At 45.2% G+C, this 68,228-nt stretch overlaps 2 protein-coding genes across 3 annotated transcripts; both read right to left on the reverse strand.

Annotated features, from left to right (window-relative positions):
- Nucleotides 1-7,950: 7,950 nt before the first annotated feature.
- Nucleotides 7,951-17,295, reverse strand: LOC311134954 (fibroblast growth factor receptor substrate 2-like). The gene is made up of 7 exons (XM_084168725.1): nt 16,905-17,295; nt 16,271-16,367; nt 16,019-16,110; nt 15,594-15,780; nt 14,330-14,461; nt 13,620-13,783; nt 7,951-9,728 (listed from the first exon to the last, which is right to left on the reverse strand). The coding sequence occupies exons 3-7, from the start codon at nt 16,082-16,084 to the stop codon at nt 8,535-8,537; spliced, it is 1,743 nt and encodes a 580-aa protein (XP_084024851.1). The 5' UTR covers nt 16,085-16,110; nt 16,271-16,367; nt 16,905-17,295; the 3' UTR covers nt 7,951-8,534.
- Nucleotides 17,296-17,426: 131 nt separating this feature from the next.
- Nucleotides 17,427-57,313, reverse strand: ptprbl (protein tyrosine phosphatase receptor type B, like). 2 transcript variants are annotated; one of them, XM_084168546.1, is made up of 36 exons: nt 57,188-57,313; nt 56,154-56,558; nt 52,775-54,069; nt 51,468-51,744; nt 48,902-49,195; nt 48,349-48,609; nt 46,985-47,248; nt 46,466-46,741; nt 45,730-45,990; nt 44,996-45,262; nt 39,135-39,398; nt 38,708-38,971; nt 38,320-38,444; nt 37,987-38,125; nt 32,140-32,412; nt 31,667-31,808; nt 31,267-31,403; nt 30,741-31,004; nt 29,556-29,822; nt 28,963-29,262; nt 28,495-28,770; nt 27,681-27,830; nt 27,236-27,524; nt 26,660-26,766; nt 26,414-26,519; nt 25,813-25,893; nt 25,644-25,661; nt 25,446-25,527; nt 25,106-25,196; nt 24,504-24,580; nt 24,016-24,150; nt 23,751-23,873; nt 23,052-23,215; nt 22,356-22,491; nt 22,031-22,151; nt 17,427-18,389 (listed from the first exon to the last, which is right to left on the reverse strand). In XM_084168546.1, the coding sequence occupies exons 1-36, from the start codon at nt 57,237-57,239 to the stop codon at nt 18,367-18,369; spliced, it is 7,806 nt and encodes a 2,601-aa protein (XP_084024672.1). In that variant the 5' UTR covers nt 57,240-57,313; the 3' UTR covers nt 17,427-18,366. The 2 variants fall into 2 exon arrangements, with proteins under 2 accessions (XP_084024672.1, XP_084024673.1); XM_084168547.1 differs by lacking the exons at nt 52,775-54,069; nt 56,154-56,558; nt 57,188-57,313 and adding an exon at nt 51,852-52,346.
- Nucleotides 57,314-68,228: the final 10,915 nt, after the last annotated feature.

The following is a 68,228-nucleotide window of genomic DNA, read 5'->3' on the forward strand; positions in this document are numbered from 1 at the left end:
AGAGGCTCAGTGATCGATGAAGACACTGATTTCACCAGAGGCACCAATCTCATCTTGACATGCTGCTGATATCGTTACATTTCCAATGACCTCCATCACATCAGGAGGATCAAACTGAAGTAGAGAAGGGAAATGTCCCTTAATGTAATCCATCATCCCTCAATTATAAACATAGCTAGAGAAATAACGTAATCTCGTTTGGAAACTAATTATATGCTTTACAGATGTAGACTGACTGGCTCCAGATTGGATTGGATTCAGGCCGGTGACGCCATTACACTATGCAACCAACTGTGACATGTTTGAGTTTGTTGCTGCTAGTTAGTACACTGTTGTAGTCATTCACAGCCATTCTGAAATTAGAATGACCCAACTGGACACCATATGTGAACTCATTGCCCCCCATCTATCATCAGAGTTCGTACTGCTTGGTGACCTAAACTGGGATATGCTTAACACCCCGGCCAACCTACAATCTAAACTAGATGCCCTCAATCTCACATAAATTATCAACGAACCTACCAGGTACAACCCTAAATCTATAAACATGGGCACCCTCATAGATATCATCCTGACAAATGTACCCTCTAAATACACCTCCGCTGTCTTCAACCAGGATCTCAGCGATGACTGCCTTATTGCCTGCATCCGTAATGGGTCCGCGGTCAAACGACCACCCCTCATCACTGTCAAACGCTCCCTAAAACACTTTAGCGAGCAGGCCTTTCTAATTGACCTGGCCCGGGTATCCTGGATGGATATTGACCTCATTCCGTCAGTAGAGGATGCCTGGTTGTTCTTTAAAAGTACTTTCCTCTCAATCTTAAATAAGCATGCCCCATTCAAAAAATTCAGAACTAAGAACAGATATAGCCCCTGGTTCTCCTCAGACTTGACTAACCTTGACCAGCACAAAAACATCCTGTGGCGTACTGCATTAGCATCGAACAGCCCCCGCGATATGCAACTTTTCAGGGAAGTCAGGAATCAATATACACAATCAGTTAGGAAAGTAAAGGCTAGCTTTTTCAAACAGAAATGTGCATCCTGTAGCACTAACTCCAAAAAGTTTTGGGACACTGTAAAGTCCATGGAGAATAAGAGCATCTCCTCCCAACTGCCCACTGCACTGAGGCTAGGAAACACTGTCACCACCGATAAATCTACAATAATCGAGAATTTCAACAAGCATTTTGCTACGGCTGGCCATGCTTTCCACCTGGCTACCACTACCCCGGCCACCAGCTCTGCACCCTCCGCTGCAACTTGCCCATGCCCCCCCCCGCCCGCCCGCTTCTCCTTCACACAAATTCAGACAGCTGATGTTCTGAAAGAGCTGAAAAATCTGGACCCCTACAAATCAGCTGGGCTAGATAATCTGGACCCTTTCTTTCTAAAAATTAGCCGCCAAAATTGTTGCAACCCCTATTACTAGCCTGTTCAACCTCTCTATCGTAATGTCTGAGATCCCCAGAGATTGGAAAGCTGCCACGGTCATCCCCCTCTTCAAAGGGGGTGACACTCTAGATCCAAACTGTTACAGACCTATATCCATCCTGCCCTGCCTTTCAAAAGTTTTTGAAAGCCAAGTTAACAAACAGATCATCAACCATTTTGAATCCCACCGTACCTTCTCCGCTATGCAATCCGGTTTCCGAGCTGGTCATGGGTGCACCTCAGCCACGCTCAAGGTCCTAAACGATATTATAACCGCGATCGATAAAAGACAGTACTGCACAGCCGTCTTCATCGACCTGGCCAAGGCTTTCGACTCTGTCAACCACCGCATTCTTATCGGCAGACTAAATAGCCTTGGTTTCTCAAATGACTGCCTCGCCTGGTTCACCAACTACTTCTCAGATAGAGTTCAATGTGTCAAATCGGAGGGCCTGTTGTCTGGACCTCTGGCAGTCTCTATGGGGGTGCCACAGGGTTCAATTCTCGGGCCGACTCTATTCTCTGTGTATATCAATGATGTCGCTCTTGCTGCTGGTGACGCTCGGATCCACCTCTATGCGGACGACACCATTTTGTATACATCTGGCCCTTCATTGGACACTGTGTTAACAAACCTCCAAACGAGCTTCAATGCCATACAACACTCCTTCCGTAGCCTCCAACTGCTCTTAAACAATAGTAAAACTAAACGCATGCTCTTCAACCGAACGCTGCTTGCACCCGCCCACCCGACTAGAAACACTACTCTCGGCGGGTCTGACCTAGAGTATGTGAACAACTACAAATACGTAGGTGTCTGGTTAGACTGTAAACTCTCCTTCCAGACTCACATTAAACATCTCCAATCAAAAGTTAGATCTAGAATCGGCTTCCTATTTAGCAACAAAGCCTCCTTCACTCATGCTGCCAAACATGCCCTCGTAAAACTGACTATCCTACCGATCCTTGACTTCGGCGATGTCATTTACAAAATAGCCTCCAACACTCTACTCAGCAAATTGGATGTAGTCTATCACAGTGCCATCCGTTTTGTCACCAAAGCCCCATATACTACCCACCATTGTGACCTGTACGCTCTTGTTGGCTGGCCCTCACTACATATTCGTCGCCAAACCCACTGGCTCCAGGTCATCTATAAATCACTGCTAGGCAAATCCCTGTCTTATCTTAGCTCACTGGTCACAATAACAACACCCACCCGTAGTCTGCGCTCCAGCAGGTACAGTGAGGGAAAAAAGTATTTGATCCCCTGCTGATTTTGTACGTTTGCCCACTGACAAAGACATGATCAGTCTATAATTTTAATGGTTTATTTGAACAGTGAGAGACAGAATAACAACAAAGAAATCCACAAAAACGCATGTCAAAATGTTTATAAATTGATTTGCATTTTATTGAGGGAAATAAGTATTTGACCCCTCTGCAAAACATGACTTAGTACTTGGTGGCAAAACCCTTGTTGGCAATCACAGAGGTCAGACGTTTCTTGTAGTTGGCCACCAGGTTTGCACATATCTCAGGAGGGATTTTGTTCCACTCCTCTTTGCAGATCTTCTCCAAGTCATTAAGGTTTCGAGGCTGACGTTTGGCAACTCGAACCTTCAGCTTCCTCCACAGATTTTCTATGGGATTAAGGTCTGGAGACTGGCTAGGCCACTCCAGGACCTTAATGTGCTTCTTCTTGAGCCACTCCTTTGTTGCCTTGGCCGTGTGTTTTGGGTCATTGTCATGCTGGAATACCCATCCACGACCCATTTTCAATGCCCTGGCTGAGGCTAGGAGGTTCTCACCCAAGATTTGACGGTACATGGCCCCGTCCATCGTCCCTTTGATGCGGTGAAGTTGTCCTGTCACCTTAGCAGATAAACACCCCCAAAGCATAATGTTTCCACCTCCATGTTTGACGGTGGGGATGGTGTTCTTGGGGTCATAGGCAGCATTCCTCCTCCTCCAAACACGGCGAGTTGAGTTGATGCCAAAGAGCTCGATTTTGGTCTCATCTGACCACAACAATTTCATCCAGTTCTCCTCTGAATCATTCAGATGTTCATTGGCAAACTTCAGACGGGCCTGTATATGAGCTTTCTTGAGCAGGGGGACCTTGCGGGTGCTGCAGGATTTCAGTCCTTCACGGCGTAGTGTGTTACCAATTATTTTCTTGGTGACTATTGTCCCAGCTGCCTTGAGATCATTGACAAGATCCTCCCGTGTAGTTCTGGGCTGATTCCTCACCGTTCTCATGATCATTGCAACTCCACGAGGTGAGATCTTGCATGGAGCCCCAGGCCGAGGGAGATTGACAGTTATTTTGTGTTTCTTCCATTTGCGAATAATCGCACCAACTGTTGTCACCTTCTCACCAAGCTGCTTGGTGATGGTCTTGTAGTCCATTCCAGCCTTGTGTAGGTCTACAATCTTGTCCCTGACATCCTTGGAGAGCTCTTTGGTCTTGGCCATGGTGGAGAGTTTGGAATCTGATTGATTGATTGATTCTGTGGACAGGTGTCTTTTATACAGGTAACAAACTGAGATTAGGAGCACTCCATTTAAGAGTGTGCTCCTAATCTCAGCTCGTTACCTGTATAAAAGACACCTGGGAGCCAGAAATCTTTCTGATTGAGAGGGGGTCAAATACTTATTTCCCTCATTAAAATGCAAATAAATTTATAACATTTTTGACATGCGTTTTTCTGGATTTTTGTTGTTGTTATTCTGTCTCTCACTGTTCAAATAAACCTACCATTAAAATTATAGACTGATAGGCAAATCTCCACCTTATTTTAGCTCATTGGTCACCATAGCAACACCCACCCGTAGTATGCGCTCCAGCAGGTATATCTCACTGGTCATCCCCAAAGCCAACACCTCCTTTGGCCGCCATTCCTTCCAGTTCTCTGCTGCCAATGACTGGAACGAACTGCAAAAATCTCTGAAGCTGGAGACTCTTATCTTCCTCACTAACTTTAAGCATCAGTTGTCAGAGCACCTTACCGATCACTGCACCTGTACACAGCCCTTCTGAAATTAGCCCACTCAACTACCTCATCCCCATATTGTTATTTGTTTTGCTCATTTGCACCCCAGTATCTCTATTTGCACATCATCTCTTGCACATCTATCATTCCAGTGTTAATACTAATTGTAGTTATTTTGCACTATGGCCTATTTATTGCCTTACCTCCATAACTTGCTACATTTGCACACACTGTATATACACTGCTCAAAAAAATTAAGGGAACACTAAAATAACACATCCTAGATCTGAATGAATGAAATAATCTCATTAAATACTTTTTTCTTTACATAGTTGAATGTCCTGACAACAAAATCACACAAAACTTATCAATGGAAATCAAATTTATCAACCCATGGAAGTCTGGATTTGGAGTCACCCTCAAAATTAAAGTGGAAAACCACACTACAGGCTGATCCAACTTTGATGTAATGTCCTTAAAACAAGTCAAAATGAGGCTCAGTAGTGTGTGTGGCCTCCACGTGCCTGTATGACCTCCCTACAAGGCCTGGGCATGCTCCTGATGAGGTGGTGGATGGTCTCCTGAGGGATCTCCTCCCAGACCTGGACTAAAGCATCCGCCAACTCCTGGACAGTCTGTGGTGCAACGTGGCGTTGGTGGATGGAGCGAGACATGATGTCCCAGATGTGCTCAATTGGATTCAGGTCTGGGGAACGGGCGGGCCAGTCCATAGCATCAATGCCTTCCTCTTGCAGGAACTGCTGACACACTCCAGCCACATGAGGTCTAGCATTGTCTTGCATTAGGAGGAACCCAGGGCCAACCGCACCAGCATATGGTCTCACAAGGGGTCTGAGGATCTCATCTCGGTACCTAATGGCAGTCAGGTTACCTCTGGTGAGCACATGGAGGGCTGTGCGGCCCCCCAAAGAAATGCCACCCCACACCATGACTGACCCACCGCCAAACCGGTCATGCTGGAGGATGTTGCAGGCAGCAGAACGTTCTCCATGGCATCTCCAGACTCTGTCACGTCTGTCACGTGCTCAGTGTGAACCTGCTTTCATCTGTGAAGAGCACAGGGCGCCAGTGGCGAATTTGCCAATCTTCGTGTTCTCTGGCAAATGCCAAACGTCCTGCACGGTGTTGGGCTGTAAGCACAACCCCCACCTGACCGTTTGAGCAGACACATGCACATTTGTGGCCTGCTGGAGGTCATTTTGCAGGGCTCTGGCAGTGCTCCTCCTGCTCCTCCTTGCACAAAGGCGGAGGTAGCAGTCCTGCTGCTGGGTTGTTGCCCTCCTACGGCCTCCTCCACGTCTCCTGATGTACTGGCCTGTCTCCTGGTAGCGCCTCCATGCTCTGGACACTACGCTGACAGACACAGCAAACCTTCTTGCCACAGCTCGCATTGATGTGCCATCCTGGATGAGCTGCACTACCTGAGCCACTTGTGTGGGTTGTAGACTCCGTCTCATGCTACCACTAGAGTGAAAGCACCGCCAGCATTCAAAAGTGACCAAAACATCAGCCAGGAAGCATAGGAACTGAGAAGTGGTCTGTGGTCACCACCTGCAAAACCAGTCCTTTATTGGGGGTGTCTTGCTAATTGCCTATAATTTCCACCTGTTGTCTATTCCATTTGCACAACAGCATGTGAAATGTATTGTCAATCAGTGTTGCTTCCTAAGTGGACAGTTTGATTTCACAGAAGTGTGATTGACTTGGAGTTACATTGTGTTGATTAAGTGTTCCCTTTATTTTTTTGAGCATTGTATATTTTCTGTGGTATTTTTGACTTTATGTTTTGTTTTACCCCATATGTAACTGCGTTGTTTTTATCATACTGCTTTGCTTTATCTTGGCCAGGTCGCAGTTGTAAATGAGAACTTGTTCTCAACTGGCTTACCTGGTTAAATAAAAAAATTGAAATACATGAGTTAGCTAGTACCACCAGCTGCATTCAATAATTATTTGTGCCCTAGACATGGGTTGCACCTTGGAGGCTAATGTGATTGTTTCGTCTAAATTAAACTAATTGAGTGGCATGGGAATACGATGACATCGCTAAATAATTAGTAGGAAACAACTTTGCCATATTATGTCAAATTTACTTTAGAGATTGCAGTGTTGCCATTAACGTTACGGTTACGATCACAGTTCATCAAAAATAGCTAGCAATGCTAATGTTAGCTTGCTAAAATACAGTGCTCTCCTCAATTTTAGTAAACTGGCTAAAGTTATTATACATCTAAAGTAAATCTGGCGACATCACAATTATGACAAGTGTTTCCTAATGATCTGCCTTCTTTTGAAACGTTAGTGTTTCCAATCCAAATCGGTATGGTATTGAGGTAGGCTAACGTTAGTCTGCTAGCTAGATAAGATAGTGATAATGATTAAAAACATATACATAACCAGCAGTCTATGGTCTAGCTACCAGTAGACAGTACTCACCACCACTGGGAACCAACGAACTCCAACCACATATTCCGCATGATAGCTTCCTTCGCATGGCACCAGCGCTCACTTGCTAATAATGAGCGGGACGGCGGTGGGTCCCAAACTCAGTTTTAGAGACCGACTTTATTTTAAAAAATTATCCCAGTTACATTTTGTCAATTTTGACACTAGAATACATGTTTCTGACTCGTATAGATGCCACATAGGTCGTTTTCAAATGGATTAGTTGGTTTTTAGGGGCAGTACCTCTTAGGGCTTGCTGAAGCGTTACAGATAGCATAATAGAAATGTAAAGGCCATTTCCGATTGAGCTGACAATTATGCAGCGTTAACCGTAAATGCGGGATCATTGCCTTGAAGTTTCAATCACACGGTAACGTTGAACTTCCGCGATACGGATTGAATAGTGCCCTAAATGACGTCATATTGCCGAGTCTACTTTTCAAAAAAAGGCACCCTGATGTTCCTAGCTCCTTCACTATGGTGACATCCTGAACAATCAGTTGGCTAGTGAGTTGTCTGGCTCATACACTTTTTGTGATGGGCAGCTCCACTATGAATACCCACAAGTAGAACCTTTGTCGCTAGAAGAATATCATAAATTTAAGGGCTGAGAGCAAAACTAGAACTGCAGGGATATCAGATGGCATAATCTGATTTGTTCAAATAGAATTAACAAGAGGGATATCGAACCACATCCAATCATTTACACATAGAGTCTTACCCAACACCAAGTCTCAAAACTGCATCAAACCTTTGGCAGTGGAAAACATTGTTTGCTTTCCCCTGCTCAGACGTTGCATGCATCAACCAATGGTTGCGTGCCACGTCATCTACTGTGCCGTCGTGCAACAGATTGCTAGAACATATGTGGTTTGCCCATACATAACATACCTATCCAGGCGTTGTAAGATCTGGCATGTGTCAGCAATGCTTGGACAGAGGAACGCGACCTATGACATGCCATATCATATCTAGTTAGTAGTCGATTCAGTGCTAGGTCATCTAGGACTAGAGTTGGGGGGGCGGGAGCATTGATCAGCTGAATACATAAAAACAGAACAGACATTTATTGTGCCAGAATCTACTGTACATTGTCAGAAACATATAGTGTACCATGTAATCCTCAGATACTGAAATTACAGCAGCAATGCATGTAGTGAATCATATCATACAAAAAGGCTAAATGGAATGCTTTGTTCAGTAATACTGATTTGTACCATAGAGGAGAGGAGGGGTGGGGGTTGGGTGAGGAGGGGTGGGGGTTGGGTGAGGAGGAATGCAGTCCAGTCTTATTAACATAATAAACAACCCAAATGCACTGTAGAATGAGTGAAGGAGAAGAGGTATTATATTACCATAGGAATAAATTGGTATATTGCAAGTAAGTACCTACTTTGGTCTACCTGAATTCCCTTACAGGTAACCAACCACACATACAACAAAAAGCCTGTTTATATCTAATTTAAGACAGCTTTCTGGAGTCTCTTTGAATGCATTTTCAATGTCTCCATGGCCTGTGTTTCTGTCTTTGTGTTTATTAAGAAAGTCCGCTGTGTAGGCTGCCTTCACATTGGTTTCATATTTTTTTAAAGGGGGTTCATAGTAGAAAAAGGTGCCAGGAGAATCAGTTCAGAGTCAGACAGTGCTTTTGGTGGGCAGTTCCGTGCTGTTGTGCCGTGTTTTCCTCGACGTTCCATCGTCGCGCGGCCGAGCCTTCTGCAGGCTGGACATGGCGGCGGTGCGCTCGATGTCAATGAAGGCGTAGAGCTCAGTGCGGCGGGTGGGGGTGGTGGGCGGCAGCGGCGAGGTGGGGGTGCGGGGCGTGTGGGGGTTGCTGGTGTCCGAGGAGGCACCCTTGGCTGCTGCGGAGGAAGAGGTGGTGGTAGTTTCCATCTCCACCTCGATGTAGTTGAGTGTCTTGGGAGGCTCCTGACACAGCGGCCCCAACGGCCGCCGGAAGTCGAAGTTGAAGATGGTGGGTCCGTCGGTGCGGCGGCGTACCATGTCGGGGGCACAGCGGGCGCTTAGAGGAGCCGTCACATTCTCTGTGTTGACGTAGTTGTGGGAGGGTTCCATGGCCGACAGAGGGGGGTAGGCTGACAGGGGGTGGGAGTAGGAGTGGTGGAGGAGGCTGTGGTGGTGGTGGTTGAGGCCGTTGAGGGAGGGCGTCTTCAGCCCCCCTTGGCCTCCTCCACCGTGGGGCCCTCCATTGTTCTCCACTTCCTTGTTGCTGGGCTTGCGGGTCTCCCAGACGGGCGGCAGGGCCGGCAGGTTCTCATAGTCCAGGAGGGCCGTGCGTCGCTGGGCTGAGTTGTTGACATTCTGCATGGTGTCGGGGGTGAGGGGGGGTGGGCGGTGGAGGCGGGGGGCTGTTGCTGGAGCAGGAGCCCCGACAGAGGCCGAGGTGCCGTTGGAGTGTGTGTGGGGCGGCTGAGGCTGGCCCTCCAGTGGGGCTGGGGCCTCGGTGGCACAGTGTGTGTCCGTGTGGCCGTTAGTCTTCCCCTCTCCAGGATCCGGGGACTCTGGGTCCTCTCCTGCCTCCTCTCCATCTCCATCTCCATCCCCAGTCGACTGCTTCCCCTTGGCCATCTTCTTCTGCACAGGGGTGGGCCCCAGCACGAAGCGCACCCCCAGGGGCTCCAGCAGTACCTGGGGCTCTTCCTGGAGCTGGGGCATGGGGGGCAAAGGCTCTGGTCTGGCTACCCGTGGAGGAGGGGGTGTAGGGGGGCACTGGGACTGGCCTGAGTCGGGGCTGTCCAGAGGGGCTGGAGCAGTCAGAGGGCTGGGCTGGTCATCCAGCAGGCCTGTGGTGTTCACATAGGTGTGGATCTGTAGACGGATCAGGAGACAGGATTAATATAACATCGTCATCACACCAACTCAGCAGCTTTTACATAAACTCATTATTACCCATCGACGTCACAAGTGGAACAGTGGATGTTCTCTTTAGTCTAGGACAGGGTTCTCAATTTAAATGAATATTATTTTGGCCAAGGGATCCATGGAATAAGTTTATAGGGTGTAATACCATATAATGTAATCAGGGTCCGACATGATGGCCCGGGGCCAGTAAAAACAGCAACCAGTAACTTCTCAGCGCAATTTTTGCGTTCCAGTTCAACATTTACCTGCTCTGTCGCAGTCCACCATCGAAATCCATTGAAGACTAGACTACACGCGGAAAAGTCATGCTATTTATATTTTAGCAATATGATTGGCCGTTCATTGAAGTACCACCACGCTCCCGCGAGTCACAACTTCTCGAGCAGTATATGAGTTAATGCCTTCACACAGCACACGTGAGCTGTCCAGAGTTAAAAGAATGACCCATCAATCTACCCGCTGATCTTATTTATTTTAGGGAAAGTGATTTTAAAAAAGTTAACCTTCAGTAGTGACATATTAGCAATATGCTGGTTACTGTTGATAGTCTGCAAAAAGAAAGCTACAAAGACACCTAGCATTCGTCTTGGCTAGCCTACTGTAGCAAAGTCCATATCTTGTTTGGAACGCAGAACGGCTTAACGGGAAATTTCACAATTTCTCAATCTCAAACACCACCCCAACATCAACATAAGTGAAAATTGCGTGTTAATATGTTTTGTATTAAAAAAGATAAAGGAAGATAAGTGTTTCCAATGACATCGGTGTGCATTGTGTTATTTGAACCAATTATGAGTTGGCATTGCCTACCAATTGCCTAATTGGTTTATGACGTCATTGGAAACACTTATACTCCATCTTTCTTACTACAAAACATAGAAACGCGCAATTTTCACATACAGTGCATTCGGAAAGTATTCAGACCTCTTGACTTTTTCCACATTTTGTTATGTTACAGACTTATTCTCAAATTGATTAAAGCAAAAACAGGTTGAGACATTTTTGCAAAAATAAATGATCACATTTACAAAAGTATTCAGATGCTTTACTCAGTACTTTGTTAAAGCACCTTTGTCAGCGATTACAGCCTCGAGTCTTCTTGGGTAGGACGCTACAAGCTTTGCACACCTGTATTTGGGTAGTTTCTCCCATTCTTCTCTGTAGCTCCTCCCAAGCTCTGTCAGGTTGGATGGGGAGCGTCACTGCACAGCTAGTTTCAGGTCTCTCCAGAGATGTTCCATCAGGTTCAAGTCCGGCCCACTCAAGGACATTCAGAGACTTGTCCCGAGACCACTGTTTTTCATGGTCAGAGTCCTTTAGGTGCCTTTTGGCAAACTCCAAGCGGGCGGTCATGTGCCTTTTACTGAGGAGTGGCTTCCATCTGGCCACTCTACCATAAAGGCCTGATTGGTGGAGTGCTGCAGAGATGGTTGTCCTTCTGGAAGGTTCTCCCATCTCCACAGAGGAACTCTGGAGCTCTGTCAGAGTGACCATCGGGTTCTTGGTCACCTCCCTCACCAAGGCCCTTCTTCCCCGATTGCTCAGTTTGGCCGGGCAGTCAGCTCTAGAAAGAGTCTTGGTGGTTCCAAACTTCTTCCATTTAAGAATGATGGGGGCCACTGTGTTCTTGGGGACCTTCAATGTTCTTGGTACCCTTCCCCAGATCTGTGCCTCGACACAATCCTGTCTCGGAGCTCTACGGACAATTCCTTAGACATCATGGCTTGGTTTTTGCTCTGACATGCACTGTCAACTGTGAGACCTTATATAGACAAGTGTTCCTTTCCAAATCATGTCCAATCAATTTAATTTCCCACAGGTGGACTCCAATCAGGTTGTAGAAACATACTTTCCGAATGCACTGTATCATTATAACCAAATCTAGCCTATTAATAGATGAATACAGAGAGAAAGCATGCCAACAGGCCCTGCATGACCCCAATGCATTTAAAAACTACACCATGTCCGGGACAGTAGATTTGGCCAGTGAGAGAAAAAAAGTTAACGTTGGACCCTGGTAATATTATTAATCTACAATTTATGTTCTTAACCCTGAGCAACATGGGCCAGGGAGGCTTACAGGGATATTGGTATCCATAGTAACTCCATCAATTATTCATTTCCCAACTCAATACTTCCTGTATTCCCCCAAAAATATTTTTTTTAAACATAATTGCACTGTCATTTAATCTTTAAAACTGCAAACTTCTCTCTGCCTCATTGTAAAATGTGTAGAATTACAAGATATTAGCTTTAAAGCTGAAACAAGAAATCTCTGCCCCATGACAAAATGTATAGAATTGCAGGAAATTAACTTGAAAACAGATTTGTTTCGTTTTATGCCATGGTGCGGGCCTTTACAATGTTCCTTCCCAGGGCCCAAGACTTGGTTCGTCCTGCCATGCACTGCCGAAGTCATAATAAAACTCCTTGTATGCCATTTGTATCTAACACGAGTTGTGTTCTGATTATGAGGGGGTCCCTGTTAAATGTATCACAAAAGGGGTCCCCAGACCCCAAAAGTTTGAGAACCCCTAATCTAGGATACCTCAAAATGTGCTCTACCAAACCCAACCAAAACATTTATATTGAAAGGTCTTGTTTCATCTACACTGTGTACAAAACATTAGGAACACCAGTTCTTTCCATGACAGACTGACCAGGGGAATCCAGGTGAAAGCTATGATCCCTTATTGATGTCACTTGTTAAATCCACTTTAAAATCAGTGTAGATTTGAATGGGAGGAGACCGGTTAAAGAAGGATTTGTAAGCCTTGAGACAATTATGACATGGATTGTGTGTGTGCAATTCAGAGTTTAAATGGGCAAGACAAAAGATTTAAGTGAACGGGGTATGGTAGTACGTGCCAAGCGCACCGGTTTGAGTGTGTCAAGAACTTCAACACAGCTGGGTTTTTCACACTCAACAGTTTCCCATGTGTATCAAGAATGGTCCACCACCCAAAGGACATACAGCCAATTTGACACAACTTTGGGAAGCATTGGAATCAACATGGGCCAGCATCCCTGTGGAACGCTTTCGACACCTTATAGAGTCCATGCCCCGACGAATTGAGACTGTTGTGAGGGCAAAAGGGGGTGCAACTCAATATTAGGAAGATGTTCCTAATGTTTTGTACACTCAGTGTATAAAGCTATACAGGTTGGAGTATTTCAGTATGCTGGCCTTATTCTATTCCCTCAGATGGTCATGCGTTTGCAGGGAGTTTTCCCTCAGATGGTCATGCGTTTGCAGGGAGTTTTCCCTCAGATGGTCATGCGTTTGCAGGGAGTTTTCTGCCATTGAAATCTTTGTGCGGGCCGCCTAAGCGTTATTTCGGGTCACCTAAGTCCAAACAGTGTAAAAAAAAAAAAAAACTTTAACGACTAAAACCAGATATAAAGTATGTAGAAAAGATAATTAACCTATATCTTTTTTTATAATATAATCTTTGAGAACTAACAATCAGCAAAATAAAGCTAGACAGCTAGTGATAATTGAAAATTCCCAAAACAATGAATTTAGCAGTATAGATTTAGTTATGTTTGAGCAAAAGAACACAGCATTAGCCATGGCAAAACGCATAGAATTGCAGGAAATTATCTTTAAAACTGCAACATTGTCTCTCAGCTGTGTGGAGAAATGTGTAGAATGGGCAGGAAATGAGCTTACAAATGCAAAAATCTATCTACACCGCCAAGACCGGGGCCTCTAAAATGTTATCTAAAATTGAGCCGTGCCAATGGGCAGACCGCGCCTGCCACACCCCCAACCACCCAAGCCCCTTTTTTTATCCAGAAAAAAAACTATAGTTTGCTATTGAGTCGCTCTCTCACCGCATCATCAGCCACTAGCAGGGGGTGTGAGGACTCCTCTCCCACCGAGGGCAGGCGGGTGCTGGCCACAGACGGGTGGCGCGTGGAGGGGTACGAGGGGGTGTCGCCCACCGAAGGGATCCGGGTGACACCATTGGGCACGGTGGGGACAGAGTAGCCCAGAGCTAGATAGACATAGAGAAGGGAAGAACTGGGGGGGTCAGTGGGGACAATGTCCCAGAGTCTATTTGGGATAGGCCATTTCTTTCTCGACAAGCTGACCAATAGAATAGGTAGCCTAAACTTTTCTACTGTAGTAGATTGACATAGGCTAGTGATTTTGCTGTTCGTTACTTGTCTTGTTGGCTGAGGAAAAGTAACTGTGGACAGTTATTCTAACATTCTAACAAAGTGCCCATCAGAATTCAGTAAGAAGGACTGCACATCATTGCATCCTCGACTTGTTCTGTTAATATGAATGACCATATTCTAAATGTGATTTCTGTCATTCTGAGCCCTGCTCAGGTTACACACCCAATGCATATGGGTCCAGTACATTTCTCAAATGTCTGGTAAATTAAAATGTTGCCGGCCAAATGTCCGGTGCCACATTTTCCTAACGGAAACCCTATATACGAGGCAATGGGCATTTTAGGTCATTGCAAGTATGGGTAGAAGTATTCATAATGGGGTCTGTACAAGTTCTAGTTGTAGGATGAATACGGTCTTACCAGCCTGGTGGTTGGCCTGGTGGTTGGCCTCCAGCACGGCCTCCTCCACCACACTGATGCTGTGGCTGTGCATTACCTCCTGCAGCATGTTGAAGATCTCCTCCGCCCGAGCACACTTGAAGGCAAATATCCCTAAAGACACACACACACAGTCAAGAAACAGTCAAAACACAGTCAAAAAACAACTCATGAATCGCATATGGGCAGCACGACTGCAATATAGACAATTGAGACGCGCAACCATTATCAGCACTGCTTACACCTTCAAGTTTACAAAAGGTTTGTACATTTATTGGGTCTTCAAACTTTTCCTTGCCACCTATGCCCTTGTCGACCTTGTGATCACTGATCTAAAAGGACTGGGTAGGGGAAGGCAACAGAGTGATAGAGATGAAGGACAAGGAAATTATAGCATCGTAAAATATCAAGACGGAACACATTAGGAACAACCATAGGTACAGCATAACATTAGAGACAAACTACACACGATCCCATCCCTGAAACAAGTCAAACTGCATAATGACAAAGAAAACACAGAACACACAGCTTTGCTCTACTTGTGCGACCAAACTAAAAAACCCAACTCCCTCTCAAACACAGCACAACACCACACAGAGTCAGACACAGGCATCAATACTGTAACCACAGAAATAGAATAATTAAATGGACATCCAATCCAATCCCTACTTAAGTCAATGATACCATAATGATTCTATTTCTGACTAATATTTCTGGTGATCACAGTATTATGTCATTCATCATCAAGGCATGAGGTGGGAACACAACAAGCCTGACTTACCGGAACCCATAGTAACCACCCCCCCTGTCCCAACCCCCAGGTCTCCCTCTCTCTCGCCACCAGACCTCATCCTTTTGAAAGCATGGATGGAGTCCAAAAATAACCACACAGACATTTGTGTCATTGGCATTGCTGCATAATCAATGACTGGTCCAAGTCAATATAACAATAACAAAGCTGATGTTGTTGGGGCCTAATGACCTAGTTGCAGATGTGATTCAATGTATTCTGATGTTTATCATGATTCATGTTAGATCCACAACATTGTGTATTACATGGGATTTTATTGTGGATCTGTATACATTTTCAACATTATTACACCGTTGTATGTATACTCCTGCCCAGGCAGCTGAGGCACCACATACGTTCGTTAATTTAGCTCTGGTGCGACATACGCTGAGAAAATCAACTAATAAAATAAGTGAAATCAATAATTGTGTGGAATGGAAATCTCTATTAATTGACCTTGTCCCGTCTGGCAGCGGCGGCCGCTCTCGAAGGAGAAGAGGTTGGAGTCGTAGCCATAGCGACGCAAGCACAGGTAGGGCCACCTAACATCGTCACGGCGATGGGTGTGGAGGACCAGCTCTGCCTCCGTCAGCTCCATCACGCCTGAGCCCAGCTCGTTCCCATCGTCATCCACGTTTATCACCTGGCAACAGAGAAATAACTTTACACAACGGTCACTGTGTCAGTCAACACAAACATGTCTACACTGCAATGCACTGAAGATGGTATTCATTGTGAAACCAATATTTCCCATTCATTCAGGTGGGAAGTCTACAGATTGTTTTTGACATGTTGCGAAATCTGTCATACCTAGAATGTGGGTGGACTCAGCAATGGACCACCGTTGAAGTAGGATTGTTGTAACAGATCAACAGACCAACCTTAAACTTGGTTTGATGATTATCTGGGATTGACTCCTTCTCTGGACAGCTCAAGCAGCTACCCATGGCTTCTTCAGAGCACCATCTGATGTCTGGGAGATAAGGAAAGTGAAATTATAAATGCCAATAGTGTCAGTGAGTGAATGAACATCATGGGAAGAGCTGTAGCTACGTAGTTAGCTACATTTGATTGATGTGAAAGAGACAAAGTGACCTTTCAAACTCTTCATTAACAGAGGGTTTCTTTCTTACCTAGATCCAGCCACCAGCATCCCTGGTTCCATCCTTCGAGGCTGAGGAGCACTCATGATGCTTTATCTGCTATGCCAACATAAGATGTAGGCCTGCCCTGCACACATATAGTTTACTGTCAGCCAAGTTAGGTAGCTAGCTGGAAGAATACATTTGACAACTGATGATCTAGCTAGCTAGTTTGTGATAAAACTGGAGTTAGCTAGCTAGTTAGTTAGCCATTGTTTCTTCCAAGTTAATAAAGGTAACGTTGGCTAGCTAGGAAAGCTAATTAGGCTTGGGCCAAAGCTTTTTTTAATGAGATCAATTACAAGGTTTTGGCTTAGTTACCTTATTGATATGAAACGGTATGACTAATCAAATGGTTAGTTAATTTAACGTCAGTATCTTCATCTCTTGGTCAGACGTGGTGTGGACAAACTACCGTAGCTAGTAGTAGAACCTTCATTTGTAGCTAGCTGGCTAATTAGCTAGCTAAAGTTAGCTAGCTAGCTCTCTGCACTCGTGAAGTCTGTGGTGAAGTGCTAACGTTAGTAGCCAAGCTAACTAACATTAGCTAGCTAATTAGTAATTGGTCAAAAATATATCAAATGCATATATTTGCTAATACATTTTAGGGATAGGGGATACTTACGAGTCCCTGGCAAATGGATGGGGCAGTTCTTCCAAACTTTCCAGACACAAACGATCGCAACCAAGCTAGCTCTGTTATCGCATATTAAGCTAGCGTTAGCCTGTTAGCTCAACTCCACCATCATTCCCCTGCGTTGCTAGAGCGCCAAAAAAACAATCACAACTTCTTCCAAAGGTGGCTACCATTCATGTTTTCGAACGAAATATAACGAAAAGCGATGTAAATCCATGTATAATCCTTAATGTCTCGATATAGAGTGGAACAATAAAATAAGCTAGTTTACCTTAGTCGCACCGTCTTTTAGCTAACGTTATATATGTAGCTAGCTGGCCAGCTAAATCACAGCAACTTGGCTGAACTTCCGAGAGTTTGAGGCAATCATTTTCAATGTGGTGAACTGCGCATGCAGAGGTTTGGGACTCTTGTGGCCTCTCCCACCAAATCATGACTCCAGCAGACATCAATATTGACATGAATCATAGAAACATGAATAATATGAATAAAACATGATATCAATTATATTTTTTCAGTTATGTAAGTATTTTATTGAAACTCAAAGAATATATTAATTCCCTCATCTTGATATGATTATAGGCCTACATAGATTGCAAAATGGGAAAACTGCATACAGTAACTACTATAATTTGTGTAACGATTCACAGAATCCATCAATCACTCATATGATTACAGTCATGTTGACAATGTAGGGTTGTGGATTTGCACATTGCAGATGTGTGATTTGTAGTTCCATGACATGATGTTAAAATACATAAAATCCATCATTCTTATTTTACATAGGCTACATACAAGTGTGGATGACACAACATACACTGTGTGCTTTCATAACTCATATGATAATCCTTTTGCGTTTTTATATTCAAGCGATATATCACACTTATACAATATCTACAAATAAATGTATAATGTGTTTATCTACATACATATATCATATTTTTGTGTATGTCCTCAGTGCTTATGAAAATAAGTGTAACTTCAAACAGAAAGCATTTTTGTCTAACATTTTAGAAAAGTGACTTGTGTAAGTTACAGTAGCCTATACATTTAATGTAGATATGAGAATACGGTTAGAGGAATTAGACTTATGCAGTATCAGATTTTTTATAGTGTTTGGTGTATACTGTTTTTTGGTCTGTGCCACATAATAATGTGCAAATGATAGCTTAACAAACAAAATGAAAAAACTGTGTACAAATGCCAATAATGCAAATTGAAAGTATATATACAAACACACAGATATAAGACACATATATACAATTCATTTAAACTTCATATTATCTGATATAATTAAATAGCTATACATTTTCCTATATTTCATCATATCTGGTAAGAACAATCAACAAAAATAGTAGAAAAATAAAATTGCCACGTATCCCTGCAGTGCTATATTTGTGAAAGTACAAACTGTTTTCTTTTTTCTCTCCTTCAGTAGTCCTTACAATCTTTAACGCCTGGCATACCCCATATCTGTAGGCAAAAAAAATAAGTATACAGTGGGGAAAAAAAGTATTTAGTCAGCCACCAATTGTGCAAGTTCTCCAACTTAAAAAGATGAGAGAGGCCTGTAATTTTCATCATAGGTACACGTCAACTATGACAGACAAAATGAGAGAGAAAAAATCCTGAAAATCACATTGTAGGATTTTTTATGAATTTAGTTGCAAATTATGGTGGAAAAATAAGTATTTGGTCAATAACAAAAGTTTCTCAATACTTTGTTATATACCCTTTGTTGGCAATGACACAGGTCAAACGTTTTTTGTAAGTCTTCAGAAGGTTTTCACACACTGTTGCTAGTATTTTGGCCCCTTCCTCCATGCAGATCTCCTCTAGAGCAGTGATGTTTTGGGGCTGTCGCTGGGCAACACGGACTTTCAACTCCATCCAAAGATTTTCTATGGGGTTGAGATCTGGAGACTGGCTAGGCCACTCCAGGACCTTGAAATGCTTCTTATGAAGCCACTCCTTCGTTGCCCGGGCGGTGTGTTTGGGATCATTGTCATGCTGAAAGACCCAGCCACGTTTCATCTTCAATGCCCTTGCTGATGGAAGGAGGTTTTCACTCAAAATCTCACGATACATGGCCCCATTCATTCTTTCCTTTACACGGATCAGTCGTCCTGGTCCCTTTGCAGAAAAACAGCCCCAAAGCATGATGTTTCCACCCCCATGCTTCACAGTAGGTATGGTGTTCTTTGGATGCAACTCAGCATTCTTTGTCCTCCAAACACGACGAGTTGAGTTTTTACCAAAAAGTTATATTTTGGTTTCATCTGACCATATGACATTCTCCCAATCCTCTTCTGGATCATCCAAATGCACTCTAGCAAACTTCAGACGGGCCTGGACATGTACTGGTTTAAGCAGGGGGACACGTCTGGCACTGCAGGATTTGAGTCCCTGGCAGCGTAGTGTGTTACTGATGGTAGGCTTTGTTACTTTGGTCCCAGCTCTCTGCAAGTCATTCACTAGGTCCCCCCCGTGTGGTTCTGGGATTTTTGCTCACCGTTCTTGTGATCATTTTGACCCCACGGGGTGAGATCTTGGGTGGAGCCCCAGATCGAGGGAGATTATCAGTGGTCTTGTATGTCTTCCATTTCCTAATAATTGCTCCCACAGTTGATTTCTTCAAACCAAGCTGCTTACCTATTGCAGATTCAGTCTTCCCAGCCTGGTGCAGGTCTACACTTTTGTTTCTGGTGTCCTTTGACAGCTCTTTGGTCTTGGCCATAGTGGAGTTTGGAGTGTGACTGTTTGAGGTTGTGGACAGGTGTCTTTTATACTGATAACAAGTTCAAACAGGTGCCATTAATACAGGTAACGAGTGGAGGACAGAGGAGCCTCTTAAAGAAGAAGTTACAGGTCTGTGAGAGCCAGAAATCTTGCTTGTTTGTAGGTGACCAAATACTTATTTTCCACCATAATTTGCAAATAAATTCATTAAAAATCCTACAATGTGATTTTCTGGATTTTTCTTTGTCAATTTGTCTGTCATAGTTGACGTGTACCTATGATGAAAATTACAGGCCTCTCTCATCTTTTTAAGTGGGAGAACTTGCACAATTGGTGGCTGACTAAATACTTTTTTCCCCCACTGTATATATACACTACCGTTCAAATGTTTGGGGTCACTTAGAAATGTCCTTGTTTTAGAAAGAAAAGCAATTTTTTTGTCAATTAAAATAACATCAAATTGATCAGAAATACAGTGTAGACATGGTTAATGTTGTAAATGGCTATTGTAGCTGGAAACGGCTGATTTTCTATGGAGTATCTACATAGGCGTACAGAGGCCCATTATCAGCAACCATCAGTCCTGTGTTCCAATGGCACGTTGTGTTTGCTAATCCAAGTTTATCATTTTAAAAGGCTAATTGATCATTAGAAAACCCTTTTGCAATTATGTTAGCACTGCTGAAAACTGTTGTGCTGATTAAAGAAGCAATAAAACTGGCCTTCTTGAAACTAGTTGAGTATCTGGAGCATCAGCAATTGTGGGTTCGATTACAGGATCAAAATGGCCAGAAACAAGAACTTTCTTCTGAAACTCGTCAGTCTATTCTTGTTCTGAGAAATTAAGGTTATTCCATGCGAGAAATTGCCAAGAAACTGAAGATCTCGTACAACGCTGTGTACTACTCCCTTCACAGAACAGCACAAACTGGCTCTAACCAGAATAGAAAGAGGAGTGGGAGGCCCCGGTGCACACACAACTGAGCAAGAGGACAAATACATTAGAGTGTCTAGTTTGAGAAAAGACACCTCACAGGTCCTCAACTGGCAGCTTCATTAAATTGTACCTTCAAAACACCAGTCTCAACGTCAACAGTGAAGAGGCGACTCTGGGATGCTGACTTTCTAGGCAGAGTTTCAAAGAAAAAGCCATATCTCAGACTGGCCAATAAAAAGAAAAGATTAAGATGGGCAATAGAACACAGACACTGGACTTTTTCTTTGCAACTCTGCCTAGAAGGTCAGCATCCCGGAGTCACCTCTTCACTGTTGATGTTGAGACTGGTGTTTTGCAGGTACTATTTAATGAAGCTGCCAGTTGAGGACCTGTGAGGTGTCTGTTTCTCAAACTAGACACTCTAATGTATTTGTCCTCTTGCTCAGTTGTGCACCGGGGCCTCCCACTCCTCTTTCTATTCTTGTTAGAGCCAGTTTGCGCTGTTCTGTGAAGGGAGTAGTACACAGCGTTATACGAGATCTTCAGTTTCTTTGCAATTTCTCGCATGGAATAGCCTTCATTTCTCAGAACAAGAATAGACTGACGAGTTTCAGAAGAAAGTTATTTGTTTCTGCCCATTTTGATCCTGTAATCGAACCCACAATTGCTGATGCTCCAGATACTCAACTAGTTTCAAGAAGGCCCGTTTTATTGCTTCTTTAATCAGCACAACAGTTTTCAGCAGTGCTAACATAATTGCAAAAGGGTTTTCTAATGATCAATTAGCCTTTTAAAATGATAAACTTGGATTAGCAAACACAACGTACCATTGGAACACAGGACTGATGGTTGCTGATAATGGGCCTCTGTACGCCTATGTAGATATTCCATAGAAAATCAGCCGTTTCCATCTACAATAGCCATTTACAACATTAACAATGTCTACACTGTATTTCTGATCAATTTGATGTTATTTTAATGGACAAAAAAAATTGCTTCTCTTTCGAAAACAAGGACATTTCTAAGTGACCCCAAACTTTTGAACGGTAGTGTATATAATTTGTGATTACATCCAACTACCAAACCTCCTAGATTTGTGCTACTGTAGCGGCGTTGTGTGTTTGAAAGGGTTGCTTAAGTAACCTGGTCTTATACACTGTATGTGTTGTAGCCATCTCTACTATTGTTGCCATGTCATACACGTTTGCTACACTAGGATAGTGGGTTTGATTCCCGGGACCACACATCTGTAAAATGTATGCATGACTGTAAGTTGCTTTGGATAGAAGCATCTGCTAAATGGAATATATTATATTATATTACTAACACAGACACGAGTAGGCTAAGCACAAACAGACTGGACCATGCACCAGGCTAATATTTGAAATAATAGATCATCTGTAATGTAAAGAGAGTTCTAAGGAATTTGAGGGCTTACCTCGTTGGGGGTCAGGGTTCACATTCTCATAGATGGGGTAGAGGGGGTTCTCCTGCTCACTGCGAAGCTTCCTGGCTCTGAGGACGTCCCTCACACACTGGTGCAGGTAAGCATACTGGCACTGGAAAGAAAATAAACACATCCAGAAATATAACTGTTATTACAGGATATGTTATTACGTAACATGGGTTCTGGGGTTCACACACACAACTGCACATACACACAGAGTAACACTAAAACTGTATCACACACACACACACATACGCAAGCACGCATGCAAACACACACACACACACACAGCCAGTGGACCCCCACACACAGTCACCTCAGTCTGCACCATGTGTGAACGGTGGAGGCGCAGGTCGAAGACAGCTCCGTAGATGTCCACTGTGTCCTTGATGTCCAGCTGCTGCAGCACTCTGTCCAGGGATATGAAGGTGCCTGTGCGGCCCACGCCAGCACTGTCATAGGGAGGAGAGGGAGAGAGACACAGAGAGAGAGAGAGAGAGAGAGAGAGAGAGAGAGAGAGAGAGAGAGAGAGAGAGAGAGAGAGAGAGAGAGAGAGAGAGAGAGAGAGAGAGAGAGAGAGAGAGAGAGAGAGAGAGAGAGAGAGAGAGAGAGAGAGAAAGAAAGAAAGAAAGAAAGAAAGAAAGAAAGAAAGAAAGAAAGAAAGAAAGAAAGAAAGAAAGAAAGAAAGAAAGAAAGAAAGAAAGAAAGAAAGAAAGAAAGAAAGAAAGAAAGAAAGAAAGGAAGAGAGGGTCGGAGGGCAGATAAAGTTCAGTCACGCTACCCAAACGGAGAGGGTAAATATAATTTGACTACATAATTTCAGTCAATTTCTTTTGAATTGAAATGGGTTGACCTCAACCCTGGTCATTAATGCATTCTGTAACTAAACTGTTTCTTCAGGGAAGACAATACATTATATCGCAGTGTGTCCTACGGAGTTGTTTTATGTTGAATGGGGGAACTAGGGAGTTGTTTTATGTTGAATGGGGGAACTAGGGAGTTGGGGACCCACCTGCAGTGAGCCACGGTAGCCCCAGTCCCGGAGGTCCTGTTGATGTAGTCCCTGACGGTCCTGACAAACTGGATGAGTGACTGGGTGGTCTCTGGGACGCCGTGGTCGGGCCACACCGTGTAGTGGAACTGACGCACCACCCTGGAGTAGTTCAACTGGTCCTCCTGCATGGGAGACAGGACACAGTTGGAAAGAGAGACTTCCTAGAGGCTGACTACACTCTTAGAAAAAAAGGTGCTATCTAAAACCTAAAAGGGTTCTTCAGCTGTCCCCATAGGATAATCCTTTGAAGAACCCTTTTTGGTTCCAGGTAGAACCCTTTTGAGTTCCATGTAGAACCCTTTCCACAGAGGGTTCTACATGGAACCCAAAAGAGTTCTACCTGGAACCAAAAAGGGTTCTACCTGGAACCAAAAAGAGTTCTGCTATGTGGACAGCCGAAGAACCCTTTTGGAATCCTTTTTTCTAAGAGTGTACACACAGCTAGCTACTTACTTACTGTATGTGCTGTCTGTCACATATGATACATCAAGACAGCATTAGCTGAACCCAATTCTGGTCATATTTCAATATGTTAAAAACCAATCACTACTAAGTATGAAACTGTATATAAGGCCAACACACAATATATAACTTTCTACAAAACAACCAGGTATTTTTAAAATTAGATTTCAGAATCAAAGTGTCATCCACACTCACGCTGCAGATCTTGAATTCCCGGATAGTCCATTCTGGCAGCACTGATTCAGACAACATCTGGACTATGAGGTCTCCGTAATACAGAGGGTCCTGGTCGAAGGGCCAGTAGTGATCACACTTCACCTGGAAACACATGGAAAGTAACATTGTAATTACACTAGTAACAACGTTGTAATAACATGTTGTTCAATAGAACATGATAGCAGCTACTTCCAAATGAACAACACTAGTTTGACGAAGCAAAATGGCTGCTCCTTCTACCCACCCTGCCTTTCTCCACACACTGGGTCACCATGACAACGTTATGGACATTCTGCTCCCACACCATCTTCCAGAAGTCATCTTTGGTTCCAGGAAGTGGGCCCTGAGTGGCGATGTACTCCCTACGGAAGTTGTTCCCCTGAAACAAGAAGAGATTTACTTTACATTTTGTTTTTCATCTGACCTTTATTACACTAGGTAAGTTTGGGGAGAAGATGAAAAAGCTGCTTATAACTGTCCGGCATGACACGGGCTTGCTGCAGCCTTATGCTCGACAGGGAGCAAAGTAAGTAGTTCATCCCAGGTATACTAACTGAGGAATAGGGCTGAGAATCAATCAATCCTGCCATGACTAACTGAGTTTATGCAGTACAGTCTTTGTTCACATTATACCCCACCACCTCCAGCACCCCACCCCCAACCCCACCCAACAGAGGGCATTTGACCAGAGTGACAGTTGGTTCTGATTTGTCCATTTGTTTGGAAACTTACAGGAATGTAGCTGGCGTTGATGTAGTCAGAGCAAGGATCATCATCCACATAGGACAGCTTCACACGGGTCGAGTCGTCTACACAACACAGGCCGTGCACAAAGACATTGAGTTTGCATTTTAGCTGTCATATTTAGTATGACACAGTGGAGGCTGCTGAGGGGAGGACGGCTCATAATAATGGCTGGAATGGAGTCAATGGAATGGTATGATACCATGCCATTCACTCCATTCCAGCCATACACTCCATTCCAGCCATACACTCCATTCCAGCCATACACTCCATTCCAGCCATACACTCCATTCCAGCCATACACTCCATTCCAGCCATTCACTCCATTCCAGCCATTCACTCCATTCCAGCCATACACTCCATTCCAGCCATTATTGTGAGCTGTCCTCCCGCCAGCAGCCTCCACTGGTATGACACATACATAACCATATACATACTGTAATACATTTTAAAATAAGGTAAAGACCATTACTACTGTACATGAGCCTTGCAGACAAAACTCCTTGCAGACAAGGAAAAAATCTCTCAATCCCCTTGTCTTTTGTCTATGTATTTGAAACCTGTGAAATCCCATGGTTTGTCTGACTCACAGGGCAGGATGTTGTTGTATCGGTTCTTCCCTCTGTTCTCTGGCAGCAGGGCTGTGTCCAGGGGCTGGTTCCTTCCTACATCTTTCAGGTCCTTACACAGGAAGTGACACGTTAGGGTTACCATAGATACCTACTGTACATAAATACTGTATGCATTCCATAACTTTCACAATCAATCTACCATTTTCACAACTTTAAATTAAAGGAGAGTTATCAGAGCAGAAAAATAAATCTACACATTTCTATATTGTTTTCTTTATTAAAGTAAAGTTAATAGGAATATTCCGACTTCATCTAAATCGAGATTGCCCAACTGACAGTGAATGTGATCCAGTCTTACCTCATACTCCTCAGACAGTAGGTAATTGGAGTCAGCCTGGAGTTTAATGTAGTGGGAGTCAAAGTGTATGATCTTGATGGGGCTGCAACAGGATCAACAGATAAAAAGGTTGGAGCAAAACAGAGGGGAGCAAAACACAAACCAAAAAGGACTTAACAGTAATTGGGTGAAACTAATAACAAAAGCATTTAAACATACCTTGAAATACGACGATTACTGGAAAAAAAGGGAGATCAATGTAAATGGTTGAAACTCATTAATGGTAATTTCTTTGTGAGTTTTATCCTGCCAGAAAACACCTATTTTATTCTATATATTAAGATATAAAACTCCATTAGAACTGATCACATACGGCTTCTCCTCTTACCCCCTGACGCCCATGTGCACTGCTGAGGAGGGCCTCTCTCTCCTCATGCTCATTCGGACCAGTGGCCGCTCCTGCACACTCCTGTAATCACAATATGGATGTCAGCATACAGGTGTAGTATGTAGAGTGCAAGCTAGAATGTAGTGTACATGGCTACATGGAACTCTATTCCACATCAGGTAACTGATGCAAGCAGTAGAATCAGATTTAATAAACAGATAAAAATACACCTTATGGAACAGCGGGGACTGTGAAGAGACACACACACACACACGCCTACACATACACATGATAAGACACGCACTCTACACACATGTACACATGGATGTTGTATTGTAAATATGTGGCAGTAGAGTAGTGGCCTGAGGGAACACGCTTAATGGGTTGTGAAAAGTGTTATGAAATGTAATGTCATGTAATAAGTTCAATTGTATATAACTGCCTTAATGTTGCTGGACCCCAGGAAGAGTAGCTGCTGCCTTGGCAGGAACTAATGGGGATCCTTAATGAATACACAATACAAATACAGGCCAAGCCAGGGACATGCTAGTATGCAGTGTATAGGTCAAAGTATATCAGGCAGGGAGGGCCAGCAACTGACACTTTGCGAGCCTTCTGTCTGCAGATGAGCAGTGCAGTGACTCCCACCACCATGGCAATGAGGAACATGCTGGCACTGATGCCCTCGATCACACCACTCAGGGGCTCTGTGAGAGGAAGAAGCAACCAATCAACGGTGTTTCTCATGGAGGACCAATCACTCATCAGCATTTCTCACTAACTACCAATCAAACATCAGCATCACACACCATAAACCAATCAGAGTGGTCTGTGAAAAGTGTCCCACCTGCTTCTGTTACCAGGGGGAGGGACAGGTAAGTGTCTGTGTAGAGGGGCGGTGTGTCTCTGCTCTGCTCCTTGTCGAAGAGCTGGGTGAACGCACGCACACTGAGCCTAGAGAGAAGAGAGAGACAACCATGACATCTCATTATCGTCCCACTGCATGACAATACCAGAGTTGAATTACAGATTACACTTTATTTGGATAGTCCCATATAGATGATCTACAGATGGTCTTACTATCAACAAACTATTTGTTGATAACCAACTGAGATTATGGTTAGGATTAGGTTTAGAATGTGGGTTAGGTGTAAGGGTTAGTTAGTGAATAGTTAGTTGAAATGTTGTTGAAAATCTACATACCAACTCCTTGGGACTATCCAAATAAAGTGTTACTGAATTATACTCTAAGGCCCCAATTCGATCAACTACAGATAATGAAAAACCTCACTGTGGGCAATATGACATCATCATACACAACAGGGTGAAATCCTGCTGGCAGAAATCAGCAACAAAGAAACTACAGATCTGCCCAGACTGCGGGAGGATACTTGATTGATTTGGGCGGAACCCTGTACTTTACCTGTATGCAGTTTTGGGTTTGAGTGGGCCATCACAGAATGGGTTGTGGTCTCTGTGTGTGTCTGGGTTTTGCTCCCTGTCCTGGGCCTGTAGGTGGTCACAGGCCCCCCCGAGGGTGCCCATGCCTGTACCAAGGCTGATCTCAAAGCTCTGAGTCCCGCTGTCTCCTGGCCCCTCTGTGCAGCGGCTAGGGAAGTAGCTGGTCTGGTAGGCTTTGATGGAACTGTTGGATTTGTAGTCCAGATAAGAGGGTAGAGGGTGGTGCTGCTCTGGTTGAAGGTTTTCATTGTCTGGAGGGAGAAAACAAACATATGAGGAGGTTTAGTAACAGATTCAGACCTACTGCTGTGGAAAGTTCTCTTGAGGGAGCATAAACGTCATCCATCCATCCATTTACTGACATACTGACACTGGTACAAGGTTTGTTCCAACTTCAGCCCCCTTACCTTCAGACTCGGTCACCACCACTGTGAAGAACTTGACGGCTCCGTTGACATCACTGAACCAGCTGCAGTTAAACTTGAAGAAGATGGTGTTTTTGGTGACAAGAGCAGCCCTGTCATTAACCCGAGTGGTCATGGAAGGAAGGGGTGGACCTAAAAGTATCATGATTACAATCAGTCATGATGACTGTAGATTGACCACAGGGACATACATACACACTGTAACAGCCAATGGCAATGACGTTGACCATATCATGTCTCTCCCTGTGGTCACTCCCTGTGGTCATCATCACACAGTCACCCCGACTAGCAACACAGTCAGCCCGACCACATGGTAACACAGTCACCCCGACCACATGGCAACACAATCACCCCGACCACATGGCAACACAATCACCCCGACCACATGGCAACACAGTCACCCCGACCACATCACCCCGACCACATGGCAACACAATCACCCCGACCACATGGCAACACAATCACCCCGACCACATGGCAACACAATCACCCCGACCACATGGCAACACAATCACCCCGACCACATGGCAACACAGTCACCCAGACCACATGGCAACACAGTCACCCTGACCACATCACCCCGACCACATGGCAACACAGTCATCCTGACCACATGGCAACACAGTCACCCCGACCACATGACAACAGTCACCCCGACCACATGGCAACACAGTCACCCCGACCACATGACAACACTGTCACCCCGACCACATCACCTCGACCACATGGCAACACAGTCACCCCGACCATATGGCAACACAGTCACCCCAACCACATGGCAATCGTCAGTACTCACGGTCGATCATGGTGACCACGCTGTCCTCGGCAGCCTCGCTGGTCATGCTGTCGGAGATGGCCTTGACGGAGACGGTGTAGCGCTTGTGTGGCTCCAGCTGGGTGATGTGGTAGAGGGTGCTGTCACGGCCCGTACGCTGGGAGTACACCAGGGTGTGGGAGTCTTGGAGGCATTCGATAGTGTAGGAGTCAAAGTCGGCCTCCGGAGGTGCCCAGGAGCAGGAGATGGAGGTGGAGTTCTGGGGGCGGCAGTGTAGGTACTGGACACGCTCTGGCTCTACGGACGGGATAAATGGTAGAGGCAGAGGTAAGAACAGAGGTCAAAATGCCACAGTCACACTATAGTCTCGCTAGTGCAGAGGTCAGAGCTGTACCGTGCACAGGAATGTGTTCCAGCCAAGCAACAACTTTAGCTACCTCGCTTCAGTCTTGCACTACTTGTAACCAAACAATGTACACTATAGCCTACTTGTTCGGATGCTCTTGTGGATGGGCGGGCTGTAGGCAGGGCTTCCACCACCACCAACACCACCACCAGCCCCACTGACAGTACGCAGGATGAAGTTGTACAGGCGTCCTGGGTATAGGCCCTTCAGGATGCGGCTCCCGGAGGTCCGGGTGTGGTAGGGGTTGAATACAGACAGGTGGTCCCTGGGGGCCCACTGCAGGTCAAAGTCATCGTAGTCGCTGCCTGCAGGACCACTCCAGGTCAGCTCCAGGGAGGTGTTGGTGACTCCACCGAATGATACAGAGGTAGGGGGCCTGGGGGCTGAGGAGGAGAAGATGGACACACAAAGGAAGGCAGATCAGCAACTTGAAGCAAATACTGTCTAACCTAGGCCCTATTTTAACTTAAAACTACCCTCAAAACTGATTTTAGAATAGTGTATGTCATAATAGTGTTGGAAACCAAGTGTTTGATGTATTTGATACCATTCCACTGATTCCGCTCCAGTTATTACCACAAGCCCGTTCTCCCCAATTAAGGTGCCACCAACCTCATGTGGTTGAGATCTATGTGAAATGCACTTTGAATAAACTTGACTTGTCCTAATGTCTCACCGGTCCGTCCATGAGCGGTGGCCCTGTTGGTGAGCTCGCCGCTGCGTGTGAGGATGACAGCGTGGTAGAGACGCCCTGGGATCAGCGTGGGGAAGACGTGCTCCATGGCGTCTGGCCCTAGCGTCTCCTCTGCCTGCTGGGAGCCATCTGGGTTGTAGAGGGACAGCAGGTAGCCATTTAGCTCCCCCACCGCCCGCTCCCACGACACCCACAACACCTCCGACTGGTTACGACTCTGTGCCTGGAGGGAGGTCACCGCAGCCGGGACTGAGGAGGAGGAGCGGACAGTTGGACAGTGTCAAATCATGATGTAAAGTCAGTGAGAGAAACAGTTAGTGCTGTAGTTAGTTCTTTATTACCACGTCATTTCTGTGAGAGAAACACATTATGCGTTATGTTTTGAGAACATTCAGTAGTGATCCAAATCAATTCCTCAAGTACCCCCCAACCCCTCTCATACCCCTGCCCACAGCATCTCAGTACCCCCTAACCCCTCTCATACCCCTGCCCACAGCATCTCAGTACCCCCTAACCCCTCTCATACCCCTGCCCACAGCATCTCAGTACCCCCCCAACCCCTCTCATACCCCTGCCCACAGCATCTCAGTACCCCCCCAACCCCTCTCATACCCCTGCCCACAGCATCTCAGTACCCCCCCAACCCCTTTCATACCCCTGCCCACAGCATCTCAGTACCCCCCAACCCCTCTCATACCCCTGCCCACAGCATCTCAGTACCCCCCAACCCCTCTCATACCCCTGCCCACAGCATCTCAGTACCCCCCCAACCCCTCTCATACCCCTGCCCACAGCATCTCAGTATCCCCCCAACCTCTCTCATACCCCTGCCCACAGCATCTCAGTACCCCCCAACCCCTCTCATACCCCTGCCCACAGCATCTCAGTATCCCCCCAACCTCTCTCATACCCCTGCCCACAGCATCTCAGTACCCCCCAACCCCTCTCATACCCCTACCCACAGCATCTCAGTACCCCCCAACCCCTCTCATACCCCTGCCCACAGCATCTCAGTAACCCCCCAACCTCTCATACCCCTGCCCACAGCATCTCAGTAACCCCCCAACCTCTCATACCCCTGCCCACAGCATCTCAGTACCCACCCAACCTCTCTCATACCCCTGCCCACAGCATCTCAGTACCCCAGGAGCAGTACAGCTCACTCACCAGTCCTGGCCCAGATAGCTGAGTCATTGGTCTGCTCCCCGCTGCGTGTTAACACCACCATCCTGTAGGGGGCACCAGGCCTCAGGCCCTGGAAGGAGACCTGCAGTGTGCTGGGCTGGCCGCTGCGCCGGTCGTACAGCGTGTCATCTCCGTTGTACAGGTAGAGGTCGTAACCTTCGAACTCTCCCTGCGGGGGAGACCAGTGTAAGGACAGGCTGCTGCTGCTGTTGGCCTGGATGGTGAGGTCGCTGACCGCTGCCGGACCTGGGGATGGGGAGGGAACACAAAACTACTCAGGTCTACATATATATTCCATCCATATTCCCTCTATACATCTTCATAGTGACTCTGATTCTCTATTCCCTGTTTTACTAAGACTTCCTGCATTATATGTGTAATCTTACAATAAAGCCTACATAATCACTAGCTCTCCAGGAGGAGGGTTGGACACACTTGCACTACACATATTAATACCGGTTGACAAATTTGTGCGGGACATGGTGAAGATGAATCCATGCAGTCTTACGTGTGCGTGCTTCAGCGGTGACGCCCTCACTGTGGACCCCTCCGCTGGTGGTGTGGACCAGGACGCGGTATCTCTTCCCTGGGGTGAGGCCGTCGAAGCGGTGCTGGAGTGGCGTGGAGCCGGAGGAGGCCTGGGAGCTGTTAGTTAAGAAAATGAGTACTGTGTAGTTTGTGCATTATATTTGTTCGATTCTGTCACACTTGTTTATGCACCGTTTTTTTTTTTTACTGCTATTGAACCAATGGAATAGTCCCAAAACTGCAAACACTGCCCATCTGGCCCTACAGGTAGGCAGTTTAATCAAAACCTCAAAGTATTTGAAAGAAAACAAAGTTGACCATTTGAACCCAGGTGTGTTGGTGAACCCAGGTGTGTTGGTGAATCCAGGTGTGTTGGTTACCTGTTGGTGACCAGGTGTCCCCTGTCATCCAGGAGCTGCAGGGTGTATCCGTCTGCCACGCCTCGGGCCTCCTGCCAGCTCACCTGTATACTGCAGGTGGTGTGTCTGTTGTCGGCCTGCAGCCCCGTCACTGCAGAGGGGACTGAGGAGAGAGGCGACACAGAATTAGATAGTGTGCTCTATCATACAGGATTGTATCTCTATGGAGGGGACAATGTCACACATCATTACACCAGCCAATCACTATCTGTTAATTACTCATTAAAAGTTGATTAGGGTATGAAAACACAACAAATCAGTTCCGTCAAATGGACTGATTTCAAATAGCCAGATGCAGTGAGACTGAGCCCTATTCCTTCCCAGTCCACCCCTAGTCCACCCAAATATACAGTATGAAATGCTAATGCAATGCTTATGAATGCAGTATGTATGGGTTATGCATGTGTTATGAAGTCCTTATGTAGCCTCCTCACCGGTGCGTCCACTGGCCGTGTTGTTGTTCAACAGTATGCCACTGATAGATCTAACAGTCACACTGTACAGCTGCCCAGGCTGCAGGGAGCTGAACCCCAGCTGATTCTGGTGTTTGGGTACGGGCCGCGTCTCTAGCCTGCGTGCCTCTGGTCCGCCCAGCAACAGGGACACGGAGTAGCTGTCCACGTCACCATGCCCCGGGGTCCAGCTGATTTTCAGACTGCTGCTCTGGCCATTGTTACTCACGTGGATGTTCTTGACCTTGCTGGGGACTGCAGGCAGGGGGAGAATATAAAAGAAGGAGAAAGAGGTGGAGAGGAAGAAAGAGGAGAGGAAGAGGAGGAGAGGGAGAAAGAGGAGAGGAAGGAAGAGGAGAGGAAGAGGAGGAGAGGGAGAAAGAGGAGAGGAAGAAAGAGGAGAGGAAGAGGAGGAGAGGGAGAAAGAAAGAGGAGAGGAAGAAGAGGAGAGGGAGAAAGAGGAGAGGACGAAAGAGGAGAGGGAGAAAGAGGAGAGGAAGAGGAGGAGAGGAAGAGGAGGAGAGGGAGAAAGAGGAGAGGAAGGAAGAGAAGAGGAAGACGAGGAGAGGGAGAAAGAGGAGAGGAAGAAAGAGGAGAGGAAGAGGAGGAGAGGGAGAAAGAGGTGAGGGAGAAAGAGGAGAGGAAGAGGAGGAGAGGAAGAGGAGGAGAGGGAGAAAGAGGAGAGGAAGGAAGAGGAGAGGAAGAGGAGGAGAGGGAGAAAGAGGAGATGAAGGAAGAGGAGAGGAAGAGGAGGAGAGGGAGAAAGAGGAAGAGGAGGAGAGGAAGAGGAGGAGAGGGAGAAAGAGGAAGAGGAGGAGAGGAAGAGGAGGAGAGGGAGAAAGAGGAGAGGAAGGAAGAGGGGAGGGAGAAAGAGGAGAGGGAGAAAGAGGAAGAGGAGGAGAGGGAGAAAGAGGAGAGGAAGAAAGAGGAGAGGAAGAGGAGGAGAGGGAGAAAGAGGAGAGGAAGAAAGAGGAGAGGAAGAAAGATGAGAGGGAGAAAGAGGAGAGGAAGAAAGAGGAGAGGAAGAGGAGGAGAGGGAGAAAGAGGAGAGGAAGAGGAGGAGAGGAAGAGGAGGAGAGGAAGAAAGAGGAGAGGGAGAAAGAGGAGAGGGAGAAAGAAGAGAGGAAGAGGAGGAGAGGAATAGGAGGAGAGGAAGAAAGAGGAGAGGGAGAAAGAGGAGAGGAAGAGGAGGAGAGGGAGGAAGAGGAGGAGAGGGAGAAAGAGGAGAGGAAGAAGAGGAGAGGGAGAAAGAGGAGAGGAAGAGGAGGTGAGGGAGAAAGAGAAGAGGAAGAAAGAGGAGAGGAGAGGAAGAGGATGAGAGGGAGAAAGAGGAGAGGGAGAAAGAGGAGAGGAAGAGGAGGAGAGGAAGAGGAGGAGAGGGATAAAGAGGAGAGTGAGGAAGAGGAGAGGAAGAGGAGGAGAGGGAGAAAGAGGAGAGGAAGGGGAGGAGAGGGAGAAAGAGGAGAGGAAGAGGAGGAGAGGGAGAAAGAGGAGAGGAAGAGGAGGAGAGGGAGAAAGAGGAGAGGAAGGAAGAGGAGAGGAAGAGGAGGAGAGGGAGAAAGAGGAGATGAAGGAAGAGGAGAGGAAGAGGAGGAGAGGGAGAAAGAGGAGAGGAAGAAAGAGGAGAGGAAGAGGAGGAGAGGGAGAAAGAGGAAGAGGAGGAGAGGAAGAGGAGGAGAGGGAGAAAGAGGAGAGGAAGGAAGAGGGGAGGGAGAAAGAGGAGAGGGAGAAAGAGGAAGAGGAGGAGAGGGAGAAAGAGGAGAGGAAGAAAGAGGAGAGGAAGAGGAGGAGAGGGAGAAAGAGGAGAGGAAGAAAGAGGAGAGGAAGAAAGATGAGAGGGAGAAAGAGGAGAGGAAGAAAGAGGAGAGGAAGAGGAGGAGAGGGAGAAAGAGGAGAGGAAGAGGAGGAGAGGAAGAGGAGAGGGAGAAAGAGGAGAGGGAGAAAGAGGAGAGGAAGAGGAGGAGAGGAATAGGAGGAGAGGGAGAAAGAGGAGAGGAAGAGGAGGAGAGGGAGGAAGAGGAGGAGAGGGAGAAAGAGGAGAGGAAGAAGAGGAGAGGGAGAAAGAGGAGAGGAAGAGGAGGTGAGGGAGAAAGAGAAGAGGAAGAAAGAGGAGAGGAGAGGAAGAGGATGAGAGGGAGAAAGAGGAGAGGGAGAAAGAGGAGAGGAAGAGGAGGAGAGGAAGAGGAGGAGAGGGATAAAGAGGAGAGTGAGAAATAGGAGAGGAAGAGGAGGAGAGGGAGAAAGAGGAGAGGAAGGGGAGGAGAGGGAGAAAGAGGAGAGGAAGAGGAGGAGAGGGAGAAAGAGGAGAGGAAGAGGAGGAGAGGGAGGAAGAGGAGCAGAGGGAGAAAGAGGAGAGGAAGAAAGAGGGAGGGAGAGGAGAAGAGGGAGCAAGAGGAGAGGGAGAAAGAGGAGAGGAAGAAAGAGGAGAGGGAGAAAGAGGAGAGGAAGGGGAGGAGAGGGAGAAAGAGGAGAGGGAGAAAGAGGGAGGGAGAGGAGAAGAGGGCGAAAGAGGAGAGGGAGAAAGAGGAGAGGAAGAAAGAGGAGAGGGAGAAAGAGGAGAGGAAGAGGAGGAGAGGGAGGAAGAGGAGGAGAGGGAGAAAGAGGAGAGGAAGAAAGAGGAGAAGAAGTGGAGGAGAGGGAGAAAGAGGAGTGGAAGAAGAGGAGAGGGATAAAGAGGAGAGGGAGAAAGAGGAGAGGAAGAGGAGGTGAGGGAGAAAGAGAAGAGGAAGAAAGAGGAGAGGAAGAGGATGAGAGGGAGAAAGAGGAGAGGGAGAAAGAGGAGAGGGAGAAAGAGGAGAGGAAGAGGAGGAGAGGAAGAGGATGAGAGGGATAAAGAGGAGAGTGAGAAAGAGGAGAGAAAGAGGAGGAGAGGGAGAAAGAGGAGAGGGAGAGGAGGAGAGGGAGAAAGAGGAGAGGAAGGGGAGGAGAGGGAGAAAGAGGAGAGGAAGAGGAGGAGAGGGAGAAAGAGGGGAGGAAGAGGAGGAGAGGGAGAAAGAGGAGAGGAAGAGGAGGAGAGGGAGAAAGAGGAGATTAAGAAAGAGGGAGGGAGAGGAGAAGAGGGAGAAAGAGGAGAGGGAGAAAGAGGAGAGGAAGAAAGAGGAGAGGGAGAAAGGGGAGAGGAAGGGGAGGAGAGGGAGAAAGAGGAGAGGGAGAAAGAGGGAGGGAGAGGAGAAGAGGGCGAAAGAGGAGAGGGAGAAAGAGGAGAGGAAGAAAGAGGAGAGGGAGAAAGAGGAGAGGAAGAGGAGGAGAGGGAGGAAGAGGAGGAGAGGGAGAAAGAGGAGAGGGAGAAAGAGGAGAGGAAGAAAGAGGAGAGGGAGAAAGGGGAGAGGAAGGGGAGGAGAGGGAGAAAGAGGAGAGGGAGAAAGAGGGAGGGAGAGGAGAAGAGGGCGAAAGAGGAGAGGGAGAAAGAGGAGAGGAAGAAAGAGGAGAGGGAGAAAGAGGAGAGGAAGAGGAGGAGAGGGAGGAAGAGGAGGAGAGGGAGAAAGAGGAGAGGAAGAAAGAGGAGAGGAAGAGGAGGAGAGGGAGAAAGAGAAGAGGAAGAAAGAGGAGAGGAAGAGGATGAGAGGGAGAAAGAGGAGTGGGAGAAAGAGGAGAGGAAGAGGAGGAGAGGAAGAGGAGGAGAGGGAGAAAGAGGAGAGGGAGAAAGAGGAGAGGAAGAAATAGGTAAGGGAGAAAGAGGAGAGGAAGAGGAGGAGAGGGAGAAAGAGGAGAGGGAAAAAGAGGAGGGGAAGAGGAGGAGAGGGAGAAAGAGGAGAGGAAGAGGAGGAGAGGGAGAAAGAGGAGAAGGAGAAAGAGGAGAGGGAGAAAGAGGGAGGGAGAGGAGAAGAGGGCGAAAGAGGAGAGGGAGAAAGAGGAGAGGAAGAAAGAGGAGAGGGAGAAAGAGGAGAGGAAGAGGAGGAGAGGGAGGAAGAGGAGAAGAGGGAGAAAGAGGAGAGGGAGAAAGAGGAGAGGAAGAAAGAGGAGAGGGAGAAAGGGGAGAGGAAGGGGAGGAGAGGGAGAAAGAGGAGAGGGAGAAAGAGGGAGGGAGAGGAGAAGAGGGCGAAAGAGGAGAGGGAGAAAGAGGAGAGGAAGAAAGAGGAGAGGGAGAAAGAGGAGAGGAAGAGGAGGAGAGGGAGGAAGAGGAGGAGAGGGAGAAAGAGGAGAGGAAGAAAGAGGAGAGGAAGAGGAGGAGAGGGAGAAAGAGAAGAGGAAGAAAGAGGAGAGGAAGAGGATGAGAGGGAGAAAGAGGAGTGGGAGAAAGAGGAGAGGAAGAGGAGGAGAGGAAGAGGAGGAGAGGGAGAAAGAGGAGAGGGAGAAAGAGGAGAGGAAGAAATAGGTAAGGGAGAAAGAGGAGAGGAAGAGGAGGAGAGGGAGAAAGAGGAGAGGGAAAAAGAGGAGGGGAAGAGGAGGAGAGGGAGAAAGAGGAGAGGAAGAGGAGGAGAGGGAGAAAGAGGAGAAGGAGAAAGAGGAGAGGAAGAAAGAGGACAGGAAGAAATATGAGAGGGAGAAAGAGGAGAGGAAGAGGAGGAGAGGGTGAAAGAGGAGAGGGAGAAAGAGGAGAGGAAGAAGAGGAGAGGGAGAAAGAGGAGAGGAAGAGGAGGAGAGGGAGAAAGAGGAGAGGGAGAAAGAGGGAGAAAGAGGAGAAGAGGGAGAAAGAGGAGAGGGAGAAAGAGGAGAGGAAGAAAGAGGAGAGGGAGAAAGAGGAGAGGGAGAAAGAGGAGAGGAAGAGGATGAGAGGAAGAAAGAGGAGAGGAAGAGGAGGAGAGGGAGAAAGAGGAGAGGAAGAAAGAGGAGAGGAGAAAGAGGAGAGGAAGAGGAGGAGAGGGAGAAAGAGGAGAGGGAGAAAGAGGAGAGGAAGAAAGAGGAGAGTTAGCAAGAGGAGAGGGACAAAGAGGAGATGAAGAAAGAGGAGAGGTAGAGGAGGAGAGGGAGAAAGAGGAGAGGAAGAAAGAGGAGAGGGAGAAAGAGGAGAGGCAGAGGAGGAGAGGGAGAAAGAGGAGAGGAAGAGGAGGAGAGGGAGAAAGAGGAGAGGGAGAAAGAGGAGAGGGAGAAAGAGGGAGGGAGAGGAGAAGAGGGAGAAAGAGGAGAAGAGGGATACAGAGGAGAGGGAGAAAGAGGAGAGGAAGAGGAGGAGAGGGAGAAAGAGAAGAGGAAGAAAGAGGAGAGGAAGAGGATGAGAGGGAGAAAGAGTAGAGTGAAAAAGAGGAGAGGGAGAAAGAGGAGAGTAAGAGGAGGAGAGGAAGAGGAGGAGAGGGAGAAAGAGGAGAGGGAGCAAGAGGAGAGGGACAAAGAGGAGATGAAGAAAGAGGAAATGGAGAAAGAGGAGAGGGAGAGGAGGAGAGGGAGAGGAGGAGAGGGAGAAAAAGGAGAGGGAGAAAGAGGAGAGGAAGAGGAGGAGAGGAAGAGGAGGAGATGGAGAAAGAGGAGATGAAGAAAGAGGAGAGGGAGAAAAAGGAGAGGGAGAAAGAGGAGAGGGAGAGGAGGAGAGGGAGAGGAGGAGAGGGAGAAAAAGGAGAGGAAGAGGAGGAGAGGAAGAGGAGGAGATGGAGAAAGAGGAGGAGAGGGAGAAAGAAAGATTAGAGGAAGAAAGAGGAGAGGAAGAAAGAGGAGAGGAAGTGGAGGAGAGGAAGTGGAACGGAAATTAATACTGTTGTTAGTTTATGTATTGTTTGTGTTTGATTCTGTGACATTTTGTCCCATTTTGTTACCCCCGATTCAATGGAGAAGTTCCAAAAGTGCAAACAAACCCTGCCCATCTGGCACTCCAGGCAGGCTTGAATCATAGAAAAGTATTTGAAAAATAAATATAACCTAGTTTTTGAACCCAGCAAGTATGTTGGTTTGGTTTACCTGTCCTGCCCTCTATGAACTGGGCCCTCTGGTTGGGGCCGCTGAAGGTAGAAACATGGATCTTATAGAGGCGTCCTGGCGTGAGGGAGGAGAGGACACACTCCCCCACACTACTGCCCAGGGTGATGGGCGGGAACACCTTCATAATAATAATACATAATACATTCATTTTTAAACATTTTGCTCAATTAAATTAATACATTTGCGCTTTAAAAACACCCAAAATCACAAATAGAAATAAAGCAACAATAAAATATAAAGAAATCACACACGAAAATATGAAGAATATAAAAGTACTCTAACCAGGTACTGGACTGGACCAGGAAGACTAACCTTCATGTCATTGAAGAGGAGCTGCACCTCGTAGTGGTCAACGTCCCCCGGAGCAGCCAACCAGGTGACACGCAGGTCCTCCGTTCCCCGCCCAGCCAGGGCTAGTGACCTCACCGCCGCAGGGACTGTCACAGACAGATTCCAGATCAGAATAGAAAAACTTTAATGTTCTCAGAGAGGCTCTTAATTTTGCATACAAAGGAACTGGGGGAGGGGGAGACAGGTCAAAAAGGAGCATGCACAAAGAAACTGTTTCACCACAATTAGACAGTTATTACCTGAATGTAGCTAGCAAAATTATTATTACAGACAAACATCACTCTTGTATTCACAAATTGTACATTTAAAACAACAGGAGAGATTTAACAGTACTATTCGTATCACTCACAGGTCCTTCCATCCGTGGACACGCTGGTCTCATACTTCCCGCTCCAGGTGCTGACGATGACAGTGTAGAGTCTCCCGGGCACCAGGCTGTTGAACACACACTCGTTCTGGCTCTTCACAACCGTCTTGTTCTGGTGGAAGATGTTGTTGTGCTTGATGACCACCTGGTAGTAGTCAAAGTCCCCGGCTGCATGGCGCCAGTACACCTTCAGGTAGTCATCCCTGGCCGAGTGGATCGCTGTGGGGTTCTGGACACTAGAGGGCTCTGGGGAGAGGAATTCAATTGAATTGAACTTTGAGACATTGTACAGTGTATTATCATGTCTAACTAGCGACTTCATGACTAAAACCACGTAATGGAAAACTTAAGCAGAGGAGCCCCATTTCAGACAGACAGACAGATAGACAGACAGACATGGTAGACCTACGTGTGCGTTCCTGTACAATGGTGTGATTCTCGTAGGCACCACTCCTGGAAGTGATGGAGATGTTATAGAGCCGTCCAGACACCAGGGACTTGAACACACACTCTGGGCTGGACTTGGACACGGCCAGGGTGTGGACCGTCTTCACCTGGTCCCCCAGAGTGACCAGGTAACTGTCCACATCACCTTGGGCCGGACGCCACGACACGCTGAGGAAGTCCATACGACCGTTGTTGCTGACCGTCACCTCGCCTACGGCAGCAGGGACTGGAAGGGGGAGAGAGAGAGAGAGAGAGAGAGAGAGAGAGAGAGAGAGAGAGAGAGAGAGAGAGAGAGAGATAGAGAGAGGGGAACTGAGTCAGTCATTTTGTGTATCACTGTTCATACTTGCAGCTGTGAAGCCTACATGAATCAAAAATCAATATATGAATCAAATTAAAATAAACACTTATTTAATAGCTATGTTTTCTCCTCAATAATACTGTGGGATATGTAACGAACATCACTTACAAGCTACAATACAACAGTAACTTGGTAGTGTGTGTTCAGTGGATAGGTGACCCCAACAAGCTTGAGGCATTTATGAGCCATTCATAAGAAAGTTATTGAATAAATAAATGGAGAAGAAAGAGAAGGAGACCTAACAGAAATTGATTGAGTGTCATGAATGGAATGGAAGGTGACTCTGCACTGGTAGGCTATACAGATTATTGTGAGGTGTAGGCACATTTTAGGTCTTGTGAGTGGAAACTTGAACATTGTGAGAATTTTGTGCAACTTCCGGCGTACGTTTACAGTGAACACTGAGGCTGTACCCTTACAGTTTTAGACAGTAGCCAAAAGGCTATTGTGGCTATTTGAGCATAATGTAGGCCTACCAACAAAACCAATGGAGCAAATCCCATAACATTTTCACATGGAAATAGCTTTTGATTTCTATGATATAGCTAAAAGTAGCCTATATATGGTGTTCAATGCAGGCCTACATTGCATGAGACTTTTAAAAACGTTTTTACATTATGAAGGGCTTGATTAATGATTTTTGACTTGGTCTGTAACACTATGGGCCAAATAGGTGACTGTAAATTGCATTGTATTGTATGATACAAGAAACCACTTTAGAAAATAAAATTAATTATTATTACCATACAGAGAATTAGACAATGTAGGCTACCTGTCACGTCTCCTCCCGTTGCGCTCTGATTCGCCGGTCTACTAAGCCACCGGTCTGAGCGCACTACCTCGGCAACACAGGAATGGAAACCCAACGCACCCTAATCACCTCCAGCGCACCTGCACCTCATCACCACCACTATATAGCCCTGGACTGTTCAGTCATTGTTGTGTGTGATTGTTAGCATCGTGTCGTTTACTCGCGCCTTGTTATTCTATTTCTCATTGTTAAGTAAACCTTTACCTTGTTGATTCCTGCCTCTTCGTATCCTCAGTACTCGTCACACTACCCCTCTGCCTATTGGCCTATTTGCATATTCAAGCCTGTCTCAAAATACAACACCGCCCCTTTAATTAAGACATAAACTTTTTACCTGACTGACTTTTCAAAGACAGCTTGAAATGTAGCCTACACGTTTTGTGCTCTTGTAGGAGCTGACCTATACTTATCTATAACTGGGCTAATAACTCAGTAACTAACAAAGAATATCAACAAATGTGCACACGTGCGGCTCTGCTCTCGGATCTGAACTGATCTGAAAAGCGCATTCACTCACGGGTGATTGAAAGAAAGACCAATAGAATTGTACTCCATTGCGCTTTGGCTCTGACTACAACAAAATCACAGACTAAATCTTGCAAAGTTAGATTTGTTTTGTTTTGTTGCATTGAAAAGGGGCTGATATAATGTTGATTCGACCACAGAAAAAAACATTGATCTATATAGTGCAAACTGATGGGGCAAACTCAGTTAAGTTCAATCTCTTGCATCTCTGTGCAGCCTGGCATTTCTTCTGTGCTGCAGTCCTGGATGAGGTGCGCACACGCAGCTTAGAGGGTACATTGGGTGTAGGCCTATATCATTGGTTAGGCCTACCCTACAACTGTGTGGACTAATCATTGTTGTGATGCTATAATAGGAATGCACATAGAATTTTCAAGGGATTCAAATTCTAAGGGGATACATTTTCATTGACTATCATGTGTTCAATTATATCATAATTGCAATTCTTGTGATAGGTTTTAACCGTTGTGTTGGAGTGCAAACAGATCAGGCTACTCATAAAAGACATGAGGCAAATGAATGATCCAACAGAAATGTTTGAATTATTTGCCATTTCATCTCTTGAATAAGTAAGTTCCAGCTATGTAGATTTAGTCCCCTGTAGCTCAGTTGGTAGAGCATGGCGCTTGCAACGCCAGGGTTGTGGGTTTGTTTCCCACGGGATAAGAGCGTCTGCTAAAATGTAAATTTATACTGTTTTAACGTGGCCCAACGCAAAATCTGTCTAATAATTGTAAAGTCTAAATTAAGAAAAGGTCCCAAATTATTTAGACTATTGCATTCATTGTTTTGCCTCACCAGGTTGTCCACATACAAGACAGTCATCATGGACTGTTTCTGTTTGCCTGGTCCAAAGAGACTAAAACTCCTTACTGTAAGTAGGTGCTTCATTTTTTATGTAACTTATTTAAGGTTTAATTAATGATTATTTATCCATTTTATAAGCTCTGAGCTTTATCATTGTTGTTACAATATTTGGTACTAAAGCATAGTTTCTTTATTTTCCTATTGAACATGGTCCTCTCCTTCCATAGATCTTGATCAGAGGCAGTCCAACGAGTCTCAGAATGTGGTTCTCCAGATTCTTCTTCTTCTTCTCCTCAGAGAGAAGGTAACTTTATTTTTTCTTCTTTTTTTAAATGTAATTTTGACCCCCTTTTCTCCCCCTTTTCGTGATTACCATCTTGTCTCATCACTGCAACTCCCCAACGGGCTCGGCAGAGGCGAAGGTCGAGTCATGCATCCTCCAAAACATGACCCGCTCGCTTAACCCGGACGCCAGCTGCACCAATGTGTCGGAGGAAACACTGTTCAACAGACGACCGAAGTCAGCCTGCAGGCGCCCGGCCCGCCACAAGGAGTTGCTAGAGTGCGATGAGCCAAGTAAAGCCCACTCGGCCAAACCCTCCCCTAACCCGGACGATGCTGGGCCAATTGTGCGCCGCCCTATGAGACTCCCGGTCACCGCCGGGGGGATCGAACCCCAGGCTGTAGTGACGCCGCAACACTGCGATGCAGTGCCTTAGACCGCTGTTTCCACTCGGGAGGCCCAGAGAAGGTAACTCTGATGGGGGAGGCCATCAAAGTCCTGAAAAGCGACCAGGAAACCATGATGGAAATGGAAGAAGTTGCAGTGGAAGTCTCCAGCACATATAATCCAGAAAATTGATGATGAAGGCAATAGATGAGGAAAGGGAGAACGACAGGATGGAGATACTTGAAATGGTGGAAAAAGAGATGGAGAGAAAATGGATGAAGATGCAGGAAGTAGGTCAGAAAGAGAAGGTAGATAAGAGTGAGGAGCAATTGACAGAGAAGGGACAGTGTATCAGGAAAAGAGGGAACGGGAAGAGAACAAGCTGATAGAACAGATGGAAGAAAGCCAGAAACTTCTAGATGAAATGAAAAAAGAAAAGGCTGAGAGGGATTTAAGATTGGCGGAGACATTTAACAAATAGATAAATAAAGGAAAAGAGAGGATGAAGATCCTGGAGAAGTAGAGGAAGGAAAAGAGAAGGAGGAAAAACTCAGGTTGGAGGAAAAAAAGAGAAGGAGAGAAGGAGAAGAAATAAACAGAAAAGGAGGAGAAAGAGTTGGCTGAAGCAGAGAAAAAAAGAGAACAAGATGAGAAGAAGCACTTGGAGAAAGAGAAGAAGGATAACGAAAACGCTGAGAAAAGGTTAGCTGAAGCTGAGAAAAGGTTAGCTGATGCTGAGAAAAGGTTAGCTGATGCTGAGAAAAGGTTAGCTGAAGCTGAGAAAAGGTTTACTAAAGCTGAGAAAAGGTTAGCTGAAGCTGAGAAAAGGTTAGCTGTAGCTGAGAAAAGGTTAGCTGTAGCTGAGAAAAGGTTAGCTGTAGCTGAGAAAAGGTTAGCTGAAGCTAAGAAAAGGTTAGCTGAAGCTGAGAAAAAGAAAGCAGAAGTTGAGAAAAGGTTAGCTGAACCTGAGAAAAAGAAAGCAGAAGTTGAGAAAAGGGTAAAAAAGCAGGAGGAGAAAATAGAAAGCTTAACTAAAGATGAAGGAAAAAGAACAGAAGATGAAAAAGGAGCAGAAGGGAGGAAAGAAAACAAGAAGCAAGAGAAAATGAAACTGACAGAGAAGAGAATGGTAGAGAGGGAGGCAAAGAGGAGGGAGAGACAACAGACATCATCAGAGGATTTAGACTCAGAGGAGTGAGCAGATACGGAGTGTCAAAGACTCCAGCCACCCTAGTCATAGACTGTTCTCTCTGCTACCGCACGGCAAGCGGTACCGGAGCGCCAAGTCTAGGTCCAAAAGGCTCCTTAACAGCTTCTACCCCCAAGCCATAATACTCCTGAACAGCTAATCAAATGGCTACCCAGCCTTTTTGCATTGTCCCCTCGCTACTGTTATTTTACTGCTGCTCTTTAATTATTATTATTTTTTACTTATCTCTTTTTTACTTGACACTTATTTTTCTTAAAACTGCATTGTTGGTTAAGGGCTTGTAAGTAAGCATTTCACTGTAAGGTCTACACCTGTTGTATTTGGCGCATGTGACAAATACAATTTGATTTGATTTGATTTGAGTGTTGAACCAGGCTTTAGCCTCCCATAGAATCTGAATAGAGGTTGCTATGGAGTCATTTCAACATGCACCTGCTGTTCCAGATCTGTTGTATATCTCTCAGGTTTGATAGATATGATATAGCCTCCTTAACCAGGCTTGTAGCATTATTACACAAGGTTCAAGGCTTAAATTGTGTCCCAGAACCAAAGCTAACTGCTGTGTTGGTTGATTTGGACCCTGATATTTTGGAAGAAAATAAAACATATTAGAGATGACATGCAAGAGGATGAGGAAAGGAGAGAATAAATGAAAGGAATATGGTAAAGTGATTAAACAAACAGACAAACAAATTGTCCTCCATTGAGGGGGAGTGGTGGTGGGCCCAAAAAAAGAAAAAATGAATGAAAGCTCAAATAAGCAAGAGAGTTTCAAGATCTACAAGTGAAATCCACTAAAATAGATCTACAAGGGGTACAAGATCTAGAATAAATTCTACTAGCTGAGATCTAGAAGAAGAGATCTACGGATTGGATACAAGATCTACAAGAAAGATCTACTAGATCTTTTTTTGTAAATAAAGGATTAGATGCATCAGCAAAACCCACCATTATGCCAAGTGAGGAAGTATCTTTAAGAACTTTATATTCTGTTGAATATTCTTTGATCATTTAAATGAAAATGTTCTCAGATTAAGGTAGCTGTAATTCAACAATACAAAAAAGACCCCCATCCTTTTCCCTTGATGACGGGAAGTCTTTGAAAGGAAGACCTTGACATGTTTGTTGCGTAGTCGGTGCTTCCTGGAAATTCCAGGAAAATTCCTGTCGCATCAGATAAAAGCTAAGAGAGTTCTGAATAATATCCTGTTAATCCTAAATAGAATAAAATACATTCTCTCACATTATTTTGCATACTGGCGTTTGTCACACAAAAACAGTTAAAACTGTCAGTTTTTTTATTTATTTTTTATTTCACCTAGTCCTTTAACTGAATTCATATTCATGTGTGATAGCTAAACATTATTTGAAAATGTATCTATTTTAACATGATATATTTAAAGTAGGCTACATATATCATTAATCATAGTGTTGTCTACCTGTGCGTCCCTCTGCCACACTCTGCCTGGAGGCTTGTCCTGCCCTGACGGTGGTTACCACCACCCTGTAGAGGGCACCAGGCTTCAGCGCCAGGAAGCTGTAGGCCATGGTGTGGGCCGGGGCGCTCTCGTTCTTGATCACGCTGCTGTCGTGGATGAGAAGCACGTGGTACGAGTCCAGCTCTCCGGCTGCCCGCTCCCACTGCGTCTGGAGGCTGTCCGTGCTGCCACCGTTGGTCACACGCAGACTGGTCACCTGCGCCGGGGCTGAGAGTAGACAGAGAGAGAGAGGCCATCAGAGATGTGAGACATTACAGAGACCATAGAGAGAAATTGAGACCATAGCTGAGACCATAGAGAGACTTTGAAATCCTAGTGAGACCATAAAGAGTCATTGAGTCAGAGACACAGCATCAGTTCTATCAATGGGGGAAAGCTCATTATTATATGACTACAAAACCTGTATGGAGCAATGTTCTAGTGCAGAGATATTCAACTCTTACCCTATGAGGTCTGGAGCCTGCTAGTTTTCTGTTCTACCTGATAATTAATTGCATCCACCTGGTGTCCCAGGTCTAAATCAGTCCCTGATCAGAGGGTAACAATGAAAAAACGCAGTGGAATTGGCTTCGAGGTCCAGAGTTGAGTTTGAGGGTTCTAGTGTCTAGTCTAGAACATACACATATTGGGGGGGAAAACATCATTATTCATCTCCCTTTGGAACCGTGACTCACTGGTTCGTCCAATCACGGAAGTCGAGCTGTTTAGGCCCCCACTGTTGGTCTTGACAGCGATGGTGTACTGGCGTCCGGGTGTGAGGACGTTGAAGGTGCACTCCCTGGTGTCACGGGACAGTGTCCTATGGGACACGTCTGTGTCCCCCTGTCTCAGGACCACGGTGTACCCGTCCCACTCCCCTACGGGGCGAGACCACAGCACGCTCAGAGACGTCTCATCACTGTGACGGACGACCAGCTGCTGGACAGGCCGAGGGGCTGAGAGAGAGGGGGAGAATTAGTAAATAAGTAGAGAGAGGGGGGGGTGAGGGAGAAGGGGGAGGGAGAAGGGAGAAGGGGGACGGGGGAGGGAGAAGCGTGAGGGGTGACGGAGAAGGCTGAGGGAGAAGGGGGGAAGGAGAGAGTAAAGAGAGAGGGAGGGCAAAAAATGATAAACTTCAGGAGCCATGACAATTTAATTTTAAGAGCCATCCTACATGCTTTCGATATAATTTGACCCATAAAAACATTCCACATATACACCAAGCTTAGTATCATATACATTTACATTACATTTTAGTCATTTAGCAGACGCTCTTATCCAGAGCGACTTACAGGAGCAATTAGGGTTAAGTGCCTTGCTCAAGGGCACATTAACGTCATTTAGCAGACGCTCTAAGCCAGAGCGACTCACAAATTGGTGCGTTCACCCTATAGCCAGCTATACTGTGTAAAGATTTCTAATGTAACTTACCTAGCCTTCCTTGGCAGTGAGCAGTGTTGCCAAACGGGCCAGCCTCCACCATGACCTGAGATGTGTAAAGCCTGCCAGGCACCAGCCCCAGGGAAGCCCCAGAGAAGGAGTACTGTCTCACTGTCCTGCTCACTGTCTCATTGACCAGAGCCACTGTGTTGTTCATTAGCAGGATGCGGTAGTTCTCCCATTCCCCTCTAGGCGGCGACCATGTCATCTTCAGGGTGCTGCTGTCACTGAGGCCCACCATTGTCAATTGAGACACCTTGTCTGGCACTGGAGGAGGCAGTGTAAAGGGAGGAGGGAGAGAGAGGTTAATGGAGGTGTGCATGCAGCCAGATATTCCTTGAAGATGCATAGGTGAAATTAAGTATTGTGGTGCTCATTAGAATTTCCTGGCTTTTGTGGTTTTTGACCAGCCCTAACTTTTCACTGAAAACATACTTTTTTTATGGAACTAGATAGGTATAAACTTAATCTGAGGTGTGACATTGACATTGACCCTCCAGAATAATTTACCTGTTCTGCCCATGGTCACAGCCTCAGTCATCTGCTCTCCGACCTTTGACCTCATAGACAACTGATAGGATCGTCCAGGGGTCAGGCCGCTGAAGACCGCCTCTGTGGCATTGGGGGGCAGTGTCCTGTCCTGATAGACTGAGCCCAGGGTTGCAAGGGAGACCAGGTATGCGTCCACGTTGCCCCTAGCTGTGACCCAGGAGGCCCTCAATGAGTCCAGACTGCCGTTGTTCTCCAAGAGGAGGTCTGACACCGCCGCGGGGACTAGGGGAAGATAAACAACACGTGTCGGAGTCTGGTCTAGTGGGAGCACTGCTGACTGCGGGCTACACATCCCTCTTGGCCAATCTGTCTACCCCTCTCTATCTGTCCCCTTCTCTCTTTTCTACTATCCTTTTATACAAAATTGTAAAAATAATACAATACAAACAGATGAGAGAGGATCATCAAGGTCATCAAGATGGAGATAGAAAACTGAAACAGGGGACTGCTTTTATTCAATTTTTTAAAGTTGATTAAGAGGGATGTATTAATTAAGAGGTGACAGCAGGTCTTTTTAGACACTAACACCTTTCCAGGACAATTGTTCCTGTCCAACTCGAAGGACCATAAAAAAAAGTACATTTCTAGCACTATGTCCAGTAGCTAAGCAGTGTATTATCGGCTAGCCGTATTTGTATGGGGGGTTGGGAGGGGAAGGGAGGCCTTGATGGGCAGCTGCAGACAGAGGAAGGGAAGGGCAGGATAGAGAAGCCTAAAATATATTGGCAACAACGACAGACAGAGAGCATGACCATGGTGGTGGTGGTGACTGTGTAGAAAGAGAAGGGTGCAGTGCTGGAAAGTAAAACAAAGCCCTGCAAACTAAGCCAGATAAATGTGTGAGAAATACTCCACATGTCACCCTGAACCTGTATTGAACCCACTGACATTGGAGCCCTAGAACTCCACTCCTCTCTGCTGGATAACAAAAGCTAAGCAGGAGTAGACTTGGTTAGTGGTTGGATGGGAGAACACTTCAACAACAAAAAAGTGTCAGTCTTACTATTCCAACAGGTGAACTTCAGAGTCCCTACCATAATATCCGTGAGGACTGTCACCACTGTTACCTTACCTCCCAAACAGAACTAGCATGACACGCTTCCTCTGTGACTGTTACCTTGCCTCCCAAACAGAACTAGCATGACACGTTTCCTCTGTGACTGTTACCTTGCCTCCCAAACAGAACTAGCATGACACGTTTCCTCTGTGACTGTTACCTTGCCTCCCAAACAGAACTAGCATGACACGTTTCCTCTGTGACTGTTACTTTACCACCAAAACAGAACTATCATGACACGTTTCCTCTGTGACTGTTACCATACCTGTGACTGCTTGTTTGTAGACAGCATTCTGAAGGCCTCCAGCCTCAGTCACCATGGTGACATTGTACAGGGTCCCAGGCAACAGGTCATCAAGAATGTGGGAGGTGACGCTACTCTTCAGGGTGACGTTCCTGACCAGGCCGCCCTGCTGCTCCCTCAGCAGCACCCTGAAACACTCTCTCATGCCTGGGCCGGGCTGCCAGGAAACACCAAGGCTGCTGGAGGAGACTGAGAGCTGGAGGCCGCTGACGGCTGAGGGAGCTGGGGGAAAAAGACAAAGTGGTCAATGCCAGAGAGCAGCTTGTTGATGTCTAACAAAGACAAAGTATATCAGGGATTTCTATGCAATCCAAGTCCAACAAACGTGGAGGCACTGAAATGAGTATAGAAATAGGGGTATGGTATAATGGCTGTAGGATAGACAGTAGAATATCGTACACAATTTGTTTATCATAAATATCATGTGGACAGCACATTGGATGTAGAAGAACTGAAAATGACATGCAAATAGAGGACCAATGAAACCACATATCAACAGAAGATGGTCCCTCACCTGTGGCTGCAGTGGCCAGCACTGGCGGGGCAGTTTTATTCCCAGCCGTTGCCACCAGGCTGAGGGCATAGAGGGTGCCAGGAGTGAGGGAGGTAAAGCCTGACTGAGTGGCGGCAGTGCCCATGACGCGAGTATTGCGGGTCGCTCCTGTTTTGGTGTCCTGTAGTGTGAGCTCATACCAGTCGACCAGCCCGCGAGAGCGAGGCCAGGATACATGCAGGCCTGGGGAGCCACCCTGACCCTGGCTAGGACTCTGATCTGGTAGGACGTCCAACCTGGATGGACTAACCGGATCTGGGGGAAGGAGAGGGGGAGAGAGAGGGGGAGAGAGAGAGAGAGAGAGAGAGAGAGAGAGAGAGAGAGAGAGAGAGAGAGAGAGAGAGAGAGAGAGAGAGAGAGAGAGAGAGAGAGAGAGAGAGAGAGAGAGAGAGAGAGAGAGAGAGAGAGAGAGAGAGAGAGAGAGAGAAAGAAAGAAAGAAAGAAAGAAAGAAAGAAAGAAAGAAAGAAAGAAAGAAAGAAAGAAAGAAAGAAAGAAAGAAAGAAAGAAAGAAAGAAAGAAAGAAAGAAAGAAAGAAAGAAAGAAGAAAGAAAGAAAGAAAAGGGGGGGAGAGAGAGAGAGAGAGAGAGAGAGAGAGAGAGAGAGAGAGAGAGAGAGAGAGAAAGAGCGAGAGAGAGAGAGAGAGAGAGAGAGAGAGAGAGAGAGAGAGAGAGAAAGGGGGAGAGAGAGAGAAAGGGGGAGAGAGAATAGAGGAAGGAGAGAAAGAAAGAGAGAATGTGTTAGTATTTTGCTATAAATAATATGATTGACAACAAAGACATCCTATAAACAAATGGCCAAGGGGCCAGCATCTTGCCGATATTATATAAACCTCAATTAAACATCTACAACTAGGAGAAAAGTTAATGAAGAATCTCTGTATCCTGTCTTTGTGCTTCAGCTGAAAGCCAGTGGTGGCTGCCCGAGATGGAGCAGAGCGATAAGATTGTTTAGGTTCTTTAAAGAATGTGGCGATTCGCTGGGAGACCTGCGTGCGTCTTGAGCGAGAGAGCGAGCCTTGACAGGAAACGACAAAAACAAAGCCCAAACGGAGAGAGAGGAGCAGGACAGGGTAAGTGGTGCCCCCCACAGCTCAGCGATTCACTTTGACCCTTTCTTCATAATGCTTCCCCTCTGGGGGCCCTTCAGTGCAACCCCAGGAATCACATTTGCTAATCAGCAAAACCATTGTGCGTCCAATCCTAGAGCCACACTGGGGCCCTTTACAAGACCACTACTGTATTACACAGTAACTACATTGTATCTGGGATTTATATCTAAAATTCTGTATGTATTAAAAATATACTAGATAAAGTCAAGTCCAAGTGATTTGGCAATTCCTGAACTGTTCATCTTGAGGATGTCATCCTTCGTAGGCTACTGGCAAAAATGGACATTTCAAGGTCCACTCACAAGGACCCAAGAAAATAATCTCGGGCACACTTTGAATGCAAAGTTCTGGAGTGCACTGTAGTCTAATCTATTTGTTCTGTGAAAACAAAACATGGAGGCCTCCTGTATCCGTTAGTACAAAGAAACAATGCTTGGCGGGAAGTGGCTCTGGGGAGAGGGAGATCTGTCTGGAAACAAACACTTAAGATTAGATGCTCTGCATTGTTACTGACCTCTGCTGCTACAACCTTGGGTGATTGGAGCAGCAGTGTGTTCCAGAACTTCCAGGGTTCTAATCTAGAGCTTTGAGACCAATGACCAGAGGGTTTCTCTGGCTCCAAGTTCTTGGCAGGACATTCTAAGGTTGTGGCCTTGACGATGTTGAAAGGATTGTGCAAAGGATAAAGTGTCCTGGACTTCAGCGGTGTTGGCACAAGAGTTCTCTATTCTCTATGTTCTTCATAATCAAAGTGATGCACATAATCTATTCAGTGCAACATGGTCCAATACTGGGCAGAACAAAGACTAAACCAATGTAAAAATAAATCAAATAATACAAAAGGATATAATATCATGAATTAACATATACTATTTCAAGCCATTTTCCTATACATCAAATATTACTGTAAAATTATATGTATGCAAAATTCTAAATGTTGCTACATACAATTTAAGTATAAACGTTTGTGCCTTGATCATTTGTGCAATAAAACACCAACAGAAAGACAACCCAAAGGAGCTGTTGCAATACATTAGAACCTAAAATGTCATAATGTGATATCATATGTGTTAGATCTATTCAATGATGACAATTTTATGCTATCAGAGGAGTAATGCCCTAATAACTACTTGAAGGGGTTCTGACGGCCAAATTCGATATATTTTAATTAATCAGGTTTAAAGTTCATATTTTACGAAATATAATCAATCGAATGTCATGATCAACAATACAAATAGACTCAAATAAACAGAAAAAATATATATTTTCTGATACTGGGGGGAAGAAATTGTCTGATATTGTAGGACGTTTAAGATGAGAAAGTCAATTTAACAGTCTAAAATACCTTTAGAATAGAATAGCATTAAATAGGTTAAAATAGAATAGAATAGAAACGAATTTTGGTTTGTAACACTTACCTGTTCGCACTGATACGTTTCTCCTCTCTCCATCAGTCTTCGATATCACTTCAAAGTGGTGTAACGTCCCAGGTTCTAAATCCCTTATATCGCAGATATACACATTACTATACTCCCCATATTGATCACAATCCGTTATATCGGAACGACTATTCTCATAAAACACAGTGAAATTACAAGTTTCTCCTGTTGTTATTAATTTTAGTGCAATAGAATCCGTCCTGGCGCTGGTCTCTGTCAGGTTGACTGAACATTTGACCGCATTAGTTGTCTCCGCCTGAAAGGAACAAAAAAGTGGCAACAGGTAACCAAAAGATAGGCTAAGCAACAATAGGCTACAAGTGGAAAATAATCAAGGTTAAATTGACTTTAACCATGACTCACCTCGACACAACACCACCATAAACAAACGATCAAAATAATAGTTGCACATCTGAACATTGCGGTCGTTGATTTAAATCCGTTAGGTCAATAAATAATATAAAAAATATAAAATATATTCCAACATTGGTTATCATAATCGGTCCATAAAATAACAATGTATTTTTATATTCTGAATTTCACAATGGCATGTTGGAGGCGGCTACAGTGGTGGCACGCGCCTAAACAAGCATGGCATCTCGTTGTGATTTTGTGGTTGCCCAAAATCGGTGCAACGTCGACCACGCACAGTCTCTTCCCACTATACGATCTCGTCACATTCAATCTCTAGCCTACATTATTTTCCTACACCCTTCCTCAATGCTCAGGCTGCACCATCAGGTAGACAGACTGCTCAGGAAATTGATTCCATATCAAGCATTTACTTCCGCCCTCTATATACACTTTTTCTAACTCCTACAGTAGCCTAAGTTCCTATCAAATAGTCTATCTACTTGCTCACAGCCTTAACTTTCACTTGAGTCTGGACAGCAGCACCTTGAGCAGCCTCCTTCTCTCCCAGTGATACCCCACCCTACTTACTTTCCTTCCTGCCTGCCTGCCTCTCTGCCTTCTCTGTCTGAAGGCCTTAAAGTCCACAAACTAACACCCATAAGATACAGTAGTTTAAAATGTGGCATGGCATGGGTGTAATTCATAGCCTACTATTGTGATTGCAGAATTTTTTCTGTTGAAATACTTTTTGAATATGGCTAATATAGTCTATATTACTATTAGCCATTACTATAGCCCTTCTTTCAGAAGGTCTGTTCCAAGCTTCACTGCCTTTAACGTCCCTTGGACAAATATGCATGCAAATACGATCTTGAGCATTCTCTATGGAATTTCACAAATTCTAAATCAATTGAAATGTCATCATCACGCACCTGTGGGATGGTGGTCAACTCGGTGGTCGTAGTCGGTACTGTAGTAGTTGTTGTTGGAGCTGTAGTTGTTGTGGGCGTGGTTGTGGTAGTTGTGGGTGTGGTTGTAGTACTTCTGGGTGGAGCTGTAGTAGTTGTGGATGTGGTTGTGGTTGTGGTAGTTGTGGGCAGGGTCTTGGTAGTTGTGGGCTGGTTTGTTTTAGTTATGGGCGGGGTGGTATTGGTTGTGGGTGGGGCTGTTGTAGATGTGATTGGAATGGATGTGGGTGGAGTTGAAGAGGCAGTAGGTGGGGCTGTAGAGATTGTGGTCGGGGCTATTTCCATTGTGGGTTTTGCTGTAGTCTTTACTGTTGAAAAGGTTGTGGGGGGAGTTAAGGATGTTGTTAGTGGGGTTGAAAATGTTGTGGGTGGGGATGTGGCAGCTGTGGGTGGAGCTAGTTTCCTTCTGAATTTAGCTGTAGTCTTTGTTGTTCTGACATCAGTAGGAGTTGTAGGGGCAGCGGTTGTTGTAGTAGTGGGCACAGTTGTGGTTTTGGTTGTAGATGGAACCACAATCTTTTTGGGGGGTACTTTCCTAGTTGTGGGAAATGCTGTGGTACTGGTAGGTGTGATGGTAGCAGCAGATTTAGTGGTGGAAACAGAGGACGGGGTAGATAAAGCAACAGAAGTTGTGACTTTAGCATGAGAGGTAACGACCACTACCGCAGAAGTAGCTGCTGAGTCTGTTTTAGAATTTGTGTTGGGCACTGTGGAAATTGTAGAGGAAACCACAGTCATTATGGTAGCTGCAGTTGACACCAGCTTATTTAATACATTAGGGGTGGTGGAACTGGAAGTTGGTTGATTTACTGATGGAGTCTTGACTTCATTCCTCGAGTCGAGGAGGGCATTTTCGGTGGCAGCGCTCACTGTTTCGTCCATGGCAGAGTCAGTTGTGGACAAAGCAGGACTGGACGAGAGAACATCATGGCTGTGGTTGAGAGCTGCCCCTGATGTTGTGACGGCCGTTGAGATGGAATTTGGAATGAGACCCATCGTGGCCGTCCTTCTTGTCCGAGGCTTGATGATGTCATTAGTGTGAGTCGCCACCATAGACTTATATGTCGCCACCCTGTTGGTCGACGTGACCGGGACTCTTAACATAGAGATCTGCCGGGTGGTCCTACTATGGGTCCTCATAGTGTTTGAGGAGGAGTGTGTGTTTATTATTGTTATAGGGGCTGTTCTGATGGCGTGGGTGTATGCCACAGGTTTGTGTGTGGATGAATACATTGTGGGGGTTGAGATGGTGGTGGAACCTAGAAGAAAGCGGAGTTATTGTGAATAGACTTATACACATGGTTGTAATATCATTAGATAACATTGAAATAAATTCAAGATACTGTATGCGTTCCATAAGTAATAATTCTAACCCAGCCCAGGTGTTCTTCAATGGAAGATTTAATAATTTTACCCTCAGTTCCAGACACCGCTGTGCTTTGATATGGGTGTTACATCCTAAATGAAACACACTGTATGCTCACAACGCCGTATCAATATGTTAATAGCATGGTAATAGATGGTTTATTGTCATGTAAAAAAAAAAAAAAAGTTATTCATCTTTTTAACAAAAAAGTAAAATTAGGTTAAATAAATAGCTGGGTATTGGTTTTATTGGTCACACTATATTTGGATAGTCCATCTGTAGATGCTGTACAGATGGTCATACTATCAACAAACTATCTGTTGATAAGCAACTCAGTTAGGGGAGGGTTTGGCCGGGTTAGGGAAGGGTTTTGCCGGGGTAGGGGAGGGTTTGGCCGGGGTAGGCCGTCATTGTAAATAATATGTTTTTCTTAACTGACTTGCCTAGTTAAATAAAGATTAAATAACAAAATAAGCAACTGCTTGCTAAGGTTATGGTTAGGGTTAGGGTAAGGGTTAAGGTTAGAGTTAGGGCTAGCGGTAGGGTAAAGGTTAGAGTTAGGGCTAGCATTAGGGTAAGGGTTAAGGTTAAAGTTACGGCTAGCATTAGGGTAAGGGTTAGAGTTAAAGTTACGGCTAGCGTTAGGGTAAGGGTTAAGGTTAAAGTTAGGGCTAGCGTTAGGGTAAGGGTTAAGGTTAGAGTTAGGGCTAGCGTTAGGGTAAGAGTTAAGGTTAAAGTTACGGCTAGCGTTAGGGTAAGGGTTAAAGTTAGGGATAGCGTTAGGGTAAGGGTTAAGGTTAAAGTTAGGGCTAGCGTTAGGGTAAGGGTTAAGGTTAAAGTTAGGGCTAGCGTTAGGGTAAGGGTTAAGGTTAGAGTTAGGGCTAGCATTAGGGTAAGGGTTAGAGTTAGGGATAGCGTTAGGGTAAGGGTTAAGGTTAAAGTTACGGCTAGCGTTAGGGTAAGAGTTAAGGTTAAAGTTACGGTTAGCGTTAGCGTTAGGGTAAGGGTTAAGGTTAAAGTTACGGCTAGCGTTAGGGTAAGGGTTAAGGTTAAAGTTACGGCTAGCGTTAGGGTAAGGGTTAAGGTTAAAGTTAGGGCTAGCGTTAGGGTAAGGGTTAAGGTTAAAGTTAGGGCTAGCATTAGGGTAAGGGTTAAGGGTAAAGTTAGCACTAGGGCTAGTGTTAGGGTAAGGGTTAAGTTTTGGGTTAGGATAAGGGTTAAGGTTAGGGTTAGGGCTAGGGTTAGGGTTAGTAGATAGTTAGTTGAAATGTTACTGATAGTCTGTAGAGCATCTACAGATGGACTATCAAAACAATTAAGTGTTACCGTTTTATTATGTGATAACAGGTGGCCTGAATAAACGTTTATTGTAAATAAACATTAAACAATACCAGTTAGGCTTACATTGTAGCATGTGTATTTTTTAAAAATCAATTGTGAACTTGAGAGCCTCTCCTATGTCCCCTGCATGGCCATTAAGTTCACAGGAAGAACACTGCTGACTTCCTGACTGAGTGAGTGGGCTGATAAAATACTTGACAACAACGTGCAGGAAAGTCAGTATCAAGAGCGTCATCCTTTCCTCAAGCATTCACACCATACCAACGTCAGACAAGTCCAAAGTCGACATGGTGCAAGTCATTTAGATACATATCTTATCTGAGTGATAATTCTGCTCTTTTTTTAATGAAAATCCGTTGCATTACTCTAAACTAGGTAAATTATGTCATAACAAGTTTGTTGGGCCCATATAGAGATAGGCTACTAATTCTGTAGTTGGGCCTTATCATTTTACAAGACGTTCTCTTATCAAACTTCAGAGGAGAGGAAATAAAAAATATCCATAAAGTTCAAGGCTACTATATAGGCCTGCCTACTTATAATTTATGTAAGGTAGTTGAATGCACAGAAACGGACTATTATCTGAATGCAAACGAACAGAAGGCATATAGCCCAATTCCCCCGTAGACCACTCACCTTTACGCGGGCATAAATGGGTAATCACCTGTCTCCCTCCAGAGTAGATTTCCTCGTACTTAGTCCAGTTGGAATACCTCTGGTCCCCTCGGATCACAACCCGTATACCTTGTTTCTTCAGGTACATGGGCTTTTCTGCTAACCCGAAAGTCCCTCGTTTGTCGTAGCATTTCCAAGCAGGTGCGCTGTCACAGTCGCTGATCGAGGCCAGGCGCGCGTGCCGAGGTATCGCACTGCTTGGGTTGGCCCAAAGACACTTGGCTGATTGTGTGTGATGCAACTTCATATCGTTCGTCCATTTCCATTGTTGATAGGGACTGGTGACATTGCATTTGCCGAGGATCACAGTCGTGTTGTGGGTTGACAGGCATAGTTTCTTTGGTGTGTGTACAATAAGGAAACCGTCTAAATGGGAGATACAAAGAGATGGTCAATGGTGGGGGACTAACAATCATTGAAAGGCTGAATAACTAATGTTCCAAAAACGAATTAGTACCAAATTATTCTTATTTGGAAAGCAATTTAGTGATGTAATGTTTGAAATGCTTAAGGCCCAACATTTCTCAAATACCTACGGGCTACAAAAAGCTGTTAAATCAGTTCTCAAAAGGCAACAGTTTTATTCGATTCCAACTAGTTAATTTTCTTTGGTTGTAACTTAATAAAGTATGTAAAATGTACGTTATTGTTATTAACGAATAATCCCTCATCTCAAACCTTCTGAGTGAATGTATTAGGCTAAAGCTGTCCGTTAAATAATATCATGGTCAATATGAGGTGAAATAAATATGTTCTTTGCCAAAGAATGAACCATTTATTGTTACAGTGAGATAGCCTACTTTTATCATAATATTTGGAATAACCTCAATCAAAAAATTAGTTTACTGACTGACCCTTCCCTGTATAGACAAGGATGAACTAAAGTTTCCGTTGTTGACTACCTTCACGCGCCATAAATGTGGTTATTAGCCTACTCTAATAATCAGCAAGATAATTAACCGACCACTTCACACTTTAAAAGACAGACTACTTACTTGTCGAAGAGCATCGAAAAAGTACAAAGATAACGAAAAACAAAGTATCCATTTTAGTCTACAAGTTGTAACGGTTTAACGCTTCCGCTAGATTCAGATGAGTTGAGGCGTCGAAGGGAAGTTGCCTTCTGGGGAGGACAAAGTCAGTGACCAGCGCTTCCTTCTATTCAATTGTTTTTGTGGTTTCATATTAAAGTACCCTTCAGCACTGGACATCGACAGGGAAATGCTCTTCTATCGGAAATACCAAAGAACATCGCAGATGTTCAAGTGTTCAGATAGCAGGCAAACAGATGCAATGTGGGGACACAGGTTTATATACCCTGGATAGATGGTATACGATGCATTGTGCGTGATGCGTAGCTACCCAAGTTTAGAATATTCACAACATAAGAAAAAATGACAAGAAAAATGTTTGATATTTTTCAGTGTAGGCATTTTATTATTTAGTGTAGCCAACAGCACATCACCAAACCCAGTTATTATCATATTCACAATTCAATTTCACATTGGTCAATTATTTGTTAATGTCACAATTTCCCAAATGTTACACTTAGACCTAATTCAAAACAAATCTGGAAGCCGATTGGAGTTATTGTATTTTTTATGCATTGCAATATGGTTGCTGTAACAGTTGTGTTCAAAGTCAACTTACCTAGTAAAGTAATTAACAGAGTAAATCATTACATCATACAGCTATTTACAACTGTACATTTACCAGTTATTTTTCTGGTTTCAGTGACAGTGTCAAATGATTACCATCTCTAGCTCAACCCAGTGTGCCCACCGTGTTCTTCTGGCCTCCTCCAGCTGACAGACAGACAGTGATTAACCTCATGGCTTGACAGACTTAAATCATGCCAGCCCTACACACAAACACAAATGAACACATATTACCATTGGCCTATGAGCATTAAAATACAAGGCAGTTGAAACATTGGTATGGTATCTCTATGGGTGACAACACAACACAAAACTGAGGAAACCAGACTGCATATGCTTCCATATTTTGTTTACATGCACAAAATCATTGATTGTGAAAGGGTAATAGAGAAAGGGATGGACTGGGAAGTGGTGAAAGAGCGCGAAATAATGAGAAACTCGGAATAAGGGCTACAACACTTGTTTGGAGAGCCCCAGAGAATCTCCTGGGTCAGCAGAGTTTTGGGGCCTTCGCTCAGGCTCTGCTCTTTTTTCCTGCTCTTATCTCCAGTAGGAGTGGGTTCTTTGTGGGACAGGGCCCTAAATCCCCCCCCCCCCCGTCTCATCTCTTTCCCCTGCGGAACACTCTCCCCCTCCCTGACTTCCTGTGCTAGTCCTGTGCTAGTCAGGGGAGAGAGGAGGAGAGGAGGGGAGGAGGAGAGGGGAGAGCTCTCTCTCTCTCTCTCTCTCTAAGCAGGACATCTCCTCCACCCTTCCTCCACATCCTCCTGTCAGCCTCCATCCACCGTACTTGTCAACCTTCAAATGTCACCGACACATGAAGCACTAACCTGTCCTGGACCTTCACTCATTGGCACATGTTGTTAGAAAGCTCACATTTGTTGAGTTTTTTGTATCTAATTTTGTATCCAACTTAAAAGTGAACAGTTAGTCTGTGAGAGTTTTTGTTGTTGTTGCTGATTTAGAGGTCCAACACAGAAAATGTTAGTAAGCAGCGATTCTTACAGAAAATACTGCTGTTAAATATCTGAACTAAACCGCAACAACCCACAGACACCCAGCACTGCAGTGGAGATTTCTGCTTCACAAAGGAAAAAAATCTGCTTTCACACTATTTCTGAAAAGAACCTAAGAAACTCAATCAGATCCACTTTAGCCGACATCCGCATAGCGGTTCTTTTGGTGGTGTCGGAGGTGGAACTGCGCTTAGAGCGGTCAAATCCACAAGCATCTCTGTGCATTAAGGCCGGTTAAGGCTATCATGGACACTTCCATTGGACGCAACGAAACCACACCCGACTATAATCCAACAGATCCCATGCAGCCGTGTTACAAGTTCATGCAGCCGCTTTACAAGTTCAAACACTCAAATTAGACTGATAGGCTACGATCCCCCCATCCAAATTAACAGGAAAACATGCATCAGCCTAACATCAATGGTTTGACATTTGAGAGTCATTATTTCTAACATGGATAGAGCCTACACTTCCTGGTACCCTTTTGAACTTCTAATGCAGTAGGGATAATAAGGATAGGAGTGGTTTGTGACACACAACAGCAGCCGCTCCCCGATTTGTCAGCTCATACCGCAGTTACACCTCCAACACCGTCAAAACATCAGCTATGCGGATCCGGCCAACGCTGGTTAACGCTAGTTAACGCTCGATCTGATTGAATCCAGGCCTAAAGGCTGCCACTCCTCTACAACAACATCCACAAACCAACCAGCATACAAAGACAGCTTCTATTGTTTCAGAGATCTATAGTTACCCTTACCATCTCACTCACACTCAGTGTAACACAAGGTCACAAATATGCACCTACATTGCATCTGTCTGTCTGTCAGTTATTTGTATGTCCTCTCCTCCCTTTTCCGGTATGTCCTGGTCGGGTCCCTAAAGTCCCACTATGGTTTCCTGCTCATCCCTGTGTCTCATCTCTGTGTCCAGACTGACACAAAATCACCCCTCTGGCAGGTATGCAGCTCAGTTTAGTCGATCACAACATACTGTTAATGGACAGTGAGCTAGGCTGTAGTACCAGTTTCAATAGAGGGATGACAGTACAGTAACTGAGAGAATGTTGTATGATAGCAAATCTTGACTTACGATGGTGATGCGTTTGTAAGGTACTCTTATCCACTTATCCCTTATGCTGCAAAGGGAGAAGCACCTGTAAAAAATAAATAAATCATATGGTTATTTTAACACGGCATATTCACCTATTTTTGTACAACTAAATTCCTTTGTAAAATACATTTTCAAATGATTTCCAAAAGTAAGATAAAGCAACATACATTCTTCTTGAAGTGCGTCTTGACACAGTGGCTAGTGTGAGATATAGGCTGGTCCGGTCTCTCCAGGTCTCAGGCTCCTTGTCTCCTCCCTGTCGACCCATTGTGTTCTGCCTGTGAGAGCAGAGAGCTAAGAGGTCAGAGAGACAGTGGCGGGTCCCAGTCCCACGGGGCCAGATAAATGGAGGGAGAGGGTGGAGGGGTGGAGGGGAGTTGGTGCGCTCCTATGCTGAGCCAGGGCGGTCCCTGGGTTGCCCCCCTCCTCCCTCTCTCTCTCTCTCCTTTTCTTTTAGCCCCCTTCTCTCTCCCTCTCGCTTTCTCTTTCCTTCCCCCTATCCCTCTCTCTCTCTTTTGTACCCAGCCTTGCCAGTCTGTTCCTACCACTCTAGTGCCAAGGTCTAGAGATAGGGATGGAGAATAGCATGGTTGGTGAATCGGAAGTTCCACCCTCTACAGGAAGACATGCTGTGTAACCCTGGTCTGTCTACATAGACCCCAGAGCTCTGGACTCTGGACACACAGACCTCCAGAGCTTTAGCCCGAGCACAGAGACCCCCAGAGTGCTAACCCTGAGCACAGAGACCCCCAGAGGGCTAACCCTGAGCACAGAGACCCCCAGAGCGCTAACCCTGAGCACAGAGACCCCCAGAGGGCTAACCCTAAGCACAGAGACCTCCAGAGCGCTAACCCTGAGCACAGAGACCCCCAGAGGGATAACCCTGAGCACAGAGACCCCCAGAGCTCTAACTCCAAGCACAGAGACCCCCAGAAAGCTAACTCTAGACAGACAGACAGAGAACCCAGACTACACTGTTCAAGTTGTGTCTACAATTTCCCAACTTGGTCCTCAACCCCCAGGTGTTGCACGTGTTAGATACCAGCACTAGGCTAGTGAGGGAAGCAGCGTGATGCTCAGTGGACTAGTTGATACCAGCACTAGAATGGTGAGGGAAGCAGCGTGATGCTCAGTGGACTAGTTGATACCAGCACTAGGCTAGTGAGGGAAGCAGCTTGATGCTCAGTGGACTAGTTGAATCAGGTACAGTGGGGAAAAAAAGTATTTAGTCAGCCACCAATTGTGCAAGTTCTCCCACTTAAAAAGATGAGAGAGGCCTGTAATTTTCATCATAGGTACACGTCAACTATGACAGACAAATTGAGAAAAAGAAATCCTGAAAATCACATTGTAGGATTTTTAATGAATTTATTTGTAAATTATGGTGGAAAATAAGTATTTGGTCACCTACAAACAAGCAAGATTTCTGGCTCTCACAGACCTGTAACTTCTTCTTTAAGAGGCTCCTCTGTCCTCCACTCGTTACCTGTATTAATGGCACCTGTTTGAACTTGTTATCAGTATAAAAGACACCTGTCCACAACCTCAAACAGTCACACTCCAAACTCCACTATGGCCAAGACCAAAGAGCTGTCAAAGGACACCAGAAACAAAATTGTAGACCTGCACCAGGCTGGGAAGACTGAATCTGCAATAGGTAAGCAGCTTGGTTTGAAGAAATCAACTGTGGGAGCAATTATTAGGAAATGGAAGACATACAAGACCACTGATAATCTCCCTCGATCTGGGGCTCCACGCAAGATCTCACCCCGTGGGGTCAAAATGATCACAAGAACGGTGAGCAAAAATCCCAGATCCACACGGGGGGACCTAGTGAATGACCTGCAGAGAGCTGGGACCAAAGTAACAAAGCCTACCATCAGTAACACATTACGCCGCCAGGGACTCAAATCCTGCAGTGCCAGACGTGTCCCCCTGCTTAAGCCAGTACATGTCCAGGCCCGTCTGAAGTTTGCTAGAGTGTATTTGGATGATCCAGAAGAGGATTGGGAGAATGTCATATGGTCAGATGAAACCAAAATAGAACTTTTTGGTAAAAACTCAACTCGTCGTGTTTGGAGGACAAAGAATGCTGAGTTGCATCCAAAGAACACCATACGTACTGTGAAGCATGGGGGTGGAAACATCATGCTTTGGGGCTGTTTTTCTGCAAAGGGACCAGGACGACTGATCCGTGTAAAGGAAAGAATGAATGGGGCCATGTATCGTGAGATTTTGAGTGAAAACCTCCTTCCATCAGCAAGGGCATTGAAGATGAAACGTGGCTGGGTCTTTCAGCATGACAATGATCCCAAACACACCGCCCGGGCAACGAAGGAGTGGCTTCGTAAGAAGTATTTCAAGGTCCTGGAGTGGCCTAGCCAGTCTCCAGATCTCAACCCCATAGAAAATCTTTGGAGGGAGTTGAAAGTCTGTGTTGCCCAGCGACAGCCCCAAAACATCACTGCTCTAGAGGAGATCTGCATGGAGGAATGGGCCAAAATACCAGCAACAGTGTGTGAAAACCTTGTGAAGACTTACAGAAAACGTTTGACCTGTGTCATTGCCAACAAAGGGTATATAACAAAGTATTGAGAAACTTTTGTTATTGACCAAATACTTATTTTCCACCATAATTTGCAAATAAATTCATAAAAAATCCTACAATGTGATTTTCTGGATTTTTTTTCTTCTCATTTTGTCTGTCATAGTTGACGTGTACCTATGATGAAAATTACAGGCCTCTCGCATCTTTTTAAGTGGGAGAACTTGCACAATTGGTGGCTGACTAAATACTTTTTTTCCCCACTGTATTACCAGGTGTGCTAGTGCTATAATTATTTGTTCTATTCACCCGTTGAAACCTGGTGATTATGTACAACAATTGGAGGTCCCTAAGGACAGGGATGGGAAACACTGGAAACACCGTCCACATACAATGCTATGGTGGTCCAATAACAAAACTGTCTGCAGCCATTTCATTAAATAAGTGATCAGGCTAATGGGGCCCTGTGGCTGGGCAGACCATCCCTTCTCACTCCATGTTATTTCAACTAGTCCTCCTGAAATGGTGGGAAAGTAAACTCATCATGTCCCATGTTAACCTCACACACTCAATCACACACACACACACACACACACACACACACACACACACACACACACACACACACACACACACACACACACACACACACACACACACACACACACACACACACACACACACACACACACACACACACACACACACACACACACACACACACACACACACACACACACACACACACACACACCTTTGCTTTAATGGGAGTCATAAAGCGCTTCCTCCTTGTCATTCAGTCCGGTCCAGGCAGGGTTTGGCTGCTAATGCTAGCAGCTCAGGAAATCTCCTGTTCCTCTGCAATAAGCCATTTCCTGGTTCAATCAGAGTCTGGTGACCTTGTGCACACATCCACACCCTGACCTATGAACCCTGAGGAGGGCTGGAGAGAGATGGATGAACCAAACTGTCTGTCTCTGTGATGATGGGGCAGAGAGCCCAACATAGCAAGCTGGCTGTATTAGTGTACTAGGTCAAATACATTTGTGCCTTAGTTCTAATGATATTGTTTACATTGTGAAGTACTTGACATGTTGTCACTGCTGAGGAGCTGTTGAGGTGTATTGCATTACAAGTGATCTGGGATTACAATTTGATTACTTGTCGATAAAACATTCCAGGTATTCTCTGGTGGTAGAAGAAGGGAGGAGAGAGGAGGAGGAGGGGAGAGGAGGGGAAAGGGGACTAGGAAAGGAGGAGGTGACCCCTCTCCTCTGGCCATCCAGACTGATGACTGAGACAGAGCACACAGAGCACAGCTTACATCCTGGTGTTCTGGTCAGGAAACGACCTGACACGCACTCCTGTCCCAGCCTTTCCCCTTTTATAATCAGGCAGAGTTGCCCTAGCATGTCTAGGGGTCCTGATAACATCCTTGTGAGTCTGCAGGTCATCCCTTGGTCCATCTCCACAGGCCATATTGGCTTCCTCTTATTGACCTTTCATGTGAAATGTTGAGGTCTATCTTATATTTTTTATTTTTTATTTTTTTATATTAAAACATACAATCTACTTGCAGCGAAGCTGGTCAACATCTACATCACATTAGTCATCTAACAGACTCCCATCCAGAGCGACCCACAGAAGCAACCAGGGTCAACGCCCTGCTCAAGGGCACGTCGACAGATCTCCCACAAGGTCAAAAATGGGGACACGAACCAGCGACCTATCAGCCACCGGCCCAAGCTCTTAACTGCCAGGCCACCAGCCCTCCAAGATCCCCCCCACAGTTCCCCGAGAGCTGCCTCTCAACCATCTGAGACCCCCCCCCCCCCCCAATATAATTCCATTCCACACCCACAAGACCCCACCAATGCACCAACAAGCAACATATAGGCTGGTTAGAAGGCTGCCTAGAAGGTCAGCATCCCGGAGTCGCCTCTTCACTGTTGACGTTGAGACTGGTGTTTTGCGGGTACTATTTAATGAAGCTGCCAGTTGAGGATCTGTGAGGCATCTGTTTCTCAAACTAGACACTCTAATGTATTTGTCCTCTTGCTCAGTTGTGCACCGGGGCCTCCCACTCCTCTTTCTATTCTGGTTAGAGCCAGTTTGCGCTGTTCTGTGAAGGGAGTAGTACACAGCGTTGTACGAGATCTTCAGTTTCTTGGCAATTTCTCGCATGGAATAGCCTTCATTTCTCAGAACAAGAATAGACTGACGAGTTTCAGGAGAAAGTTTCTGGCCACTTTGAGCTTGTAATCGAACCGACAATTGCTGATGCTCCAGATGCTCAACTAGTCTCAAGAAGGCCAGTTTTATTGCTTCTTTAATCAGCACAACAGTTTTAAGCTGTGCTAACATAATTGCAAAAGGGTTTTCTAATGATCAATTAGCCTTTTAAAATGATAAACTTGGATTAGCAAACACAACGTGCCATTGGAACACAGGACTGATGGTTGCTGATAATGGGCCTCTGTACGCCTATGTAGATATTCCATAAAAAATCAGCCGTTTCCAGCTACAATAGGCATTTACAACATTAACAATGTCTACACTGTATTTCTGATCAATTTGATGTTATTTTAATGGACAAAAAAAATGATTTTCTTTCGAAAACAAGGACATTTCTAAGTGACCCCAAACTTTTGAATGGTAGTGTATATTTAGCACCCCTACTTTGTAAAAGTGCTAGGTGGCTAGTATTACAGAGAAACAACAAAACATTTTCGTTTGATTTATTCTTCAAGAAATCAATAGGCTACATAACTTAATCAAATTCATTTTCAAACATACAGTGGGGGAAAAAAGTATTTAGTCAGCCACCAATTGTGCAAGTTCTCCCACTTAAAAAGATGAGAGAGGCCTGTCATTTTCATCATAGGTACACGTCAACTATGACAGACAAAATGAGAAAAAACAATCCAGAAAATCACATTGTAGGATTTTTAATGAATTTATTTGCAAATTATGGTGGAAAATAAGTATTTGGTCAATAACAAAAGTTTCTCAATACTTTGTTATATACCCTTTGTTGGCAATGACACAGGTCAAACGTTTTCTGTAAGTCTTCACAAGGTTTTCACACACTGTTGCTGGTATTTTGGCCCATTCCTCCATGCAGATCTCCTCTAGAGCAGTGATGTTTTGGGGCTGTCGCTGGGCAACACAGACTTTCAACTCCCTCCAAAGATTTTCTATGGGGTTGAGATCTGGAGACTGGCTAGGCCACTCCAGGACCTTGAAATGCTTCTTACGAAGCCACTCCTTCGTTGCCCGGGCGGTGTGTTTGGGATCATTGTCATGCTGAAAGACCCAGCCACGTTTCATCTTCAATGCCCTTGCTGATGGAAGGAGGTTTTCACTCAAAATCTCACGATACATGGCCCCATTCATTCTTTCCTTTACACGGATCAGTCGTCCTGGTCCCTTTGCAGAAAAACAGCCCCAAAGCAGGATGTTTCCACCCCCATGCTTCACAGTAGGTATGGTGTTCTTTGGATGCAACTCAGCATTCTTTGTCCTCCAAACACGACGAGTTGAGTTTTTACCAAAAAGTTCTATTTTGGTTTCATCTGACCATATTGCATTCTCCCAATCCTCTTCTGGATCATCCAAATGCACTCTAGCAAACTTCAGACGGGCCTGGACATGTACTGGCTTAAGCAGGGGGACACGTCTGGCACTGCAGGATTTGAGTCCCTTGCGGCGTAGTGTGTTACTGATGGTAGGCTTTGTTACTTTGGTCCCAGCTCTCTGCAGGTCATTCACTAGGTCCCCCCGTGTGGTTCTGGGATTTTTGCTCACCGTTCTTGTGATCATTTTGACCCCACGGGGTGAGATCTTGCGTGGAGCCCCAGATCGAGGGAGATTATCAGTGGTCTTGTATGTCTTCCATTTCCTAATAATTGCTCCCACAGTTGATTTCTTCAAACCAAGCTGCTTACCTATTGCAGATTCAGTCTTCCCAGCCTGGTGCAGGTCTACAATTTTGTTTCTGGTGTCCTTTGACAGCTCTTTGGTCTTGGCCATAGTGGAGTTTGGAGTGTGACTGTTTGAGATTGTGGACAGGTGTCTTTTATACTGATAAAAAGTTCAAACAGGTGCCATTAATACAGGTAACGAGTGGAGGACAGAGGAGCCTCTTAAAGAAGAAGTTACAGGTCTGTGAGAGCCAGAAATCTTGCTTGTTTGTAGGTGACCAAATACTTATTTTCCACCATAATTTGCAAATAAATTCATAAAAAATCCTACAATGTGATCTTCTGGATTTTTTCCTCTCATTTTGTCTGTCATAGTTGACGTGTACCTATGATGACAATTACAGGCCTCTCTCATCTTTTTAAGTGGGAGAACTTGCACAATTGGTGGCTGACTAAATACTTTCCCCCCCCACTGTACCTCCTGCAATTCCTGCCCATCATCAATAGCTAAAATCAAATAATATGCTGTGTCACTACACTTTCTCTCCTCCTCCACTGACAATATCATAATAAATAATTATGATAAAACGTGGGCTTGAAAATGAAGTTTAGCATGGCAGCTCTGTATCATTTGACCATGAAACAGATGAAGACTAAAGGACTGTAAGTTATTTATAATGAGGGATACCTGGAGAAAATCTGACCTCTCTGAAATGAAAATGGATGGCCCTCCCTTCAGTAAAATATAATTTTTTACCTGACCCTCCCTGAACGCTTAAAAAATATATAAAAAAGTTACCCTCCCCTATATCTAAAATAATAATTCAAACAGTGGATAGCAGATAATATGCCTGCCATTTACCCTCACTCCGAGGACAGACCAGAGCCTTAGATGTTCAGTTTTAGAAACTGTTCTTTGTTTTGTAAGTGTTACATGGCAAAGTAGCCTGAAGGTTGTGGATTCGCAAACCACTGTGGACAAGGGTAGGGGTGAAAGAATCCCCATTATTGAGAAAAAGCCATTCGTTTTTAACACAGCAACCGCATAGGCCTATATGCACTTGCAACATTTTTTTTAATTTGGGAAACTGTCATTTTATTTTATTTTATATACAGTACCAGTCTAAAGTTTGGACACACCTACTCATTCAAGGGTTTTTCTTTATGTTTACTATTTTCTACATTGTAGAATAATAGTGAAGACATCAAAACTATGAAATAACACATATGGAATCATGTAGTAACCCAAAAAGTGTTAAAAAAATCAAAATATATTTGAGATTCTTCAAATAGCCACCAGTTGCCTTGATGACAGCTTTGCACACTCTTGGCATTCTCTCAACCAGCTTCACCTGGAATGCTTTTCCAACAGTCTTGAAGGTGTTCCCACATATGCTGAGCACTTGTTGGCTGTTTTTCCTTCACGCTGCGGTCTAACTTATCCCAACCCATCTCAATTTGGTTGAGGTCGGGGGATTGTGGAGGCCAGGTCATCTGATGCAAATCAAATCAAATCAAATCAAATTTTATTGGCCACATGCGTCGAATACAACAGGTGCAGACATTACAGTGAAATGCTTACTTACAGCCCTTAACCAACAGTGCATTTATTTTTAATAAAAAAGTAAAATAAAACAACAACAAAAATGTGTTGAGAAAAAAAAGAGCAGAAGTAAAATAAAATAACAGTAGGGAGGCTATATATCCAGGGGGGTACCGGTGCAGAGTCAATGTGCGGGGGCACCGGCTAGTTGAGGTAGTTGAAGTAATATGTACATGTG

Source organism: Coregonus lavaretus, assembly GCF_964263955.1.
Source record: "Coregonus lavaretus genome assembly, chromosome: 9".
Lineage (NCBI taxonomy): Eukaryota > Metazoa > Chordata > Actinopteri > Salmoniformes > Salmonidae > Coregonus > Coregonus lavaretus.

What these genes read in the sequence shown, in the direction of transcription:
- LOC311134954 (XM_084168725.1), bottom strand. Translation starts at nt 16,084, where the DNA reads ATGGGTAGCTGCTTGAGCTGTCCAGAGAAGGAGTCAATCCCAGATAAT. An exon ending in CCAGGCCAACCACCAGGCTG is followed by an intron (nt 13,784 to 14,329) that starts GTAAGACCGTAT and finishes ATGTCTATCTAG; the next exon opens with CTCTGGGCTACTCTGTCCCC. An exon ending in TGCTAGTGGCTGATGATGCG is followed by an intron (nt 9,729 to 13,619) that starts GTGAGAGAGCGA and finishes ATCCGTCTACAG; the next exon opens with ATCCACACCTATGTGAACAC.
- ptprbl (XM_084168546.1), bottom strand. Translation starts at nt 57,239, where the DNA reads ATGGATACTTTGTTTTTCGTTATCTTTGTACTTTTTCGATGCTCTTCG. An exon ending in AAACGTATCAGTGCGAACAG is followed by an intron (nt 49,196 to 51,467) that starts GTAAGTGTTACA and finishes TCCTTCCCCCAG; the next exon opens with ATCCGGTTAGTCCATCCAGG. An exon ending in ATACAACAACATCCTGCCCT is followed by an intron (nt 24,581 to 25,105) that starts GTGAGTCAGACA and finishes TGTGTTGTGTAG; the next exon opens with ACGACTCGACCCGTGTGAAG.